The sequence below is a fragment of the Capricornis sumatraensis genome, chromosome 6, assembly GCF_032405125.1.
Source record: "Capricornis sumatraensis isolate serow.1 chromosome 6, serow.2, whole genome shotgun sequence".
In the NCBI taxonomy this organism is placed as follows: Eukaryota; Metazoa; Chordata; class Mammalia; order Artiodactyla; family Bovidae; genus Capricornis; species Capricornis sumatraensis.
The window spans coordinates 59,079,404-59,137,356 of NC_091074.1; the positions used below are offsets into that span (position 1 = coordinate 59,079,404).

The following is a 57,953-nucleotide window of genomic DNA, read 5'->3' on the forward strand; positions in this document are numbered from 1 at the left end:
GAAGCTGAAGCTCTAGTACTTTGGCCACCTGATGCAAAGAACTGACTCATTGAAAAAGACCCTGATGCTGGGAAAGATTGAAGGCAGGAAGAGAAGGGGACAATGGAGGATGAGATGGTTGAATGGCATCACCGACTTGATGGACATGAGTTTGGGTAAACTCCAGGAGTTGGTGACAGACAGGGAGGCCTGGCAGGCTGCAGTCCATGGGGTCACAAAGAGTTGGACACAACTGAGAGACGAAACTGAACTGAACCATATGATCAAGCAATTTCATTCCTGGGAATATATAAAACAATAATACTAAGTCAAAAATATACATGCACACCAGCGTTCACAGCCATCACTATTTACAATGGTAAAGATATGGAAGCAACCTAAGTGTCCATCAATAGATGAATGAATAAAGAAGATGCCATATATACATGCAATGGAATATTATTCCAGCATAAAAAGGATGGAATTTTGCTACTTGCAGCAATGTGGATGAACCTAGAGAATATCATGCTTAGTGAAATAAATCAGACAAAGAGAAAGATGATCACTTATATGTGAAATCTAAAAAGTAATACAATGATATGAGATATATATATATACACACACACACATCTCTCAAAACAGAAACAGACTCACAGATATTGAAAACAAATTAGTGGTTACTAGAGGGGAAGAGGAAGAGGGGAAGGACAAATTAAGGGTATGCAATTAAAAGATGTAAATTATATGTATAAAATAGATGTTATAAGGATATATTGTATAACACAAGGAATGATAGCCAGTATCCTGTAATAACTTTTAATGGAGTATAACCTATTAAAACACTGAATCACTATGCTGTACACCTGAAACTAATATACCTTGATTGTAAATCAACTATATTTCAATACAAAAATAACTTTTCTAATTCTAACACGTGTCTTACCATATTATTCCCTTGTAAACTGATTACATTTTCCTGATTGTTTGCATGTTAAGTACTTTGGATTTTGTCCCAAATATTACATTGTGAGATTATGGGTCCTTTTAAAATCCACTAAAGGATGTCGATTTTTTAAAAAGCAGCCACTCAGCCCAGTTAGGTTCAGACCATAAATTCTGTCTCTTTTGTGGGTATGGTTCTAAAGTCAGTTTAGTTGTCAAAGTCTTGGCTATGTTGCTAAGGGCCTGCCCCATGCATGCATCACTCAGATACCAGTGAAGAAACTGGGCACAAGTTCATACTGTGGTTTAGTTCTCAATGTCTTTGGTATATAGCTTTTAATCTGTCCCACGAATGTGTACCTTAGGGCAGTGGTCCCGAGCATTTTTGGCACCAGGGGCCGGTTTCATGGAAGACAATTTTCCATGGATCAGGGGTGGTGGGGGCAGGGGAGGTGGTTTGGGGATGATTCAAGAACATTACATTTATTGTGCACTTTATTTCTGTAATTATTACAACAGCTCCACCTCAGATCATCAGATATTAGATCCCAGAGGGTGGGGACCCCTACCTTAGGGAGGAGCCCAGGACTAATGCCAGTTTATATACAGAATTACAGAATTACATACTTACCAGCTCTCTTATCTCCAGAATTCTTTCTTCTACTCTAAGCAGCTTTCTTTCTTGGTGTTCTACCCAAAAAATGAAGCTTCTCTCAGAATTTGGACTGCCCACACTGCCACGGTAGTTCTGCTGAGTGTTTACGCTTTATTCAAAGCTGGGAAAAGGGGTAAGAAATAAAACCAGAAAACTTAAGATTGTATGAGTTGCTTTGCCAAATTTGACTTCTGTTTCCAATCCAGTAGTTTTCATTTAGTTTTCAGAGACCATAGATCTATTTTTGCTGAAGTTTTTAGTTGTAATTAGTGGGAAAGAGGAAGAATGTTCTGAGTTTATTGCATCTTGATCAGCCCTTAAAGACCTAATTTTATTCTCACTTATTTTTTAAAATATTTGACTGTCCCAAGTCTTAAGTGTGGCACAACAGATGTGAGATCTAGTTCTCTCACCAGGGACTGAACCCAGGCACTCCAAATTGGGAGCAGAGTCTTAATCACAGGACTGCCAGGGAAGTCCCTATTCTCACTTATTTTTAAGCATTTTTCTATATCATTAAAATTCTTAATAACATTATGATCTCATTCTGTTATACATAAATTATCCATCCATTCACTTCAAAGCTATTATTTATTTATAATATTCTACTATTATAAATAATACTGTTATTTTTAGGATAATTTTCCTATATAGAATGACCTGTTCAAATTATAGTAAGGCTCTTAAGGCATCATCAAATTGCTTTTAAGAAAGCTGTTAGATATACAGGAATCTAGAAAGATGGTAACGATAACCCTATATGTGAGACAGCAAAAGAGACACAGAGGTATAGAACAGTCTTTTGGACTCTGTGGGAGAGGGTAAGGGTGGGATGATCTGAGAGAATAGCATTGCAACATGTATATTATCATATGTGAAACAGATCACCAGTCCAGGTTCAATGCATGAAACAGGGTGCTCAGGGCTGGTACACTGGGATAACCCAGAGGGATGGGATGGAGAGGGAGGTGGGAGGGGGGCTCACGAAGGGGAACACATGTAAACCCACGGCTGATTCATATCAACATATGACAAAAACCACTACAATATTGTAAAGTAATTAGCCTCCAACTAAAATAAATAATTTTTTTTAAAAGGTGTTAGTAAAACTAAAGCATTATCTGCAACTTTTTCCAATTTATATTGGAAAGTAGTATCATAAATTTAGGACCACAATCGATTAGAAATTTTTTTTTGATGCACAAAGTAATTCATTGTGGCACTATCTGTAACAGAAAAGATTGGAAACAATTCAACAGTTCGATAGAGGACTGGTGAATAAATACTGATGCACTTACCTGAGGGACAACCATCTAGACAGATGCAGACAGATCTCAACCAAAATATTTTGCTCATGTTCATTTTTTTTTGTAAACTATTTTTTTTTGCAGTTTAATCCATTACTCATTATTAGAATCATAGTTTCATAATAAATTTGTATGAATTATATATATTATATAGAGAGAAGAAATTCCATGTCTACCTGCCCATTAGTGCAAAAATAAAAACAACAGAGCAAATCAGAAATTAATGAGAGTTTCACTTTCAGGGGTGAGAATAAAGTAAGAAAAACAAGGGAATGAGAGTAGGGTAAAAGATGTAGTGGGAATGACTTCTCTGATTATACATTTTTATATAGTTCTGACTTGCAGAACTATGTGGATGTTTTACAAACTTATAAAATTAAAAGAACAAAGATGTAAAGTCAAAACAGAAATAACTGAATCCAACTATATTACAAATAAATAACATAACCACTTTTGAAGAGAGGGATGGGAAATAAGAACCTACTGAAGTAACTTTGGAAAACAGTATAATTGAATATCCAAAGACCAAAGACAAAAAGAAGTGTATACAGACATTGTAATCTAATTAGCCACCCTGGTTTTTACAGAAGTATGGGTTAACAATTTAGATTATGTTTTATATATATATATGAGGCAAGAATTGAGTAAATAATTATACTCTGGATAAACAGCCCAGTTTTCTCACAATTGGAAAAGAGTTAACAAATAAGGAAAGAGAGGAAGATAAAAATGAACCCTGCCATATTCCATCAATATGAACTCATGTGCTCAGACGCTCAGTCCTATCTGATTCTACATGGACTGTAGTCCAACAGGCTCCTCTGCCTGTGGAATTTTTCAAGCAAGAATACTGAAGTGGGGTACCATTTCCTCCAGATGGGGATCTTCCCAACTCAGGGATCGAACCCTCATCTCTAATACCTCCTGCACACTGATAGGTGGATTCTTTATCACTAGCGAAAACTGGGAAGCTCCATATGAATTCATGTGTTTTTAAATATTTTAAAAATCCATTAAAAAAGATGTACAGGATTCCTTGATGGTTCAGTGGTTTAGAACTCAGTGCTAGCATTGCAGGATTCAATCCCTGGTCAGGGAACTAGGATCGTGCAAGCTGTGCAGCCAAAAATAAAAAATGTTTATACAGATATAGACATAATATTCAGATATACGAATACATATAGTTGTGTACACAAATATATTTTATTGTTCTGTCAGCTGAGAGGACCTAGAAAGCAATGATACCCAATACCAATGAGTGTATCTTGCACTGAGCTCTTCATTTCTAAATACTTTTCTCTAATAAAGAAGTCAGGGTTTTTGGAGAAATAATTTCAGGACTAGGGTAGAGAATTTACAAGAGAAACATCTGTGGCAGACGTCTTGTGTGAGAAGATAAGGAAGTGCTAAAAAGTGATGGGGTCTCTATTAGCTTTCTATTGTTGCATAATAAAATTATCACAAACTAAGCAGTCTAGAAAAACAAACCTCTTCAATTAACTCAAGGGTGCCCAAAATCTGGGATCTAATGCCTGATGAGCTGATGCAATAATAGAAATAAATTGCACAATAAATGTGCTTTAATCATCCCCAAACCATCACGCCCAGACACACCCTGGTCCATGGGAAAATTGTCCTTCCCAAGAGTGGTCTCTGGTGCCCAAAATCTGGAACCACTGAATTAACTCACTTTTGTATGTCAGAAGTCCAGTTTGACATGTAATGTTCTCTGTTCAGAGTATCATTAAGCTGAAATCAAGATATCAGCCAGGCTATGCTCCTTCTCAAAGTTCTCTGGAGGAATCCACTTCCAAGTTCATTCAGGCTGTAGGCTGAGTTTAGATCCCTGAGGTTGTAGGACTGAGGTCCCATTTTCTTTCTGGGTGGCCACAAGGACTTACCCACAGCCTCTGGTGATTGCTTTCAGGTTCTTGCACATGGGCTCCCTCAATCTTCAAAGCCAGAGAATTACCCTCCTATTGAACCCCTACCACACTTTGTAGCTCTCTGACTTCCTCTGTCTCTAACCTCTCTACTCATTTTGAAAGGGCTTGTGTGATTTATATCAGTCCCACCTAGTTCACCTCACTATCTTAAGATCAACTGATTTGAGACCTTAGTAACATCTGCAAAGTAGTCACAGTAATACCTAAATTAGTGTTTGATCAAATAAATGGATGTTACAACAGGGGCTGGGAATCTCGGGATCCATCTCTGCCTATCATGGGGTCATACAACCAACAAATACAAACTGTTATGATATTATTGTTTAGGTTTGTAGATTCCAAATAGCTGAAATTCTTTAAAAGTGACCTTCGTAGTGTTTACCTCAGTCAACTTTAGGTACTGATATCACTAATAGTTAACTATCTATCAGAAAGATAATGAATATATGCACTTCAAGTACTGTAAAGGACGAGAAATATGTATTTAGCGGCAATTATGGGTTCCTCACAATTACCATGTCATTTCACCTCAACTCTGTTCCTCTGAGCTAAGTATTAGTGTTCCCATTTTCTGAGGAGAAAAACAAGACTCAAATTGTTAAGTAACATAGTGATGCCACAGCTGGCACTGATTTCCATCCTTCACCTTGTAAGTGCAAAAGTGTTCTCCCAGTATTAATCGGTATTCACACAATAAATAACAAAATACATTTTAAAAGGGGGAGGGCGAAAGAACCAACTTGAAGTGACTTTCAATGATTAAACCTGGGATCTGTGTAACTAAATAATGATAGCAACAGATTATAACTCCTAGGATAAAATATATACTCATTAGTCTATACTGATATAATCAATTGACTATAGAAATGAGGATGAAAGGAAAGCTCTCCTTTACAGGAGAATTCCAATAAATATAGTAGTGATGATGGAAACAGAAAATTAGCATTTGACGTATACCAGTAAGTATTTCAGGCAAGAATCATCAAGCTTCTAAAATTTGTGTGCAGAATGAGAAATTTATATAGTTTCAAAACTTTTCCAGAAGTTAATTATTAATTAAAGGAGAAAACTGTAACTTTACAAGAAAGAAACATAGCAGACACCACCTTAGCCAACTAATCAAAGTTACAATCACCAGTGACACAAACTGACATCCAGTGCCTCCCGGTACAATGAACCGAGCTTACAACACTTCTATGCAGTGCTTATCAAAAATGCATAATTATCGCAAGTATTACACGAATCAACAGAAATCAAGTGTCATCTGATGAAATAACTAACCAGTCCTCTTCAACAAGTACCAAGGTCGTGAAAGGCAATGAAATTTTGAGAAATTGTGTAAAGAGGATTAAGGAGATATAACTAAATATATAACATGGATTGAATCCTGAGCCAGAAAAGGGATGTTAGTAAGACAGCAATGAAATCTGAATCTTCCCTTTAAGTTTTGACATACATTCTTTAAAGTTGTCTGATGTCACTCTTTCCATGTCCTCATAAAAGTGTAATAGAATTACACTGATGTTAATTTCCTCATGTTCATAATCATACTGTGATAATGTAAGATACTACATTAGGGAATCTGAGTGAAGGGCATACAACTTAAAAAAAAAACAACATACTTTTAAATTTCCATTTCAATTTATCCACAAGGTTATTTTGCCAAGTTACCTGAGGCAACCAATTTTTTTTTTAAAAGGACAAAATTATTTCAAATCTCTCTATATATGTAAACTCACACATACATACCCTGTATGTGTATATTACATATATTTTATGTATTTATATGTATATATTTTACTACATTTTACTAAAATACATATACACCTACATAAAATATTAAAACTTTTAACATAATAACAGCAAGTATTTTCCCTGTATCTTTACCTTATGGTTTTGCTTTTTGACATATCCTTGAAAAAGACATCCAAGCTACTCTGCATCTTCACTCAGACACTGCAATGTGGTATCCTATGAAATTTCCTGTCAAAGTAAACCATCTCTTATTGCTCATCTGGGAGACATCTTAGTCCTTATAGTCTTAGTTATTATATAATAAACATAATAAACAACACATTTCCAGTGTCTATTGGATCTCTACAACAAACCTTTTGTATACACTTCTAAGGGAAATGGCCGAAAACTGCCAGCATGACCTTCCCAACAGATAAGAGCACACACTCATTCCTTCATGCAACTTGCTACTATGTGGCAGGCATTGTTCAGGCACTAGCAAGAGCAGTGCAAAAAAAAATGGACACCTTCCCAAAATAAAAGGGCACCTTCTTACCCTCAGGATTAACTATAAAGGAGGAAGAAAGTTTCCCCTTTTCACTGACTTTAACTGCTACCCTCCACTCCACAGTTCCTTAGCTATTTCTTCAAATTCCAGCTCTTCTCCTTAAAACTTCTAGCAGCAATTAAAACGGAATGAAGTACAACTATAGGAAGCACATTTATTCCAAATATCTTTTTTGTACCTTTTAAGAATATTATGAGAATTAGACCAGATGATCCAGGTACTTAGTACATTGTTTCACAATATATATAGTCTGAGGTAGATACTATTTATTCTAATTTTACAAGCTGACACATCTGGGGCTTGGAGATGAAAAATAATTGTCCATGTGGATTCTCTAGGCAAGAATACTGGAGTGAGTTGCTATGCCCTCTCCCAGGGGATCTTCCCAACCTGGGATTGAACCCAGGTTTCCCACACTGCAGGTGGATTCTTTACAATCTGAGCCAACAAGGAAGCCCAAATTTAATATTACATAGGTAGAAAGCAGTAGGACAAGACTTTGAACCATACCTGACCCCAAAGACTTAGCTATACAAGTTGGTTTTCACTTCTAGAATATTCTTAATGTCAGCCCATATTTCAATGCTACAGTACACACTAGGATTTCTTTTTTTCTCAATGGCATCCTTCCTAAATTTTGGATCTAATGTCATTAACAACAAAAAATATATAAAGACAAGTTAGTCAATTACAAAGCCAACACTCTGGATGCAGTACAAAAGTTAATTAACTTAATTACTGATACTAATATAACTGAAAACACAAATTGCTTAATTTCTTTAACAATGAAAGACTCATAACATTCCAATTTAATTGTAACAAAGCCATCAACAGAGCAAAATAAAAACAAAGCTAATTAAGAAGGCAGTGTTTCAGCTCATTAGTTATCTCCTTTAAATAGGAAAACCTACTATTAGTCTACAGTTCTCAAACCAGTCTGCACATTTGAGAAACGGGAGGAAGAAGGATTGGTGCTTAAAAAAATAGTTATACCCAAGCCCACCTCAGAACAATTATATGAGAGTCTCTCAAGAGTGGGGCCCATACAAAATCTTTGAAAGTTGTAAGTGCTGATGACTACAAGTCTAGATAATAAGCAATAAACACCATGTCCTCAAAGCAATTCAAAATCAAGAAGTAACAATAAAAAAAAGAAATATAAATTTCTTCTTATCCTAAGAAAGGAGGGGAAGGAATCATCTGCTCAATTCTCTTTGTTCTTTATCCATTACTGATGGCCTAAAGTCAAGTTTAAGAAATATTAACTACTGGAAGTTATACAAACTTACTACCCAAACTGAAATTCTCACTACATTTAGAAACCTCTTTTAAAACTATACCAGGTTTCAGAAAGAACACTATTTTAAGTTTGCACAGATGTTTAAGTCAGCTATTTGTTCAACAAAAAAAGAGTCACTGAAGTGTATTAGAAAGTATTTTATTAATAAGTTATTATAAAACAATATTCATTTCATGTACACAAATTAACTTTTTGGTGCAACAAGAGGAATATCTGAATGTTTCCCACCTATTTCTGTAACTGTCAGAATTACTTTTGTAAAACTGATATCTTCAAATTTAGAACCTACACATACATTTTTCTTAAGAATGCACACATAAAGTACTTCCCCTACAACTGCACTATATCCTTGGCAAATCCCCATTGGGAGGTACAGTAGTGACTACAGGCATTTATCTTTGAAACATCTTTTCCTCATTTTTCAGGTTTGGGAATGATAACACATCAAATATGGAAAATAACTTTTTTCCTTAAGAATACATAAATTCACTTAGAGATGTCTCCACAAGTTGAGAAAAACCCACTTCTTTAGCTCCTTCTGTCAAGACTCCATATCAATCTCAGCCACTTCATTCTTGCCCTGCAGTGCTGTTTCTGTCAGGCTGTCTTCGCTTACATCTTCAATGTCTGCCAGATCAATAGGTGGTAAAGGGTTCCTCCAGTACTGGAAGGTGTTATACTGCCAAAATTCTTCACTGAGCTTTATGAAAAGGAGAGAGATGAAAGCACATCAATGGTCTAGAAAAAGCTGAGGTTTTTCATGAAACCCATTTTTTGTTTTAAAAGCAAACTCACATAAGATTTTGCAGTCTTTAATTCTGCATCTTCAACAAATAAACATCATTAACTCTGCCTAATCAAAGTACTTCATGGGCTCAGTCAAATCCATATTTTCATATTCATGAATTTGTGAAAGTATGTCTTGCTAGTAGTTTAAATTTAAAAGAATCTCCTCCAAGAGCTTCTCTTCCCAGAATTTTCTTCTATTTGTCAACCCAAAAATAATGCCTGAAGATGGTCTTAGAATTTTTTATCTTTCAATGAGGAAAACAATATAAAAAATACACTGAAACATCTTAAAACTTACTTTTGGCCTCTGCCCTGAGGTTTGGAATTTTAATGGGTTGATTTTACATAGGCTAAAATATTTTGACAACCTTCTAAAAAACATTAGAATATAGTAAATAACAAGAAAATCTGAAACTGATCATTTTATTAAACATACCATTTTGTTCAAGACATGACTTTTAACTCAATAAACCAAAACTGATAAATCCAAGTGAGTGCAAGTCCTTTAAAAATTCAACAGCTTATTCTCAAAGGCTATAAAACTGTTCCAAGTAACTATGAAGTAGATGTTCCAAAGAATTTCAAAATTGGCACAAAATTTCAAAAGCATCCCCAAATACATTGTGCATTGCAATTATATACAGATTTCCAAGGTGATCACTTTGAAGGTTAACACCTTTCCTCGATGGGTATCAATATATCTATATATTTAGTCTATTAAGTCGTGTCTGTACTTTAGGTTCATACTTGCTATAGCAGCAGTATCCAACAGAAATATAACAGAAGCCACATATATAATTTAAAAATTTCTGCTACCTTCAGTTAAAAAAAAAAAAAGAATAAAAAGAAACATGGGAAATCAATCCTAAAATTTTACTTGACCTAATAGAGCCAAAAACACTATCATTTCAAGATATAGCCAATATTTTAAAAAATTAATGGGATGTTTTTACATTTTTCTTGTCATAGTAAATGTTTAAAATCTGCCAGGTATTTTACACTTCCAGCACTATTCAGACTAGCCGCATTTCAATGCTCAATAGGCACACGTTGCTAGTTACTTAAATGGAGAGCACCGGACTTTTCAATAAGTTCATTCAGTGCCTTAGACACTAAGGCTTAGCGAATTAAGAGTTCCTCGGGAATTTCTTAACACTGGGATAAAAATTTAATAACCCAAACGATGCCAAGAAAAATTTCATTTTAATTAAGTAAACGGTTAAAAACAATGACCTATTTCTCTATCTTTTAGAAAAAATCTATTGTTTAAATTACCTACTTATAATAAAACACAAATCAAAAAAGATCCCTTAACAAGGTCAGTATAACCTACTAGCTAAGAGCACAAACTTTGCCCACAGGACAGGTCTGCATTTATATGATAACTCCACCACCCATTAACTCTCATCTTGACTGAAGTCTATTTCATCATAGATAAAAAAAGAGACTCTTCGCTCTTGTGCGAATTACGGTCTAGCACTGTAACTGCCAAATATAGCTAGTTATTATATCCCAAGAAGCCTAGGAACCTACATCATTATAAACTAAAATCATACCATTTCTGCTTTCTATTTAAAATATCAATTAATAACAGTAAAGGTCAGCACTGACAGAGTATCGAATCTGCATAAAGTGACCCTAACATGAGAAAATATATGAATATTCATTGAGGTAACACCTGGTTTTTAGTTCTCCAGTTAAGAAAATACCTGAAACAACTCAATAAATACTCTTGAGATTCTAGGACAGAAAATAAGGTACCATCATTCCGCCTAGATTTCATCCTTCATATAGAAAGGACATATTTGAGGAAATTCTTCCTAAATGAGATCCCAAGGATAAGGATAGGGACTTAAGCTCTGAGAACAAGAGGAACAAAGGCAGACATTTGCTGCAGGAACTGAAAAAGCTTTTTAACTTCTACATGTTTTTGCTATATCCTATTTTCCTTTGGCTGTAAGACTCAACACAAAAATCAAGCATCTTTGGTGGCAGTGGGAAAAAAAAGCTGAAGAAAATTAAGTTTGCTCAAAGAAGCAGCTCAAAGAAAAGGACAAAAAAATGGAACATGAGGATTCCTGGGGAAAGAGAACAGAGTCTTTATGAAGAAATCCCTCAAAACAAGCTTGTTCCCTGCTTCAGGCTTATAGTGAGTCCAGGAAGCAGAAAGCTTCTAGATGTAGTCACTGCTGTGGAAGAAGATACAGGTTGCGGCCAGGAGATTCTAAGCAGGTGTCTGCTGTCAATTTACTAAAAAATTCCTTTGCCTACCTGCCATTTTCATTTCCCTTTTATCAATTTGTGGCACACTGCAGTCAGTATACTCTGACTTCAGTCAGGAAAGCCTACGTATGGGTAGGGTAACAGAAACAGTCAATTTCTCAGACTATCCAGTACTTACCTCCATACCAAATAGGTCTGGATGACTATCATCCTAGATTTTTGTTTTTTTCAGGTTTTGCACATTGGTATGACATGATTTAACTGGAAATTGTAATTCTTTATTCTACTTTAAAACTAAGAACTATCATTCAGTCTTAAGCTGACTTAAACATCTAAAAGCAGTTTGAATTTTAAAAGTCTAAATAAGGTTCATTTTCTAAATTCCAAGAAAACCCAGGGTAGAAATAAATACTCATCATAATAATTATATCTAAAGGGTAATTTCCGAAGACCACGGAACAAGATCTTTCAAAACTACTCTATTTTATTGGCAAAGTATTTGATGTATAAGATATTTAGGACAATGGAGAAATGTGGGGCAGATGATATGATGTAGTGGTTAAAGAGAACTTGCTCAAATCTCAGCTCTTCATTTACTTCTTCCACCTGCAAAGCTCCTGGTTCAACCCCTAAGTGCCAAATGCTGCCTGAATTCCTAAGATGAGACCAAAGCTGCCCAATAACACACAATGCCAGTCACAAACATTTAAAATTCTCTAACGGCCATACTTGAGAGTCCCTTGGACTGCAAGGAGATCCAACCATTCCATCCTAAAGGAAATCAATCCTGAATATGCATGGGAAGGGCTGATGCTGAAGCTGAAACTCCAATACTTTGGTCACCTGATTCGAAGAACTGATATTTGAAAAGACCCTGATGCTGGGAAAGACTGAAGGTGAGAGGAGAAGGGGATGACAGAGGATGAAATGGTTGAATGTCATCACCGACTCAATGGACATGAGTTTGAGTAAACTCTGGGAGTTAGTGATGGACAGGGAGGTCTGGCGTGCTGCAGTCCAAACGGTCGCAGAGTCGGACACGACTGAGCGACTGAACTGAACTGACTGAATGGCCATATTTTAAAAGCATGTATTTTATTCAAGCCAGTATCTTCAAATGATTTCAATGTCCAATCAATATAAAATTTTTTAAAATCTTTTAAATCTAGTGTGTATTTTACACTTTGAGCACATCTCAGTTTGAACTAGTCACACCTCAGGTGGTGTGCCATAATTCGAGTGGCTGTCACACCTAAGACAACAGATCTAGACATCTTATGTGCAGATACGGGGCAGGCTCATTTCCCACGGAAGCGGAACTCTCCAAAGATCCTCATACATATGCCTGATGTTGAGAACCAGATTAATTTCCTCATCCTTTTTCATAGTATCAGACTCAACACTGCGTTAAGAATGCCTTTTCCCCGAAATACGGAGGCCCTTCATCTCAACCCAAAGAGCTGTGCCATCCCTTAAAGGACGTCCAACTGGTGGCTACTACACTGGTCACCCTCTTTAGAAAGAAACCGATCACGAATTCCAGAAAACAATCATCGTTAAACCGAAGCAGACGTAATACACCTTTCTCTGAACTTTGTCGCGGAACTTAACTTATTGCGGTTCACGGTCAACGTCTTCACCAAACTCTCCCGTCTGTCATGACCCACGCCCCTGCTTCCCTCTTGGACACCACAAGTGCTGAAGGTGCAAGGCCACGTGCATACCTCACCCAACGGTCTGTCTCCCCCTAGTTTAGCTCAGTGCTCTCTGCCCGTCGTAACAAACCAAGACGCTGCCCAAGGCGAGCTCTAGGGCCCTTGGTGTGTTGCTTCGAGCGGGGGGAAGAGGGTTGTCAGTGTACATTCTCATGGGGAGGACCCCAGCTTTTCATCTTGGGCAGGGGTGTCGTGACAAACGCGACTTTAGAGGGGGACGATAGGTTCCTTCCCGTGACGCGCAGTGCCTGGAAAAGGGTGACCCTTTCTCCCCAAACCCGGCGCCCGCACCCCGTCGGAGCGCCCAGCCCACCACCCGCCCCTACCTGGCGCGGTGCGGCCCCCCAGTCTCCCCGCTGGGACTCTGCGCGCCCCGCCCCATCGTCGCCACCGCCTCTCGGGGGGCGGACACCCCGGGGCTCCTCCCCCGGCCTGCGGGGCCGCACGGGCGGCTGTAGCAGCTGCGACTCGCCGGTCTCCAGGCCGCGGCCCTCACGCTCCGCGCCGTCCTGGGCGCCGGTATCCCCGTCGTCGCGGCGCTTGCTGGGCGAAACCGAAGGCTCCGTCATAGCCCCCGCGTCGATTTTACGCTTTCGGGGCAGCTCGGGGAAGCCGAGGGGCCGCCCGGGATGCGAGGCCCCCGGCGGCGGGATCCAGAGCGGCGGCGACGGCGGCTCCTCGGGAAAGTCGCAGAGCAGGAGCCGCTTCCAAGGCACGTGGAACGTCAGCGGCTCGGCCGCACGGCGCTTGGCCATGGGCCCCGGAGGCTCGGGCGGAGCCCGCCCGGCGCGGGAGGCCGAGTGCTGATAGCTGTGGGGGCGGAAGGCGAGGGCGGAGCGCGCAGCGCGCGAGGGAAGGCGAGGACCGAGTCCAGGCGAGGCCACCGCTGGAAAGTGCAGAGGGCTGAGGGGGCGGGGCAGCCGATCCGGCCCAGCTCGCGCGCGCAGCCCTCGCCGCCGCCGCTGCCGCCTAAGTGCTGCCGGACGTTGGGGAGCAACCGCGAGGCGGCGAAGATTCGAACCTGCGCACAAATGTGCGCGCACGCACTCGCGCAAGCCAGGCAGGGCCGCTGGTTGGTGAAGGCTCGCCGGGGCGAGCTCCCGAGCGCCCCCGCGGCCGGAAGTGCGCGCCCTGGGGCGAGGCGGGCTTATTAAAGGCCCAGTGGCTTTGCAAAGGTTTCAGAGTAGCTGTGTATTCCACTGAGTAGCAGTATTCCACCATTGCTTTCCGATTGAAACTTGAAATTGTTTGGCTTTTAAATTATGTGGGAAGCGCAGCGTTCCTTGCTTGCTCTGAGCGGTGGTCCGAAGTGAGATTCCAAAATCTTTCTTAGAGCAAAACTGTGTGTCTTGTCAAAGGACATGAGAGAATAACAACCTTATTTTTAATAGTTAATAAAAACAGTAACCAAGTAAAGAAAAACGTGAGGAAGAAAATTATGTATAAGTGATTTAAAGGGAGAAACTACTATGATCTAGAGAAAAGTATGCAAGGGAGATAATTGTTCTCTGATGAGTAATTAATTATCCCACGCCCCTACACATCAAGGCTGTTGTGAGAAGTTAGGAGTAACCAATTGTTTATTATAGAAATATAATAAGTAAGGTAGTAAACAGTAGCTTTTCTGTTTGATCTTTGCATTTCCTCCATTTTTCTCTCATCCCCAGCCCCCCTCCCCTCTGGCAACCACCTGTTTGTTCTGTGTATCTATGACTGTTTCTCTATTTGCTCATTTGTTTTTTAGATTCCACATATAAGTAAAACGATACCATATTTATTTCTTTTATTTCACTTTGCATCAGTTCAGTTCAGTTCAGTCGCTCAGCCGTGTTCGACTCTTTGCCACCCCATGAATCGCAGCACGCCAGGCCTCCCTGTCCATCACCATACCTTTTAAATCCATCGATATTGTTGCAAAGGGCAAACTTTCATTCTTTTTCTGGCAGAATAACTTGCCATTTATTATATATATATGGATATATCACAGTGTTTATTCATTCACTTTCGGTGGACATGTAGGTTGTTTTCAGTTTGGGGCTGCTGAGAACATTTATGTGTAAGGCTTTGAATGGACATAATATCTCATGTATCTCATTGTAGTTTATCCCATTGGATTTCCCTAATGACTAATGATATTCAGGATCTTTTAAGTGCTCACTTGCTATCTATATGTCTTCTATAAAATACTCAAATTTTACCCAATTTTAAAATCGTCATTTGCTTTATTTTCCTTCATATTTTTATGCATGTAATTTCATTCATGTTAAATACAGTATTCCACCATATGAATCCATTTAATTGTTGATAAGCATTTGAGTTTTTTAAAATTTTTAAAGATAGTGTACTGTTAACTACAAACAAAGCTAGTGGAGGGATGGAATTCCAGTTGAGCTGTTTCAAATCCTGAAAGATGATGCTGTGAAAGTGCTGCACTCAATATGCCAGCAAATATGGAAAACTCAGCAGTGGCCACAGGACTGGAAAAGGTCAGTTTTCATTCCAATCCCAAAGAAAGGCAAGGCCAAAGAATGCTCAAACTACCGCACAATTGCACTCATCTCACGCCTCGTAAAGTAATGCTCAAAATTCTCCAAGCCAGGCTTCAGCAATATGCGAACCGTGAACTTGGAGATGTTCAAGCTGGTCTTCGAAAAGGCAGAGGAACCAGAGATCAAATTGCCAACATCCACTGGATCATCGAAAAAGGAAGAGTTCCAGAGAAACGTTTCTGCTTTATTGACTATGCCAAAGCCTTTGATTGTGGATCACAATAAACTGTGGAAAAGTCTGAAAGATGGGAATACCAGACCACCTGACCTGCCTCTTGAGAAACCTATATGTAGGTCAGGAAGCAACAGTTAGAACTGGACATGGAACATCAGACTGGTTCCAAATAGGAAAAGGAGTACATCAAGGCTGTATATTGTCACCCTGCTTATTTAACTTATATGCAGAGTACATCATGAGAAACACTGAGCTGGAAGAAGCACAAGCTGGAATCAAGATTGCCAGGAGAAATATCAATAACCTCAGATATGCAGATGACACCACCCTTATGGCAGAAAGTGAAGAGGAACTAAAAGGCCTCTTGATAAAAGTGAAAGAGGAGAGTGAAAAAGTTGGCTTAAAACTCAACATTTAGAAAACTAAGATTATGGCATCTGGTCCCATCACTTCACAGAAAATAGATGGGGAAACAGTGTCAGACTTTATTTTTGGGGGCTTCAAAATCACTTCAGATGGTGATTGCAGCCATTGAAAAGCAGAGACATTACTTTGCCAACAAAGGTCCGTCTAGTCAAGGCTATGGTTTTTCCAGTAGTCATGTATGGATGTGAAAGTTGGACTGTGAAGAACGTTGAGCACCGAAGAATTGATGCTTTTGAACTGTGGTGTTAGAAAAGACTCTTGAGAGTCCCTTGGACTGCAAGGAGATCCAACCAGTCCCTGCTAAAGGAGATCGGTCCTGGGTGTTCTTTGGAAGGAATGATGCTAAAGCTGAAACTCCAATACTTTGGCCACCTCATGCGAAGAAACTCATTGGAAAAGACTCTGATGTTGGGAGGGATTGGGGGCAGGAGGAGAAGGGGACGACAGAGGATGAGATGGCTGGATGGCATCACCGACTCAATGGACATGAGTTTGGGTGAACTCCGGGAGTTGGTGATGGACAGTGAGGCCTGGTGTGCTGCAATTCATAGGGTTGCAAAGAGTCAGACACAACTGAGCGACTGAACTAAACTGAAATGAACATTTGTGTGTGCTCAGTCATGTCCACCTCTTAGATCCCTTAGACTATAGCCTGCCAGGCTCCTTTAGTCCATGGAATTTTCTGGTAAGAATACTGGAGTGGGTTGCCATTTCTTCCTCCAGAGGATCTTTCCGACCCAGGGATCTAGCCCGTGTCTCCGAGTCTCCTGCATTGGCAGGCAGATTCTTTGAGACTTCGGGGAATCCCTGATATGAGCATGTTTCTTCATCAAGGCGCATGTGCAAGAATCTCTGCATGCATGCTTAGTTGCTCAGTCATGTCCGACTCTGTGCAGTCCTATGGACTGTGCCTGCCAGGGTTCTCTGTCCATGGGATTTCCCAGGAAAGAATACTGTAGTGGGTTGCCATTTCCCCCTCTGGGAGATCTTCCCAAAATAGGGATCGAACCCAGGTCTCCTGCGTCTCCTACATTGGCGGGCGGATTCTTTACCACTGAGCCGCCTGTCTCTACAGAATGGAATTCCTGAGTAGTACAGCGTTATGTTTAACTTCACCTGGACTAGCTTCCTAAAGTGCTTTTTACAAGCTTATTCTAGTACTGGATAAGATGCTTTTGTCACATCCTCACCAGTAAACTTAGTATGGTCCTACCTGAGAGTGTGAGATATCTCACTGTGGCCTGTTTGTATTTCCCCAGTGAAACTGGACATCTTTTTACATAGTTTATGGGCCATTCCTGGAGCAGTTATTCTGGCTCTTTACTCTGCATGGTGTGTTGTTGAGTAAGTTCTAAACGTAAATGTGGTCTACATTATCAGCCTTTTCTTTCATTGTTTATCGTTTATGCTCAAGAACTCTCAGCCCGATCCCAGCCAGCCTCTGCTTGGCCCAACTTGGATCTCCAGCTTTTTGTGAAAGGATTGTTAAATTCTTTGCAGCTTTAAAAAGTTGGTATGGTGGTTTTTTCCTAACTGATTTGGAAGAGCTTCTTTTATATTCTGGAAAGCAACGTTCTTATGAGTAGTAGCTGTCGTAAATATTATAAATATTTCCTCCCAGTATGTCTTGTACTTTTTACTGTCTGAAATCTTAATTTTAACATAGTCAAGTTTATCAATGTTTTGTTTTCTGGTTTACACATACTACTTGTTAAGAAGTCCTTTCCTGTTCCAAGTTCTAGACATCTTATGGTTTTATATTTTTGCTTCCATATTTAAATCTTTCATCCATGTGGAACTGATTTGTGTGTATATAGCAGTCAACACATATGGACATCACATTTACTTGTCCACTATGTGCATTCACATATTCATATAGAGGCATACATCAGAGATATTGCAGATACCCCTGCAATAAAGCTAATATCGCAATAAAGTGAGTCACACAAATATTTTGGTTTCCTAGGGCATATGAATGTTATGTTTACACTATACTGTCATCTGTTAAATGTCTTTTAAAATGTGCATACCTTAAAATCAGTGTTTACAGATCACCAGAGCAAAATACAATAATAATGAAAAATTTGAATTAGTGCAAGAATTACCAAAATGACACAAGGACGTGAAGTGAGTAAATACTGTCAGAAAAGTGATGCTGACAGACTTGCTGGACACAAGGGTTGTCACAAAACTTCAACTTGTTAAAAAAAGCAACACACTATTTTCAAAGTGCAATAAAAGGAGGTATGCCTGTATCATATTAATATTTCACAGTACAGAGGACCTCATAAAAACCACTGAACTAGGTGGTATCAATCCTCTTTCACAGATGAGGAAACAAACTCAAGAGTGCTTTGCCCAAGATCACAAATAATAATTCAGGAAAAGTATCTAAGTGCCAGTCCAGTGCTCATACTAATGGCTGTTGCTGGAATTTTCTTCTACTGGTTCCTTTATAATTCGTTTGATTATATAACAAAACCAAAGACCAAGTTTAATAAGTACAAGGCCTAGCATACTCAGAATTCAACTAATCATATTGACTTTCTAGAAGCATATAAAAGGCTAATCCTAGGGTCTAAATGTATTGTTCTCAATTAATTAAAATTCCCGTATCTATGGTTATCCCATGTTAGATGGAAACAAGCAAGCAAATAGTTTCATAGCAATTGTCAGATTTTAATATTCAAGAAAAATTAAGTCCATCATACACATTAAAAATATAGGAAATTTCATGCAGACATGAAGCTTCCAATTCAGCCTTTGTGGTAACTTTTAGAATGAGTTACATATAAATACAGTACATTTTACAATTCCCAAACTTAATAATTTTATACTGTGATTTATACAGCTTCTCTTTATATTTTACATATCTCATCTTGCTCACTTGATTAACATACCCTAGCCTGTACTGCTTCATATTATGGAAATTAAAAAAGAAATGAAAGCAAGCACAATGACCTATCTCCTCCCACTTTATGAAAATAAATGAAAAATCTGTGTATAGTTATTTAAGAAAAATGTTTTAAACTTTAAGGCTTACACACTTTAGTAGCTATTTCTACACATAATACAATATTAAATCCTCCAGTGACACCTCTATTATTGATTGATACCACAATTTTCAAGTTTAGAATATATTAACTACAAAAGCTATAAGGGAAAAAAAGGGATGCAAATTTGTGTAGTATATTTTTAAAACAGCATTCATAATATGGAGGAGAAATCAAGAAACAAATGAAATAACTGATTTCATAATTAACTAAAAGCTGTAATTTAGAAGTACAAATAACATTATTAAAGGATAAAACCTGATAGCAAAAATTTTAAGAAATGCCAACCCATTGGTGTCAACCTGTTTTGCCCTTTCTGAGAAAACCAAAATCATCTGTTTTGATACAAGCTGTTAAAAAGTGAATACTTATCAGTGAATAAAAAGCATTTCTAAATTACAAACAGCATGCATTCCTTTCAATGGCTTTTTAGAAATACTTATGCTCTTTTTAAGTTTCATTCTTTAAAAGAAAATAAGTTCATTTGTTTTTCCCTTGCAATTAATTTCAAGTTCATCCATGTGGTAGGTCAGAATTCCCACTAAATGAACATCTGCCAAGTACTCAGGAACACAAAAAAAGAGAAATAGTTTTTCAGAAACATTCAGTAGATTACATACAGGTGTCCATAACTTGACAAATCAACTTAATGGAATCCTTTATCGCATCATGGGCATAAAGGGCCCAGGCGCTCCTGTAGTGTATGCAGAAAAGATCCTACTGCTAAGATGTCAAATCACAGGACTCCCCTCACCTAACTGACAATAAAGGTGTAAAGATTTATAAATAAGTTTTCCTATGAAAACATGACATTTATGTTACCAGCACATTACTGAGATTAAGTCTATTAAAATTGCCACAGAGGTCACTTTATGTCATCACAACCATCTATGAAAATATTCAATATTACTCCCTTTTCTCCAAGAAAAGGTTAAAACACATTAAATTAGTCACCTATTTATCAAGCTATTGGAAAACAGGGTAATAAACATTAAAAAAATACAAAGGAAAACTCCCTCCAAAAAAGATCTGCTAGAGGTAGAAATTTAAAGCAGCATATACTGTTTTAGCTATAGCTATCAGGGAACAAAATGGATACTAATCTGAAATTATACTAATGGCTGCTGCTTACAATATTAAATACACAGACCATGGGCAGTAATTTATCCCTAAATTTCATAATGAAAATTTCTCCACATTAATACTATCATGACAGTTTTTACTAGTATATAATTGTTTTAACGGAAAAAAAAAAGTGCTTGCTTTTGTAATTCAGGTAATCTAAAGGAAAGACATTATTGTAAACATCTAACTGACAAATTTATAGTTTGAAATCATACATTTCAAATGGGCAGATTTTATTCTTATTTTCCCAGTTTCCTAGCAGTACCTTTAATAAATACTTGTGTGCCTCACTCAGAATGCTGAGATCTCATATATTTCAGTGATCCATGATGAGTATGCTTTCAAAGTGTTCAACTTCGTGTGACCAGAAGACTAATTTGATCCTATAAACTCAGCATTTTGTAAAGATCAAATGTTTGATGCTAACTATATTTTCTAGCTGAGCTAGAAAATAAAATAATTTGAATGATAAAAGGATATACATTTTCTGTATAGATTGCTTAGGTTCCAAGTAAACAAAATCCCAATTCCAGATGTTGGAAGTGACAAAGGATCCTTATGTATGATGCATACAAAACAACAAAAAGGGAGATTTTTATGGATTGCAATACTATAAGTTATTCATATGGCAGACTTAATGGACAGCTTCATGAAGACACTGGAAATAAAGTTTTTTCTACTGAAAGATAATTCTGGGCTTCAAGGAAAAAGTATACTTGAAGACATTTCCTCCATTTTTACTTGTGTAGTACAAATATGCATGGCACAGTATATTTCTGAAAAAGCGATAGACATATTAAGAAAATAGACACTATTTCTAAATTTTGTTAGGAATAAGAAGGCACCACTGATTTGAGGTTGTGTCCTGTCATTATGATAGTTGATTCTGAGTTGTTTATTTCAGCATTTGCTATTAAACTTTTTTCTTGATGATAATCACTTGAGACTGTTATTGTGGTTTACGGACCACAAACAAAACACATTCATAGTAGTATTTCATCATGGATAGATCATTCACAGTATACGTTGACAAGACAGATTCTTTTTCCACCTGAAATGCAAACAGTAATCATAATGATAATGCAAACTACAATGATAGTGCTATTTTAAACATATTCTGTGTATTATTCATTTATTACACACGTACCCTCTAAGATTGGCACTATAAGTAATCTCAGTTTACAAACAACAGGTCACACCTACAGTAAGTGGTGAAACTGGAATTCACGCCCAAGAAGTCTTTAATTCTGGAGCCTGAACTCTAAACTACTATAATATATTGCTTCTTTTTATCTTTAAGAACAAACCTGTTGTTTATTTTTTAAATGAATCGAATGCTTCTAAATAAAACATTAGTCGAAGTATCATGAATTATTATAATCACATAAGGGAAGACCACACAGTACAAATGTACATATAGTAAACAATATCCCTCTTACATCTGACCTCCCATCCCATCTACGTGCAATCTGTCTACAAAAGCCAGTATTATGATAATGGTCAGCTACCACTTATTGAAAGGTGATTACACTAGGTATGACAGTTGTCCACTTACATACACATTATCCCAAATCCTTATAATTCCAAAAGCTAAGAAGTATTATTTTCACTTCATGGGTTAGAAAACAAAAGAGGTTAAGAAGTAAAGCCAGTAACTGCCATGATATCACCATTCCTGTTTGAGTGCTCTGAAAGTTAAACTTTGACAATACTCATTCCATCCTTACCTCTAACTGGAATCCATACTGCAGAACAACATTCTTTATATCCTCATAGCTCAATTCTATGGAAAGTTCATTTGCCAAATTTTCAAAGTGGTACAGCAGAGGACCTATAATTTAAAGATATTATGACACTACTTAAATATAAACATGCACCACTAGCTGTTTAAACTGAACTCCCAAGTTAAGTAATAAGTTGGGCAGAGGATGAAACATAAAAAGGAGAAGTAAAGAACTGTTATATTTGCGAAAGACAAGTATCCCTAAAACTTTGCCATTTGAGTGCCAGGTCTACATTCACAGGGAGTGAGTCCCTCTGGTGTAACAGCCTTGCACTGTGATTCTCCACATCATGGGGTTTACACCTATAACTCTGTAAGTTCCTGAAGGAGTGGCTGAATCACAGAATACCAGGTCCCCAAAATGCAAGGGTATCCTGTACTTCCATAAGTATATGCAAAACTGCAGTTACAAACTATTTTGTGAAAACAGAGAAGGGTCTTCAAGCCAGACTGGGCAGGAAAAAGTAGGGGTAAGGGGGGTTGGAGAGTTATAGGCATGGCTTCCTGGAAAGAAAAGGTGATACTAGAGCTGGCTTTTTTTTTTTTTTTTTGGCTGTGCTGCACGGCCTGTGGGATCCTAGTTCCTCAACCAGTGATCGAACCCAGGCCACCACAGTATAAATGTTCCAAGTCCTAATCAATGGACCACCTAAAGCTGGCTTTTTTAAAGCACAGTTAATATTCCAGCTCTAACACCAACTAATTCTCCCCCATCTGTAACATGACTTTAATGTGATATAACACACCATGCATACAGAGGTGCTAGGTTAACCACAACTATTACAACTTTTAAAAATGACATCCCCCCTTTACTATTCTCTCACTCTGGATATCCAAGGAACTGTTATCTGACTCAAACCAGATATTTCATTCTTTTAAATCTCACATTTTGCCCAATCTATCCACTTCATCCAGGTAACATTATCATTCCACAGTTATACTAAGGGACTAGACAATCTTTTTACTTTCATTGGGTTAATTCTAAATCCTGAGACCAACTCACACACCCCCACCCAACCCCACTCCTCTTACCATGTGTTAATAGACACAAGAGGGAAAAGCAACAAAGACAAAATTGCTGTTCCCAAACTGCTGACCACTCTGTGGAACTTAGTAAGGGTTAAAAGGTTTTTCTTTTTTTTTTACTGTACATAAACCACTAGAATAAAATAACTATAATTTATATATTAGTGTTCTTTTCAAAAGATAGTGATGATTCCCCACCAAACTACTCTATCAAAGTTAAGTTCCTGTTAAATTTTATTAGTACTAGTAAAAATGGAAGGTGCTACCATTTACTGAGCACCTGTTGTATCCAAGATCATCCCAAAGCTTTTGAAGCATTCTTTTATTAAAGAATGCAGAGCCTGACAGCCAAGTATCTCCAGTACTAAAGCATATGCTGTTCCTCCTCTATTATTTGAAGAACCTCCAACAATACTGTTTTATAACATTTACATAAACACATTCCTATACTTCTTACAGACTCAGACCATATTTTACTTCTACTAACGTTGTGTTTCATTACAAGCTACATGAACAAAGGAACATGTCTTATGTTTCTTTTTAATCCACTATAATGCCCAGCATAGCACTGAATGTAGTTAATCATCTGTAATTTTACCACCTGAAGACAACCATTACAGTTGCTTTGTATTTTTCAGTCTCCTATTACAAATGGTACTTCAACAAACATATCTGCTTATATTTCAGAGATATATTACAAAGACATGCCTTGCAGTGGAGTTTCTAGGTCAAAGAGAGTAAGTATTTTTACTAACTTGATTCAGACTGCCAAAATGCTTTCCAATAGAGACATAGTACTTTTCACTCACAATTGCAATTAAGTACTTGTTTTAACACCTTACTTAACAAGGGGCAGGAATGCAATGGTACAGTCACTCTGGAAAACTGGTTGGCGGTTTGTTGTAAAGTTATACATGCATGTTCCACATATGACCCAGCAATTCCACCAGTAGGAATGAAACCTTGTGGCTACACAAAGGTTTATAGCAACTTTATTCATAATCATGATCATTTGGGAACAACCCAAATGTCCATCAGCCAGTCAAAGAATAAACAGAATGTAGTATATCCATACAATGAAATAATACTCAGTGATAAAAAGAAAAAAGCCACTGGTACATGCAACAAAATGGATGAATTTCAAAAGCATTATGCTAAGTGAAGCATGCCAGACACAAAAAGCAACTTACTGTATGATTCTATTTATATGGTTTTCTGGAAAGTGAGAACTATAATAACATAAAACAGAGCACTACCTGCCAGATACTGAAGATGAGAGAACTGACTACGAAGGATCAGAAGAGACCTTTTTCGGGCAAGTGATAGAAATGTTCCCTACCTTGATAGATGTAATGGCTGCATGATTATCGAGCTTCCAAAATATTTCAAGTTATACATTTCAAAAAAGTGAATTTATTATATGTCAACTATATCCCTCCTCAAAAAATCTAAATTATAAAGAAAAAACACACTAAGTATTTTTATTAAACTAAGTATTTGCTAACTTGGCAAGAGGAAAATGATAGGCCATGCATAATTTCATCTGCATTTCCTTGAGACCGAGCAGTTTTTCACATTTATTATATTCATTCTTTACTATTTTTAACTTTTTATTCTTTTAATTTACTTTATGGCCATGCCACAAGGCATGCAAGATGTGAGTTCACCAACAGGGATTGAACCTGCGCCCCCTGCAGTGGAAGAACAAAGTCTTAACCACTGGACCACCAAGGAAGTCCCCAGCTCATTCTTTAAAGGAAAGTTTATCAAGCACCAAGCAAATGCCTGGCACTGAATATATAAAGATGAATAAAACACTATCACAATCCTGAAGGAGTTGTTTTCTCAATTCTCCTGTCTCTTCACATTTTTAAAATTTTTTTATTGAAGGATAATTGCTTTACAGAATTTTGCTGTTTTCTGTCAAGCCTCAACATGAATCAGCCATAGGTATACATATGTCCCCTCCCTTTTGAAACTCCCTCCAAATGCCACCCCTCTAGGTTGATACAGAGCCCCTGTTTGAGTTTCCTGAGTCACACAGCAAATTCCCGTTGGCTATCTATTCTACATATGGTAATATAAGTTTCCATGTTTCTCTTTCCATATATCTCACGGTCTCCCCATGTCCTAAGTCTATTCTCTATGTCTGTTTCTCCATTGCTGCCCTGTAAATAAATTCTTCAGAGCCATTTTTCTAGATTCTGTATATGTGCGTTAGAATACAATGTTTATCTTTTTCTGACTCACTTCACTCACTTCACCTAGGTTCTAGGTTCATCCACCTCATCAGAACTGACTCAAATGCGTTTTTTAACAGCTGAGTAATATTCCATTGTGTATATGTACCACAACTTCTTTATCCGTTCATCTGTCAATGGGCATCTAGGTTGCTTCCATGTTCTAACTATTGTAAATAGTGCTGCAATGAACAATAGGATACATGTGTCTTTTTCAACTCTGGTTTCCTCAGGGTATATGCCTAGGAGTGGGATTGCTGGGTCATATGGTGGTTTTATTCCTAGTTTCTTAAGGAATCTCCATACTGTCTTCCATAGTGTATCAATTTGTATCCCCACCAACAGTACAAGAGCATTCCCTTTTCTCCACACCCTCTCCAGCATTTATTATTTGTGGACTTTTTGATGATGGCCACTCTGACCGGTGTGAGGTGATATCTCATTGTGGTTTTGATTTGCATTTCTCTAATAATGAGCGATGTTGAGCATCTTTTCATGTGTTTGTCAGCCATCCGTATGTCTTCTTTGGAGAAATGTCTGTTTAGGTCTTTACCCCACTTTTTCACTGGGTTGTTTGTTTTTCTGGTACTGAGTTGTATGAGCTACTTGTATATTTTAGAAATTAATCCTTTGTCAGTTGTTTCATTTGCTATTATTTTCTCCCATTCCTAGGGTTGTCTTTTCACCGTGCTTATAATTTCCTTTCCTATGCAAAAGCTTTTAAGTTTAATTAGGTCCCACTTGTTTACTTTTGTTTTTATTTCCATTACCCTAGGAGGTGGGTGATAGAGGATCTTGCTTTGATTAATGTCATCAAGTGTTCTGCCTCTGTTTTCCTCTAAGAGTTTTATAGTTTCTGTTCTTACATTTAGGTTTTTAATCCATTTTGTCTTCACATTTTTTTAATGGCAATAACAGAAGCAAAGAAACATTTTTTCCTTGACTGTAAGTATAATGTAAGCTCAATAACAGAAAGGTAAAATAATATGAATAACATAAAATCAAACCCATGTCTAATCCTAGTAAACACAGATAACCACTTGAAAACTTAAAAGTATCTCCTTGTAGTCTTTCCTTGATGCATAAGAATGAGATATTACATGTACAGTTTTGCATCTTATAGCCCAGGGAAACAAACAACTATAAGCAAGAGCCAGCAGGAACAAGAGAAGGCAGAGGCTGACCTGCAAAGATGTGAGATATTACAATTATCGTACAAAATACACTATTTTCAGAGAAGTAAAGACTATTGAGAAAACATATGCAGAGAACAGAACATTCTTAAATGGCATGCTGCTGCTGCTGCTAAGTTGCTTCAGTTGTGTCCGACTCTGTGCGATCCCACAGACCGCAGCCCACCAGGCTCCCCCGTCCCTGGGATTCTAAAGGCAAGAACACTGGAGTGGGTTGCCATTTCCTTCTCCAATGCATGAAAGTGAAAATTGAAAGTGAAGTCGCTCAGTCATATCCGACTCTTAGCGACCCCATGGACTGCAGCCTACCAGGCTCCTCCACCCATGGGATTTTCCAGGCAAGAGTACTGGAGTGGGGTGCTATTGCCTTCTCCGTCTTAAATGGCATAGCTAACCAAAAACATACAAACAAAATAATAAAAATAACCTCACACACACACACACAAAGTCCCCACCAAAAAGAAATGAAACAGATGTTAGACACAGTGAAAGAAAAAAATTGTGAACGGGAAGACAGGTCAGAATAAAGTGCCTAGAATGCAGGACAGACAGAACAAAACAAGAAAAAAAATAGCAAATAAAGCAAAGTGAAAGCTTTGTGAGTGAGAAGGTCTTTAGTACATTTGACTGCATTTCCAGAAGAAGAGAAAAAGAATGTGGGAGAGGAGGTATACAAAGAAACAATAACTGTTATTATTTATTTTGATGCTACGCTTGTCTCATATTGGCAAGTGGAGATCTGTTTTAAGCTAAGATTTTTCAGAACTGATGAAAAAATTTTTTACAGACTCAGGTAGCCCAACAAACTATAGTTTTTAAAAAGAACAATTCACACCTGCATATAATATTGAGCCTGAAAAAAACTACAAAGTGAAAATCTTAAAAAACAAAACTGATTAATCAAAGAAGCAACAATTAAAATAGTTGAATTCTAAACAACAAAAACAGAAGCTGCTGGAATGACGTCTTAAATGTGCTGAAAGCTATATGCCAACTTTGTACTCCATACCTAGAGTCGCTATGGAACTAGAAGTATCAGCATAAACTCATGGTCTATAAACATGAACTCATGTTTATAGACATAGAAGGATACATACATATAATTATAAAAGGGCCTAGAAGCAACACCATGACAGTGGGAGAATCCAGAATTTTGTTTCTACATACCATTCCCCATTAAAAAGAACCAGGAATCCTTGGAAAAACTGGCTGATCTCAGGCAGAAAAAGTGAAGATGAGCCCAGAATACCTAGTTATGCCAGAAAGAAGATGCTCAGACAATGGCAGGGATATGTCAAAAGGACACAGGAGCCAGCTTGAAGGAGATCCCATTTTACTGAATCTGGGATAAGTTGATTTAAATCATTTATATGCTTAAGGTTCTAAAAGTTCCAGTTAAGAGACAGTGATTATTAGACTAGATGAAGTGAAGTGGAAGCCCCTCATATGTGTAAAACTCTTTGTGACCCCAGGGACTATACAGTCCATGGAATTTTCCAGGTCAGAATACTAGAGTGGGTAGCCGTTCCCTTCTCCAGGGTATCTTCCCAACCCAGGGATTGAACCCAGGTCTCCCTCATTGCAGGTGGATTCTTTACCAGCTGAGTCACCAGGGAAGCAAAATTTAACTATATGTTGTATATAAGAGATACATCTAAAACATAAAGATACAGTAAGGATTTAAGGGAAAAAGATCCACCATACAATTATTTAAAAGCTCGTAACTATATTAATATGCCCACTTAAAGAAACATGGTTTACATCCATGCAAAACAGACAGCTGGTACCCAAACCCCAGCAAAAAGCTTTATAGGCAGGGTAGGGAGGTGTGGGTAGAAGTAGGGTAACTGGTGGTCACAGTCCAATCATTTTCCAATGCAGACTTTTAATTGATCCTCTTCTTTTCTGTCCTATATTTCATCCTCACTCTTTATTAGGCCATGCTTTCATAAATTCTGCTTCTTTTCCATTCACTTTTTCCAGTGAATTAAACTTCTGGTCTCCTGGCTGAGCATGGTCTGGAAATGCACATAAGGTGGCTGTCTTGGAGGAGGTCAGCTATTCCCTACATATAGACTTTCAATTTATGTTTGTTTCATTTGGTGTCTCATTTTCTACGGTTATTCCAGGTCAACTGGCTGTATTCACATTGGTTTCTTTGCAGAACTTATCCACCTACCCTATCTTCTGAAATATTGTTACATTCTTTTGTCCCCTGATGACATCCTGCCATTCTTTATCCATGTTTATAACTTTTTATGAACTATTAACATGATCTCAATGAGGAACTAATGTATGTGTCCAATGTGTCCAATCATATACCTTTCATAGGCAATCTCTCATGTTTTTAAAAATTCTGTAGCTTTACAGTGCTTTAAACTCTAATAGGCTCCATTTCTTATTACAAAGATCTCCTCTGGTACTTTAACTTGTTAATTCTTCCAGATGAAGGTAGATTCACTTTGATAACTGCCTGCCTTCCACTATCCAACTATGTATCAAGGCAAGTGTACCCACACAGACACATACACAAACACACTTCTGCACCCCCACTTTTAAAACTAAATTACATATAAACGCATTTAAGGGGTACTAGTCACCATGAAAAATCGAAAAACAGGATGCATAGGCATTTTTTCTGCATTTTGCAAAATCAGAGCCTTTCCCAAAGAATGTATACATACATAACAGTTCCCTTGAAAAGCTCACTAGTTCTCCCAAACCTGGAAAGCATTCAAGTGAGTACTTTAAACACCCCTCAGAGCATTTTATAAGTTAATAATATTCCCAACTCTAATTTCATACACTGTGGCAAATTTTTCATTATAATTTAACTTCCAATATAACTTTTTGGTACTCCAGAATGGCTAGTGGGCATATTTCTCATTACATATGAATATACTGACATTCTGGTCTATATAAGCATCAGTTCAGTTCAGTTCAGTTGCTCAGTCATGTCCGACTCTTTGCAACCCCATGAACTGCAGCACGCCAGGCCTCCCTGTCCATCACCAACTCCCAGAGTTTACACAAACTCATGTCCATTGAGTCGGTGATGCCATCCAACCATCTCATCCTGTCATCCCCTTCTCATCCTGCCCTCAATCTTTCCCAGCATCAGGGTCTTTCAAATGAGTCAGTTCTGTGCATTAGGTGGCCAAACAAAGTATTGGAGTTTCAGCTTCAGCCCTTCCAACGAATATTCAGGCAGGACTGATTTCCTTTAGGATGGATTAGTTGGATCTCCTTGCAGTTCAAGGGACTCTCAGGAGTCTTCTCCATCACCACAGTTCAAAAGCATCAATTCTTCGGCGCTCAGCTTTCTCTGTAGTCCAACATTCACGTCCATACATGACTACTGGAAAAATCATAGCCTTGACTAGATGGACCTTTGTTGGCAAAGTAATGTCTCTGCTTTTTAATATGCTGTGTAGGTAGGTCATAACTTTTCTTCTAAGGAGTAAGCATCTTTTAATTTCATGGCTGCAGTCACCATCTGCAGTGATTTTGGAGCCCCCAAAAATAAAGTCTGTCACTATTTCCACATCTATTTGCCATGAAGTGATGGGAGTAGATGCCATGACCTTAGTTTTCTGAATGTTGAGCTTTAAGCCAACTTTTTCACTCTCTTCTTTCACTTTCATCAAGAGGCTCTTTTGTTCTTCACTTTCTGCCGTAAAGGTGGTGTCATCTGCATAAGTTAGACTGAAACTGTCCCCAAGGGGCTAGGGACACATTCTCAGTTTACAGATGAAACTACTTTTCCAAGTCCACATGACTGAAGCCCAAACCACAGGAATGTTATGAATTTACCAATGTAAATGCCATTTTATCATCATGTCTTTTAGCAGCCAGTCAATCTTCTGTGGCATCTGAAAATTACTTTCATCCTTATTTCAAATTCTAAAACAATACATCCATTCATACACGTAACAGTTAACTCCAAGTAAGGAAGAAGCACTAGATTCCTACCCTTGTGAAACTTAGAAAATAGTAGAGGAAACAAAATGATGAGTGACTACACCACAATGCATTAAACGCTGACAGACTTGTCAGATCTAAAAGAGAAATAACATAATATTTAACCCAATATGAAAGGATCTCCTGAGCAGAGTGTTAAAGAGCACACATAGGGAAGAGCCAAATGAAAATCGAGAGGAAAGAGAAAGGGCTTTCTAGGTCAGAAGACTAGTACCTGAGGTCAGGACAAGGAATGGCAGTCAAAACAAAACAAAACAAAAATAAATGAAGCTGAGACACAAGACAGAAGAGAGATCCCAAAAGGCACTGTACACATCCAGAAGGGTTTAGGTTACCAACAAAGCTAGACTTTTATGCAGGAGAGATCTGATAAGAATAGGTTTGCACATTGGGAAGATCACTCTGGTGGTAAATGGAGAACTAAAAGGAGTGTAAAGCATTGAAAATAACTTACAAATACTGTGGTTGAGAAACCCTGGGTTAAAAAAAGATACAAAATCCATTAAGGAGTTTTAGGAGGTAAAACTTACAGACTGACTAGATGCAGATGGAGAAGAAGAGAGGTTAAAGGCCTATACCAGTTTTCTGGTTGGGGAAATCTGAGTAGATGATGGAACAGAAAAGGCAAGGGGAAAGCATGGGCATCACTTCCTCCAGACACATGCATTAGGAAGCATCTGTGGTGCATCCACGTTGGACACACTGGCTTGGAGCATAAGAGAAACTCCCTGGTAACAAGAGTGGAAGCCCTCTTCTTAACTGATATCCTGTTAACAAACATGCTGAATTAACTGTGATACCAATGACAGACCACAGGCCACACCTCAGCACATTTACTCTTATCAAGCAGTATACTTACCAAGGGCCACATGTATTTGCTCCAGGCAGTTGTAAATAACTTAATAAAATATTAATAAACCAATAAATGTTCAGAAAGAAAAGTTGTTCCTATGAAAGTTAAGTCAAATGCTCTGGAAATACACAAAACCTTACATAACTCAATAACTGGTATGAAAAATTTTAGACACATAAACACACAGTCAGAATAAAGGTAAGTTATAGTCTGACCCAGTGCAAGCCTGCAGAGGTAGCTGATTAGGCAGTCAAGGGGTTGGATCTGGGCTGTCAGCCCATCTGCCATATATAAACGCCACAACTTTTCTGCTAGTTACTTAACCCAAGATTCAGTTTCTTCAACTATACAGTAAACTCCATTTCAACATATGGTTGTTCTGAGACTACACTGGTATTTTTTAAGTGGCCAACATTATGCCTAACCACAGGAAGCAAATACCCAGTTGGTAATGCTATCTTTCAGTCATCCCTTCAGAAAAGGAGTACTTTTCTTTTAAGGAAGACTCAAAGTTTGAGATACTTGCTTCATATCACAGCTATATATTATGCTGCTCTCATCTGTCCTATGGACTTCTAAAAAGAAGTTTGGAAAAGACCTACTATGACCTGGAGGCTTAAACCTACTGACTACATCTCTGGTAAGCTAAATCATTAAAGAGAGCAAGTAACAGAACCTACCAACAGAACTATACCAATACTGAAGACCAAGGACTCAATATTTACTTGACTTTTACGTATGTAGTCTTTCTTAATAAGGATTATCTATCTTACTAAAAAAGAAAAGTATGTTTACCTTTAGTATCATTATTTCCCCTTAATTTTAAAGGAACAGGATAAAATGTGCAATTTCCCTTAGGCTCCAGATGGAAAGGACCATGTCATATTCATCATTTGATTTCTAGCAACCAGCAATAGGATGCAGTAAAAAGGTTTTTGCATAAATGAAATTATATTTCTACTCTTTCTTAAATTTAAATGAGATACATAAGTTACCATATCTGCTCTTTCCCCATAATATATATACTGGGGAGGAGGATTTCATGGGAGAGATTAAGTGCTTCCCCTCAAATGTTTCATTACAGAAATTTTAAAAGACCACTCTCTCCTGAACAGAAGTGCTGTTTCTCCATGGAGTGGAGAACTGGGAAGATGAGGGATGATTATCATTGAATTAATAATTAGTACCTCTGTGGGCTTCCCTTGTAGCTTAGTCAGTAAAGAATCTGCCTGCAATGCAGGAGACCTGGGTTCGACTCCTGAGTCAGGAAGATCCCCTGGAGAAGGAAATGGCAGCCTACTCTAGTATTTTTGCCTGGAGAATCCCATGGACAGAGGAGCCTGGTGGGCTACAGTCCATGGGATCGCAAGAGTTGGACATGACTTAGTAACTAAACCACCACCACCTCTTTGAAATTATGGCTGCTATGAGACTGACCTAGTATGAATATACAACTTTTGGGGGTTCCACTGCTTTTGGAGGGACTAGCTATGATTGAAGGAACTGCACTACAACTAGAATGCAATCTAAAGGAAACCATGGAGGTTTTAAAACATGTACAACATTGCAAGAGAGTTCCCTTTTCTCCACACTCTTTCCAGCATTTATTGTTTATAGATATTTTGGTGACGGCCATTCTGACCAGTCTGAAGTTGATACTTCATTGTAGTTTTGATTTGCATTTCTAATAATGAGTGATGTTGAGCATCTTTTAATGTGTTTATTAGCCATCTGTATGTCTTTGGAGAAATGTCTGCACTGTTGGTGGGAATGTAAATTGATACAGCTATTATAGAGAAAAGTATGGAGATTCTTGAAAAAAGCGAGGAATAAAAATATCATACAATGCCAACAATCCCACTATGGTTCCAAAACCATAATTGGAAAAGACACATGTACCCCTATGTTCAATGCAGCACTATTTATAAGAGCTAGGATATGGAGGCAACCTAGATGTCCACTGACAGATGAATGGATAAAGAAGTTGTGGTACATATATAATGGAATATTACTCAGCCATAAAAAAATGCATTGAGTAAATTCTGATGAAGTAAATGAACCTAGAGCCTGTTATACAGAGTGAAGTAAGTCAGAAAGAGGAAAACAAATATTGTATATCAATGCATGTATATGGAGTCTGGAAAGATAGTACTGATGAACCTATCTGCAGGACCACAGTGGAGACACAGACATAGTGAGCAGACTTGTGGACACAGTGGAGGAGGGAGAGGGTGGGACGAATTAAGAGTAGCATGGAAAAATATACATTGCCACATGTAAAATGGATAGCCAGTGACAATCTGCTGTATGATGAAGGGAGGTCAAACCTGGTGCTCTGTGACAACATAGAGAGGTGGAATGGGGTGGAGATGGAAGAGAGATTTAGGAGGAAGGAGACATATGTGACATATGGCTGATTCATGTTGATATACGGCAGAAACCAACACAATATTATACAGCAATTATCCTCCAATTAAAAATATATTATTTAAAAAACCAAACGTACTACATAATGACAACTTTTGTGAATATTTAGTACTGTGTGTGAAGTTATCAAATGCAGAACAGCTGTAAAGTACTCAGATTAATGTATAAGTTCTAATAAATACTGAGGAACTTACCTAGATTTATCCAAATTCCACCTGGCTTGAGTATTTTCCATATTGTATCAATATAATCAATTACATTGTGAGCTGTGTCTATGAAGAAACAGGTAGCAATACAGTCCCAGGTATCTATTTAAGGAAAATCAAATTACTACATGTTATGCTATTTTGCCTTTTCATGAATTCTATAAATGAACCAGTTACCTCTTTACAGATACGAATATTTAACTGCAGAGGTATAGAAGCTAAACTCTTCCCATCAAATACTATAATCTAGGCAACCAAATAATCATTTACAAAATATGTCATCATTCATAAAAGCTTTTATTGCTAATTTGATAACATAACCAATTTGGAAATCATTTTTGATAACCGATTATCACTATATCTGCACCAAGTCATATTTATGAGTTTTGTTTATAATCTTTTCAATTTTTAGCTTTAATTATGATGACTAATAAAAATTTTAACAATTAAAAATTGTTTTTAATTTAAAAGTAAAATCAGTTGCAATGAAATTAAGTCATTTTAAGTTGTGATTTAAACCAGTGTTAACTACTAATTCTGGAAGGTTTCAAAAAAGACTGAATGCATCTGCTGCCAACTGAGAAATGAATGGTATCAAAATACATAAGCATCCACCAGTACTTAGGGGAACTGTCATTTAAAAAGAGGGATGGGACAGTCAGCAGCAGAGGGTGAAAAGCGAACAGAGAACAGTTTGCCTTCTGGAGGCTGTGGCTTGGCACGGAGACAGAGGAGACTGCCTGAAAGTGGCTGTCTGTACAGATAAGGCACTTCATCCAACCACGGATCACCTTCCCCACCTCCTCTCTCAAACCGTGCTCCAGAAGAATCATTTTTAGATGCCGAAGCAATGTTTTTCATTATTTCACTTCTATTTTGAGACCTGCTCCCTAACTTATCCTAACATCATCTCCTTGTACCTCCAGTGCAGGATCTCCCAGTGTCAGCATTCAGGGAAAAACAATAACTTCGCTAACTTGTTACTGTCCTGCTCTAATCACTCCAAGGCCTCCCATTCCTCTTCGAGTACAATTTGAAGTCTTAGCTATGGCCTACAAGTCTGTCTCACCAAACTCTCTCATCTCCCATCACCCGCCTGCTGCTCACCACATCCCAGCCAAATGGATCCTCTAGCTCTTCAGGAGCAGAACAAGTGTCTTTCACACCCCAGAATCTTCCTTTCTTTGCCATTTCCTTTGTCTGCAACACTTTCCCCCCATATATCTGAATGACCTGCCTCTTCAGTCTCATGAGGTTCTCTGCTCAATTTTTAAGTTCCCCCCTTAGAAAGACCTTCCTGGTAATTCCATATAAAACAGCAGACCCTCCCCAGTCAATCATTATCCCCTTTACCTGCCTTATTTTTCTTCCTCACAATATTAATTTATTATTGCCTCTCTCCAAACTAGAATATGGGTTCCCTGTGAATAGGAACTTTGTTTTGCTCACTGCTGTCTCCACAGGACCTGGAATATACCTTCTACTTAGCAGGTGGCTCAACAAATACCTGTTAAACAAACAAACTTGCTGACCCCTCAGCCTTCTTTTTTTCTTTTTATTGCCACGCCTCTCTCCTCTTTCCCCATTATCATCTTCCTTTCTCTAATGACTAGCTCAAGTTTCTTCTACATTTTGCCAGGCTGAAGTCCAAACTTCATAGATTATAAAGGGCCTCCACAATCTGGAACCAACCTACTTCTCTAGCCTCATCGTCCATTAAATCCCCCAGAGTCCTTTTTCCTTGCAGCCAGGCTGTTCTACCATCCCTGGTTACCTTACTCATTCATATCTTTGTACCTCTGAATGCCATTCCTCCCTATTCAAGTCGCTGTCTAAACAAACAGCTCACTTGTCATACTAACCTACTTTCATTTTTACTGTATTCATTACTCAACCTTTGTTTACATGTTGTCTTATATTAATAGATCCAACAGATTATAAATTTCTCAACTGCAGATCCCATATTTCTTTATAGTTCCCATGACTGTCTTATACATAACTCTGAAAATATTCTATTGATAAACTGTCACTGAAGTATACCTTAAATTCTACCATCAAAATGAATGACAACTTTGGCTCAGTACAAAATTAGCTCATTAAATTTAGAATAAAGGATGTGATTTTTAAATGCTTGCTTTGGACTTACTGCATTCTGAGTATATCTCCTGAAAATCTCCTGCTGTCATAGAAAAGTTAGAACCGGGAGGAAGACTGTGGGGGTCAACATCAGGGAAAAAGATGGGTCGAATCTGATCAGCTGACCTTCGGTTATTGCTAAACTGATGAATCCAGGGATAAAGCTTATATTTATTAATTTCAGAACATCTGTAAAATATGAGCATAAAATTCAGTGTTAAGTAAATATTTTACCAAGAAAATCTACTTTAAATACCAAAATTTATAATCGGATTGAGGATTTACTTATATAATTAAATACTGAAAAGTGTTACCACTATACTCTACCCAATTATCTGAAACTCCACATATGCATGTAGGTGAGTAACCAATCATGGATTAAAAGACAGAAACAAAATTAAGTTAAATTCAGATATATAAATGTGCTGTTCATTCAAATTTTTAAACATATACTGCCAAAACTCAAGCCCAAGTAAAAAAACAGTTTAAGTATTTTTTTTCCCAAAAAATGGTATGAGTTGTTACCTAATTATTTTTTTTTGTAACACTCCTTTTTACCTTTTCCCTATCTCCTAACTCACACTGCTACCAAGACAACGTATTGTTTAAATGAGGCAGCTATTTATTTTTTCTCTAACACACCTCTTCTGGATTTAAAGACACTTCTCCACTACTTTATAAATGAGGCCACAGAAGTTCTGAGAAATCTTTCCAACTCAGTTATGTGGAGTCATTTTATGTGAATCATTCTATGAGAATTTGATTAAGTAAAAAAAATGTGACTACTACATGAAAATCTTATTCCACTAAAGAAACAAAGGGGTGAAGATGTTTAAGGAACAATAAGAAAATACTCCTTCCTGGACAATACTTAGCCCTAAATTCTGCAGAGAAATCATTTCAGTGTCATGAATACCCAATCACTTTTTAAAACATCCCTTACCCATCCTGTTCAACATTCTGTTAACTAGGCAACTAATTAAAGTAGTAACAGTATAAGCAATTTAATTTTAATACAAGAAACACTTATGATATATACCATAATTAAACACTATGCACTTCTCTTCAAATTCAGAATTTTTCAAAAATAGGGTAAGTCAATCCAATTCTGAGAAATTACTGTTTCTAGCAAAAAGTAAATTAAATACCTGTTGAGTACAAAGTTGGAAGAAAAAAGCATAAAAAAACTCCATTCATTTCCTTGACAAGCATAACCTAGCATAGCTATTTCCCAGGCCAGTCTTCCTAGTCCAGCACCAGGTACCAGAATATTTACTTTAGAAGGATCCCTGAAATGAAATAAGGCAATTATGTCCAAACTCCTCAAAGGAAAGGGGAGAAAAAAAAAAGACAAAATCCATATTAACAATTAAAAACTTAAGATATTTAATAAGAATAAGCTCACTCAATGCTCTGACTTCTTAAATTTGAGAAATACTTCTAAATATCAATGAGAAATAAGCATATAGGGAATTATCAAATGTTAACAGACTAGGGTTTTATCCCCAAAGTATTATTTTTCAGAAGATAAACTGCCTTCTATCTAAGACTTATGAAGGTACTCCTAGCTATCACCTGTCTTTGCAAGACAAATCATTCCAAAGGAATCTCTGTACATATGAAGAAACCAAACACAATTATTTCAGCACATGAAACAGTAAAAACAAAACTTTATTTCTAAATTCTGTTTCTAATACAATGGTTTACATAGCCAAATCAAGTACAAGCAGATCTTAATGTGTCAGGTCTCTCTTTAAAATCTGATATATTTCAGTTGGCAAAAGAATTTGGAGCTGGGATATTCTTATAAGGAAGATAGGGAACTGCTTTCTAATTGAGGATTGTTGTTGTTGTGGTTAAGTTGCTCAGTTCTAACTTTCTGTAAGCCCATGGACTGCAGCCTGCCAGGCTCCTCTGTCCATGAGATATCCCAGGCAAGAATACTGGAGTGGGTTGCCATTTCCTTTTTCATTAACTGAACGTATATAATGGCAAACATGTCACTCCATGCCATAGGTTTGCAACCAAACTGTTCTCCACTTATTACCATTACCTTACCATCACAAATTTCCTTTGCTATTACATCTGCCATTCTACTTTCAGATCACTAAAAAGCCTTAGCAAAGCAAAGACCTTTCAGGACTTCTGGCTCAATATAATCTTAAGGAAACTAAAATGGTATTCTTGTGGAAAACCAAAGAAAAAAGTATATAATCAGCTGTTATCACGTCAACTAAAAAGGAATTTTACTATTGTCTGTATTCCCCAAATTTAGCTCTTAAAACAAATCCAATTTCCAAATCTACTCCCATGAACACTTCTTTATCTTTAAACTGTATGGTCTTTAAGTCTGATGTGATGCAAACAGCAATAGGACTTTTTACTAGTAGCTCATATGATAACCTTTAGCATTCCCCACTTTGAAAACAAACAAACACAACTATGGGGCTTTTGAAAATTCAATCTACAAATATAGTAACAAGAGGATTCGTATAGGGTCCTTCAATCGTAGATATATATGGAACATATATTTGTATAAAAACCTCAACGAAGTCTATTTAGCCTGTTTCAGTGCTAAATTTTATATATACAATACGGCATACACTGAAACTTGTTAAAAAATGATTTCTGACAAATAGGCTTATTGTGATTAGTAAGATATTCTTTAATACTTGACATGGGCAAACTAAAACCAAGGTGCCTTATAAAAGCTTTCACTAAAATAGAATGTTGCCTTTCATTCCAGATTATATACAATATGTCTATGTGTATGAACACTTTGATTTTTAATAAAGAAAATGGGAATATCTCATTTGGTTCATGCCTACCTATACTGGTTATCTAACATGAACACACATATTTTTAACACTAGATTCTGAAAAACTCCTATCTGTAGGACACCATGCTGGCCCTTGTATAAAGGACCCATCATCATTTTCTACTTCCTTCTAGACCCACCAAAACATTTACTCTCTAGAACTACCTCTTTTCTCAGTTTCCATTTGTCCAATCGAAAACATGCATTTTCTCCAAGTGGCTCTGTTCAGCAATTTTTTAAAAAATCAAGGTAATGCAACAGAAAATATAAAGGATTTGGAAGTAAATTCATAGAGTATTTAAATCTTTATCCAAATAATCAATAATAATCAATTTCTAAAAAAGTAAAAGACTACCACCAGAAATTAGAAATCATGCCAACCTTCAGGGAAAGTTGTATTAATAACAATACTAATATTTATTTTGTTCACTTAAAATTAGCTTTTTGACAGCTATTATTAAATACTCCTGAACTAATCAAGCTTATAGAACTCTATTCCTACCTTGTGGCAGAAAGTTTCTATATAGAACTGCTATTAAAAGGCTGTCCTAAAGCCACAGAATAAAGAATACAGCGAGCCTTACCTTAAGAGAGATTACTTTAGATCTACCAATTATTTGTATTAAGAAAAAAAAAAAGATTTCAGTAGACATACTAAAGAAAACACATTATAAAACAAAGAACTGAAAAACTGATCAAGAATCAAGCAATGAATGGGAGAATTTTTCCCCAAACCTCTGCTCTTAGAATTTTTTTTTTTTTCTATTCGGTATTCATATAAATGATATTAACAGCATACAAGAAAAAGTCTCTGATCACAATGTATATAAAACAAAGGCTTTCTAAAAGGCATTTTCTACTGAGTCTTTATGAAGTCTAGGGCATTTTCTATGAAAATAAGAGAAATATAAATCTAAGTTTAGACCTTTTTGGTGAGCTGACTTTTTAAACTTAGAAAACCAGGAGCCATATAATTAATATGTGCCTCAGTAATCAAGTGTTGCTGGCTTGAGATTCTTAGCAAAAACCAGGCAAGTAAACAAGTGCATGTAGTTATTAGGCTGGACTATGGATGACCAATCTTTTTTGCCTTTTCATGCTGTTCATGGGGTTCTCAAGGCAAGAATACCGAAGTGGTTTGTCATTGCCTTCTCCAGTGCCACTCCCTTCTCCAGTGATGCTAGGAAAGTTTGAAGGCAGGAGGAGAAGGGGACAACAGAGGATGAGATGTTTGGTTGGCATCACCGACTCAATGGACATGAATTTGAGTAGGGTCTGGGAGGTGGTGATGGACAGGGAAGCCTGGTGTGCTGCAGTCCATGGGGCCGCAGAGTCGGACACAGCTGAGGAACTGAACTGATGGATAAGCAATATATTTACTACAAATGTAACACCCCTGATAATAGTGGGAAACTTCTAATGCTTTTCTAGACAAGCAAGAATAAAGAGTACAGAGAGCACTTGTGGGTTTGAAGAGGCCATGGTTGCACCGTGGTTGGCCATGTTTATACCAACCTTTGCTCTCCAGCTATTTTACCATCAGTAAACGCTGTTCTTGGGAGAAGTTTCCTTTACTGTATAGAGAATAATTTTTGCATAGCATCTGCAAATAAGTGAATTCCAACACACAAAATACTTTTTCTTGGTGTGTCAGCATGATGACACTTAGCTGACCCCTGGTGGTAAGTGTATGTACAACTTTCAAGCATCAGAAGAGTTTGGTTCTATTACAATCACAATTCACATGGTAGAAGCCACTACCCACATGTGGCTACTAAATACTTAAAATATGGTTAGTTCTATTGAAATGTGCTGCAAGTATAAAATAAATGCCAATATTCAAAGACAGTATAAAGGAATGTAAAATATCTCATTAAAATCTTATATACTATAACATACTTATATGTTAATATGTTTTAGATATACTGGGTTATTTAAAGTATATTATTAATCTCACCTGTTTCACTTTTCATGTGACTACTAGACAATTTAAAACAACATAGGTGACTTGCATTATATTTCTATTGAACACTGCTAGTCCATACAGAGAACTCATAAACACACAATTCTGGGCAAAAAACAATTGTAAAATGACATCACAAACCATTATATAATCTTTTAAAACATATAGAACACAATGTGTTATTCATATATGTATATATAAACATGTACCTAATGTAGAAAGCTAAGATTAGAATAACAAATTTATGCTAGTTGTTATCTCCAGAGAGAAGAATGTGCTCTGTATGATTTGCAGAGCAGTTTCAACTGTTAAACAACAAAGAAATCTGAAATAAATATGGCAAAATGTCACGGTTTAATAGAGTTGGATGTTGAGACACTTTATTCAAACTAGAAAATGGGTTAGAAATCAGAATTAGTGTCTAGTCCCTTCAAAAATATGGTCCCAACTTATTTATCTTCTTCCAACAAAGAACTTCGTACATCACCAAGACAACTTTTAATCAATTCCAGAAAACACTTTCTCACCGTAATCTTGAGAGCTCCAACATACCTACAGAAACTTAGTTTAAATTATCACCTTATCTATAAAGTCTTTCTTTTCCCAAATATCCCAGGCAGAGCTTTAACTCACTTTTCAGTGTTTTCAGTGCTTCATTCATACCTTTGTTTATATGCCCAGTTCATCACTTTGCTTCTTTCATTTAATACAGGGGTCAGCAACTATAACCCACTAGCCAGTCACCTGTATTTGTAAAAAGGTTTTATTGGAACACAGCCATGTCCATTCATTTATGTACTGTCTATGGCAATGTTCTCATGACAACAGAGCTAGATAGTCAGTAGCCAGAGACCCCAATGCCTACAAAGCCTAAAATATTTTCTAGCTAGCCCTTTAAGAAAAAGCTTACCAATTCTTGATTTAATATATCTTGAACTTTCCCAATCAGTACACAGAGCTTTCTTAATCTGTTTTATGACTAAGTAGTCCATTTAATACTATAAAATAATGTATCAAAATAATAATGCTAATTAAGGACATTTAGATTGCCTCCAATGTCTTATTATATAACAGTAAAGCTAATATCTTTGGCATAAATAATGTCCGTATGCAGGAGCTTATCTGTAGAAAGCTTTCCCCAAACTGAATTGCAAGGATCAAAACTGAATTTTGTTCAATGTTACCAAATTGCCCTCCATTAAATTTTACTAATTTATTCTTCCACCAGCAACATATGTTTCCTCATACCTTCAGAAAGTTATATAATTTTCAAATTCTTGCAGTAGATTAAAATGGCATCTTAGTATGGTTTTTATATTTGCATTTTCTTATGAGATTAAGCATGTTATATTTCTTTATCTGTTTACTATTTACACTATTTTTCTACTAGGTTATCATCTTGAATTGTTTTTCCACTATTTTTTAATACTTGAAAAAATTTTTTCAAGATTTTTAAGTACTTGAAATGCTGGAATGGTAGGCACTTGGGATCTTGATGAAAAAGAAATCTGAAATATTTATTTGTCTCTCTGGTCTAAGAGAGCTTTCTGGATTAAAGATATATTAAATATCTTATTTATTTTATCTTAACATCTCTTAAAATATTAAAGAGACTATTTTCAGTCTCTAAACTACCTTTGCATTATTTGGCAATCTTCATTTGCTCTTTTAAAATGGTTTCTTTCAGATGCAAATAATTCTTTTATAACTTACATTCTTTATTTTAATCTAAGTAGAAAAAGCCATCTTTAAAGGATTTTAAAAGTCTTCTTGAAGGGTTAGACATATTCTAAGAGGCAAAGACATAATAGATTTACCACCCACAAACAGACAGAATAACACTTCAAATTCTTCTAAAATAGACTGGGTTAATGAAACTAAGATCTGAAGAACTACAATCCGGTAGTTTTCAGGATTCATAAAAGAATATGATTCTACATGGTTGTGATTTCCCATTTCAAATAGGAGTTGAACCTAAGAATCTCTCTTTCCTTAGCAAGTATAAACTCACAGCACTAAATTTCTGAGCTAATAATAACTGAGGTATCTGGTGTTCAGCACAATTAAAACAGCATTTCATTAATTTACAAACAGGCCCCAATACACATGTCAGTCTGTCAGCTTCAAAGCTGCTTATACTTGTAAACTTAGACATTTAAAAATTCTCAACAGGAACAAATTGGACAAACTGATAAGACAAATATGCTTACACAGAAAAAAAGTATTTTAATGACCACAGGAATAGTTAATTTATGCATATTTAAGTATATTATGTTTTGCAAACAGATCTGTTAGAAAAGGCCTTTATTGAAATTTCAAAAAGAAAAGAACACAATCAAAAGGCTAGCTGACATAAACATTACTGAAATTCAGCCTGAGTATAACAATATCAAATTCACAGGTGTTTGCTGTGGCACAAACAGAATCCTAAAAATTTTATCTGAGTCCCAAACTTGACCAGAATTTACCTGAATTCTGAAGCACTACAATCATGTCCCTTTTTCAGGACTTAGAGTTTACCTTTCGTGGCAAAGTTATGACTTTAATATGGATAAAGACTTGGCTATGTTTTGTTAGGCTTATTTTTTAAGGGTTTTTGAAAAACTCATCTTATATGCTCTAAGGAAACCAATCTAAATTAAACAAGCAAAACAAATGACAGAAGAAAAAATATGTAAATTTTCCATTGGGTACCAGAATGACAAAAAAAAAAGTTTGATATTTTGATGCACTTGATTTAAAATTCATACATCCCTGCCTACTTTTATAACAGTGATTACTATCAGAGAAGGGAAACGGGTAACTGGGGAGGAGATTTTATATCCTTTGAAACCTTTAAAATTTTGAATCCTGTAAAATACCTATTTAAAACATTTTTAAATCATTCTTTTATATTAAAATAACCTGTTAGAAACATTAAAGTTAATTCATCCTTTTCTCACCAGTCTACATTTTATCTGGCAACAGTAATAAAAATACTACTACTAATAATAACAGGTAAATAACAATAAAATAATACTTGTGCTAGTTCAATTAAGTGCCTTTAACCATGAGATCCCCTTTTACTATGGCTAACATTATCATGCTGACAGGATACTATGGCAATATACATGATTCAGTGATCACTAAGTATGAATGAAATCATATTTAAAGTGCTAGAAATTATGCTGACATATGCATTTGACATTCAGCCTTCCAAAAATACCCAAACTTTAGTATACTCCAACTGTAAAGAGTTTTATCTCACAACTTACTTTTCAGAAACAAAGATATTTTGAATATTAAGAAATACCTGGACTTTATATTTACAAAGACTAGTAAAATATATGATCTATTATTTTATAGATAGTACATACATTGAGTATACCAACTAGAAGAATCTTTAAGATTTTTGAAAGCAGCAATATTTATAAAAGTTCCCTAAACTGAAAACATTTATAAAAAGTATGAAAAATGAGGAAATATGAGACTAGATTATGATTCTAACAGTTGTAGAATATTTAATGTAGGACCACTGATAAAAATTAACAAAATAACTTGTAGCACTTATTAAAGTAAACAAAGGTAGCCTTACAGAATAAAAGAAAATTATTAATAATAGGAAAAAGAAAAAAAAACGATCACTTCATTTGACATAGAAAAGGCATTTGACAAATGCAACATCCTTTCATGACAAAAACTCTCAGGAAATAAGAGAGGGAAAATTTCTCAATATCAAAAAAGGGCATTTATAAAAAACCTAGAGCTAAAATTATACCCAAAAGTGAAAGACTGAAAGCTTTCCCTCTAAGATCAGAAACTAGATAAGGACGTACTTCCAGAGCTATTTTAATGGGAAAGGAAGAGGCAAAAACCACCTTTATTCACAAACAAGATGATCTTTTATGTAGAAAATCCCAAAGAATCAACAAGAAGGCTACTAGAGCTAGTAAACAACTTAAGCAAAGTTGCAACACATAAAAATAAACATAAACACATTAAAAAATCAGTTCTGTTTCTATCCATTGGCAAAGAACAATCAGAAGAGAAAATTAAGAAAACAATTCCATACATGAAAAAGAATGAAAAACTTAGGATTAAATCTAACCAAGGAGATGCTACACTGAAAACTTGTATACTGAAACTTAAAAAACAAGGTTGAAAGATAATAAAGAATACCTAAATAAATGGAAAGACATCCTATATTCATGAATTAGTGCTAGTGCTGAATCGCTTCAGGTGTGTCCAACTCTTTGCAACCCTATGGACTGTAGCCCACCAGGCTCCTCTGTCCGTAAGATTCTCCAGGCAACAATAATGGAGTGGGTTGCCATGCCCTTCTCCAGGGGTCCTTCCACCCAGGGATCAAACCTACACCTTTTACGTCTCCTACATTAGTGGGTGGGTTCTTTACCACTAGCACCACCTGGGAAGCATTACTCATTAAGATATCAATACCACCAGAAACAATCTACATATTCAGCACAATCCCTGGCAATATTCCAACAGCCTCTTTCAGAGAAATGGAGAAACTGATTCTGAAATTCGTATGAAATTGCAAAGAACCCCAAAGAACTAAAATAATCTTGAAAAAGAATAAAATGTACAAATCACACTTCCTGACTTCAAAACCTGCAAAGTTATAGAAATTAAAATAAGTATGGTACTGGCATAAGGAAACACATATAGACCAATGGAATAGAACAGAGAGTCCAGAAATACATACATACATATGAAAAAAGTGAAAGTGTTGTTGCTCAGTCCTGTCTTGACTCTGACTCTTTGCAACCCTAGGGACGGTGGCCTGCCAGGTTCCTCTGTCCATGGAATTATCCAGGCAAGAATACTGGAGTGGGTTGCCATTTCCTTCTCTACGGGATCTTCCCAAACCAGGAATCAAATCTGGGTCTCCTGCACTGCAGGCAGATTTCTTACCCACTGAGCAACGCCAATACATGTCACTCCTATGATTGTGTTACATTATAAAACACTCAATGAAGTCTTATAATGTAACAGCCTGCTTACTCTAAAGACTTTCTTGCCAGCTTGACAAAATCTAAGTAGCCACTTGTGAAAGCCCACAAGGGGAGTGTGAGGGACCTTCAGGAGCTGAGATAGGCTTCTAGCCCTCAGTCAGCAAGAAGCCAGGGCCTACAACCACAATGAAACAAATTCTGCCAACAATCTGCATGAGCTTGGAAGTCTATCCTTCTACAGTCAAGTCTCTAGATGAGAACAAAGTCCAGCACATATCTTTGTTTATAGCCTTGTAAGATCCTACACAGAGTGAAACCATGTCCAGATCCCTACCCACACAGAAACTATGAAGTGTAAATGTGTGCTGTTTTAAGCAGTTAAATTTATGGTATTTTGTTGCGCCAATATACATCTACCTTCCAGATGCAGCAATCTCACATCTAAGGATTTACACATTAATGATACATCTCCAGCAATCCAAAAAATAAACATGCACAAGGTTATTAACTACAGCATTATAAATGCAAGATACTGCCAACTTCTTTACTTAAATAACCAAGTATAGGAGATCGAAGTAGTCTGAAACTGTTTAAAAAAAAAAAAAAAGGACTGACTAAGACCTCCAAGAACTGATATACAGCTAAATTAGGATGTATCATTAAGTGAAAAAAATCAAAGTGCAAAATAAAATATCTATTATGCTGCAGTTTGTGTATGACAAAAGGGGATACCTACAGAGGGGGATAAAAAATACCTACTTACCTCCATAAAAAAGACAGAAAATACAAACAAGAAGGATAAATGAGAAATCAATAATACTGATTACCTACGTGGTAGAGTGGGGTAAAGAAAAGACAGAGGAATGAATGACATTTTTTCTGAATATCATTTTTTTAATATAGTTTTGTCAAGATGATAGTCCACAAATCAAAAAAATTAAAAAACCAACAGGAATGGGGGAGGAGGCAAGGACACACAACCTTAAAACTAAAAGCAAACAAAAACAAATAAACCTAAATATACTGGATTTCACATAAAAAACATAACCATACCTAGGGTGAGAAGGCTGAAAGGGAGCTTATTTGAGTAAAACAGTTAAGAATATTTCTATTAAAAATCCTTAGTTTAGGGGGGAGAATACTTCCTGGCAAATCCTGAACTCCTTTTGGTAATTTTGTTTTTCCTATAATGTGGAGGTAACAATTCTGAAACTTGTGTATTGTAGAAAAATAAAATGTTAGCTGCTCAGTAGTGTCCGACTCTTTGTGACCCCATGGACAGTAGCTCACCAGGCTCCTCTGTCCATGGAGTTCTCCAGGCAAGAATACTGGAGTGGATAGCCAGTCCCTTCTCCAAGGGACATTCTTCCCAACCCAAGGATCGAACCCAGGTCTCCCACATTACAGGCAGATTCTTTACCATCTGAGCTACCAGGGAAGCCCAAGTATTGTAGGACTGAGTGAGTAAGCAAATATACTGATGTCAGAAGCCAGGTTTTGCACTGTGGAAAAGACAGACAGACAGAATGGGGGAAGCTAAGGGAGGAATCCAACAGGGTTGGATTAGAATTGAAAGTACCAACATGAACTCATGATCTCTTGTGTTTGGGGTGTGTGTTTTAGTTCTATCTACTGAAAGACCCATAAGCAATGACATCTCAGGAACAATGAACATGCCTAGTGCCAAATCTTGGTCTCTACACTCCATTCTACATTAAAAGGAACAGGTCCTTGGGAAAATACCCACTCCAGGACTTAAGCAGGAAAGATACAAGATTGAACTAAAATGTCTTTATTATTCCAGAAAGTAAGGAAGTGCTCCAAAAACAATTGAAGCATGCCATGCCAAAAGGACATAGGCACCAACCAACTGGAATCCTACTGGCCAAATCTGAGGAAATTTAAAGATGAAAATTTAAAAAGCAATGGTAATGGATTATAACCTACTGAATAAATAGGAACCATGAGTCATCCCTGTAATCAATAAGAATATTAATAGAATGCTGGTAACTGTAGAGTTAGAAAATCACCATTCCACCAACATCATAACAAGGTTAGTCCATCCAAGATTCAATGGATGACAATTTTAGGAGGGAGAGGGTTTGCAAAGGAATAAGATACTAACTGCATGGTCTCAAAGTATCTCCTCAACAACTGCTTATTAGTTGCAAGAAGAGAAACAGTAACTAAATAGTGGGAAGAACAAAACAACATCTTGATTAAAATCAATGAGGGGCTAACAGACATTGCATATCTCTGAACGTAATATTCTGAAAAGGATACATCAACTCTGTATTAGTTTGAGAGAAGACACACAATCTAGACCTAACCATGAAGAAGTCTAAGACAATGTCAAACCAAAGAATGTTCTATAGAATTACTTCCTCATATTCTTCAAAAACGTCATGAAAGTTAAGAAAAAACAAGGCCGAGGAACTCTTCCAGATTAAAGACTAAGAAAGACATCAGAATTAAACGTAACATCCTGGACTGGATCCTAGACTGAACAGAAAAATAAGTGTGACAAAGGACATTATCAGGATAATTTGTGAAATTTAAATATAGACCACAGATAAGACAGTATTCAAGTTTAAATTTCCTCAATCTGGTAACTGCACTGGGTTTATGTAAGTGAATTATCATTGTTCTTAAGAAAAAACTCAAATAATAGGCAGTAAAAAACATGATATAATACTAACTGATCTCTCAAATAGTTTAAATAATTGTGTATACGTACTGCCGTGGATAAAAACATAAAGGTGGGAAGAAAGAAGGGAAGTAGGAAAAGGAAACAAAAAAGCAAATGTAAAATGCTAAGAACTGGTGAATTTAGGTGAAAAATACACAGGAGCTCTCTATACAATCCATACAACTTCTTGGGTAACTTTGAACTTATTTCAAAATAAAATGTTTTCAAAAAAGAGAAGGGACATATACATACGTATTGAAATTTCTGGATAGATACATCTAAACTGAAAGATGTCAATCAACAAAGAGGGGAAGATGAGGAAAAGGAGGCTTTCTTTTCTCAAAGATCCTTTAAACAATAGAATGAACTCCATCCATTGGTTCTCTTTAAACAGATAACCTCTGAGTCAGGTTCCTAACCTGGGATCCATGGACCAAAGAGGTCTATGGAAAAAATTCACTGTACCTACAAGGGGGTGAAAAGAAAATTACATTTTAATTTCATTAGCCTTTAACTGATGTTTCTATCAGCTGTGAATGCAGCCAACAAACAAGAGTAGCTTTAGAAGTACCTGTGACTTTATCACCAACAGAAATTATACATTATATATATTTTCACTTCATATTAGCTGTTGAGAGTCTCAAAATAACATACAGTATTCAGGTATTTTCAAACTCTATTAAAATCTCCTTTTAAGACATTTAATGTGATACTTGATAAAAAAGCAGGTTATAGCACAAGCTTGCTTAAGCATTTTGATAACCATATTTCAAAATAACTGGTTTCTTTGCAATCCTATGTATGTCACTTTACTCATTTAGAAATGTTTTACTGAAAAAGAAAAGATGGGCTTCGGACTGTTCAAAGTTTTCATGGCATAAAAAAGTTAAGAATCTCTTCTCTGAGCTATAGATCACTCATTTGCATACAAATATGCCATAAAGAGGAAAATTAAAATGCTTTAGAGCTTTTTGCTCTGCCATAAAACAAATTATAAAAGGATAGACATCATTGATAATAAACATTCAATCTAACCATTATTTAATTTCTAGATAATTTCCCATAGTGCTAGAACAATAATTATTCAAAACATTAACTGCAATCTCACACAGATGAAGCATCCAAGAACAGCACATGTAACAGCATACACCAACACATGAAAATATACAGGCACTCAACAACTGTAAAAATGAATCAAGACTGCGAAATTTCTCTTAGAGAAACTCAGTGCTTACATAAAGAAATTGGTTAAAAACAAGATACTATTTACCATTTCTCTTTTGGAAAATTTTTTAAAATTTCTTTAATGATTGGTTGGTAGCAGGCATCCCTTTCTGCTTTCCCAGTTTCACTCCAGTCTCTCACAAACTGTTTCAATGTGGATTTTAACTTATCCATGTCAAACGTAGATGCTGGCATAATCTTTCCATTTCCCTGTTTAAAAAACAGAAATCAATTAGTTTTTCAAAAAGTAATCACTCTTGCATATGGTTATAGTTAAATAATCATGCTATAGAGATACTTTATAGATGGTTTAGAGGGTAAATCACTAGCCTCTCACCTCAACCTGGGTTCAAGTGCAGCTTGAGATCCTAAATGAAAGGAGTTTGGTGGTCTCACTTCTGCCCTCAATAAACTATGGTTCATTAATCACGAAGCCACCATCTAACTAAGCAATGTGTACTCAGGAGAGGATCAGAACTGGAATGCTATGCAGACCAAACTCTAAGACAGGGAAGAGTTCCTTCAGGTCACTCATGGGACAGCATGGACAGGCTCAAGTGACCCAACTGCATCTACCCTGTGGATACAAAAATGACTTGAGCTCCTATTTCTGCCAGTCCCTTGAGAGTTATAAGTAAAAACAATTTTTTTTTAAAGTAAAAGATGAATATCAATAGATGTAAGATTCTGAAAATATCAAGGTAAAATTAATTTTACACAGCTAGTAAAATTGTTTATTAAAAATGTACGTCACTAACTCCACATGCTGTAATAGTCAGAACACTATGGAAAGGTGTATCAAAATGCCAACAATTATCTTAGTATGTTGTGGGGGGGCGGGGGCAATCTGCCAACAAATCCAGTTTCCGGTATACTGTGCTATCAAGCCTAATAAAGGGACTGAACAAAATAAGTGAAAATTTTCTCCAAGTAGAGCAAATGAGCCATGAAAATTACAGAAAAGAAATCCAGAAAGATCTCAAAATATAGAGATTAAATCCTAAAATAAAAACAAAGAGAACAAAATTTGACATACATCTTCTCCATATTCTTTATTTTCAAACATATGTATGCAATCATTCACAATGGTCAGTAGTATTTCTTGATTATGATCAACACATTTCCGGATCTTGTCCAAGTGAAGAAGAAACTGAGGAAGTAGTTTCTGTTGATTAGCTGGGAGTGATCGAAACTGTCTTTCTGTTCGGTGCACTCGCTCATGCATACTGGTGCTAAAACATAAAAGGTGTTTTTTTAATTGGCAAAAGAATTCTCACCAGAGGCCAATCTTAAAATATTTTAAGGTTGTCTTCCTGCACAAATTATTTCCTTATAATGTATACTGTCCAGCCATTTACAACCTTTCAGTTTTTTAAAGGATACTGACTATGAAGTTTTCTATGTTGTCATTGTATTACAAACTCTCTAAGCAACTGAACAAAAGACCAATAGTTTAAAACATCTGCATCAATTAGAAGGGAGGAAAAAAAAGCAAACATAAAGAGGATTAATGCACAGTAAGTTTATTTTTATGATTTCAATTTCCAAAAAAGGTTTTCAGCAGAACAGCTGAATGCTTTAGATTTATCCATCAAGTAGCAGAATGCTGCTCTAAAATCAGAATATACACAAAATGTGTTTTAAGTCAACCAAGTTGAATTTTTTTAAATATTGTAAATGATCTTACATGCCACAAAAATAGTAAACAAATGAAAAACTGAAATTCTATAGCTTTTTATACAACAACATTCACAACAGTTTCCAGATAACTCTAAAGGTCACTTTGAGGACAATCAATTTATAAAACCTAAAAAGAACATCATTTAAAAGTTAAATAATACACTCACAATGAAATATCATTTTACATCAGTCAGATAGATGGGCAAAATTTAAACACCTGACTATATAAAATATTGGTAAAAATGTGGAAGATTTAGAATATTTATCTTGAGATTGATGGTGGGTGCATAAGTTAGTATAACCACTTCAGAAAATTTAGCATTACCTAGTAAAAACTTAATATGCACACTCCCTATGACCTAGCAATCAATACACCTTAGACACAAAATCAAGAAACTCTTGCAAATGGGCACATGACACATGAATAAGTCTCATCACAGCACTGTAAGAAATAACAAGCAAAAAACCTGGAACAACCCAGAAAGTCCATCTCCAATAGACTGAACAAAGAAAATACAGTATAGTTGTACAATGGAATACAATCAATAAATACAGCTACACACAATAAAATGGATAAAACTCAGGAACAAAATATTTGTTGGAGAAAAGCAAGTTGCAGAAAAATACATAATGTACAAATTTCATCTTATATAAAAATAAGCAATATATTTTAGGGACTGAACATATGTAGAAAAACTACAAGGAAAGCAAGGAAATGAAAATTCAGAAAAATGATGTCCTTTGAGGGGAAAAGGATAAGACAATGTTCTTTTTTTAAACTGGGTGGTAGATGTTCACTACATCATTCTTTACATTTTACATATACAAATAAACAAATACATAAATGCATGATGTGTTTCTTCTAAACGTTCTTTGGCATTTACTCAGTACTAAATGGAAATGAAAAATATTCTTTTTCATTCAGTTGCGCGAATCCCTCTAGTCATCCAGATAATTCTCTCATTTTTATCTTATGTCAAATCAGTGTCTAATTTCTGAACAGTCACATCTAAGGAGATTCTGAAGAAACCCTTGACATAACTTATGCAAAAACCACCACCTGTGTGTGGTGGTATTCTGAGGGTGGTTAGGGATACTGTAAACTGGAGTTGGCAGTGGTTGCACCAACTGTTGCTGCTTCTTCTTCTTTTTAAGACCTCTGTAGTCTAACAGATCTGGACTGAAATCCAGGTTATGCTATGTATTTGCTTTGTGACTCTTAGCAAGTTACTTCCTTTCTCTGTGCCTCAACTGCCTCATATACATAAACAAGGAATATATAACAATGATGATAATGATAGAAGCTATGATTTATTGAGATTTAGTTAAGTGTCAGGCACTAAACCAAGTCACTTAAAATGAATTATTCTGAAAAACATGCATAAAACTCCATGAGGCAAATACCAGTATACCCCTCTGCCTACCTAATACATTTCACTGAAACTGTAACAAAATAATGCACACTACACACTTAGCCCAGTGCCTAAAACATAATTAGAGCTCAAATATACGAGGTATATCTAATTTATGAAACTAATGTATACATAGCAAAAATATGAAAAATACAGAACAGTGAAAGTACTCGGGGGGGTAAGTTCCTAATAATTCCTCTTCTAGAGGTAAGTACTTCTAACTCTGGCATATTTCTGCTTTATTGCTGTTGTTTAAGACAAAGTAATCTAATACCTTTCTAGTCAAAAATGCAGCATGTTACTTGGAAGTGGTTAGAAGTGGAGAATCACAGGTCTCATGTGAGACCTACTAAAATGTAATCTGCCTTTTAACAAGATCATCAAATGACTCACATACACATTAAAGTTTTAGAAACACTTGAAATTCTTCATCCTTATCAAAATAATTTTCCCAGGGCAGAAAAAAGTTCTCAAATGACTAAAAGGACTGCTCATCATCCCATCTTACACAACCAAAATTTACTTAGCTATTTCCCAAACACTGGGCATCTAGATACCTTTACCTGTCAACACAATGTACTTTTTGTGTTCAAAATCTATCTATATTTTGGAGGAAAAAAAATTACCACAAATTCCCAAAAGAATTACCACATCAGAAAAGGTAAGAATTTATTAAGTTCTTGATACAAACTGATTTTCAGAAAAACTGTATCAATTGACACTTCTCTCAGTAGAGTATGACACTAAGAAACTACTTAAAGTCATCAAACAGAGCTGCAACAGTTTATAATTTACTGTCAACAGGTTAAACAGTCTCACAGTAATTCTTTCTTTGAATTCCTGGGCACTGGATGCCCTACAACCTCCCTCTGAGCACACCTCAAAACTCAACATTTCCAACCTGAACTTAGCACATGTCCTACCAAAGAAATTTGTACTTCTTCCTAAATGGCTGCTGTTGATCAATGGTACACCATACATCCACCAAGTCAGAAATTAATGAGTCATCCTAAAATGCCTCTTCTCATAGCTCACACGATCAAGAGGACCAGAATCCTTTTGTATGTGCAAGCATGTTCAGTCACTCAGTCGTATCTGACTTTTTGTGACCCCCATAGACTGTAGCCTGCCAGGCTCCTGTGTGGGATTTTTTAACTGGGGCTAATTTCACTCTTCTGTAAATGCTTACGTCACCAACGTGCTTAAGACAGCAGTGGACAAGTTATGACCTCCTGGCTACTTGCCTGTTTTCGTAAAGAGTTCTACTGGAACACAGCTATGCTCATTCCTTCACATACTGCCTGTGGTTGCTTTCACACAAGCACACAGGCCTACACTTTAAGAAAGACCACCTAGCTCTCAGAGTTTAAAATATTCATTGCCTGGCTCTTTAAGAAAAGTTTACCAACCCTGTTTTAAAGGAATATTTTACAACCTTCAGACTCTCCTTGGTTCTGAACTGAGTCAGCATTAAAAGGCCACATCCTTGGGTACCTAAGAGGAGAAAGTAGGGTCAGTGGCTGTATTTCCTCAAGTGTATCCCTACCTCAGGCTCCCTCTACAAGGCAGTGACCCCAACTCTGACTCAGTCATCTTTTATAAGAGTGGGTCCAATGATAGATCTAGCCAAGAATCACAGACCCATTCCTCTGCTCCTGTTGAACTATTCTAGAATTCCAAACAGGGAAACGTATCTATTCAGCAGAGTGTCTCAACCCATTTTAAATATTTATTAAATGCCCAAAGTTGAAATTGTCTTACTAGCATCACTGCTTACTAATATAGGGTAAATTTTAAGTTAATGCTTTTGGATTTCAGGCCAGACTCTACCACAATTTGGTTGGACAACCCTGTGCAAGTTGCTTACTTCTTTACATGCCTATCCCCTCATCTGTAAAAATGAGCTCTACATTTCAGTTTTTAAGATCCCACCTAACTGCTATTTCTAAAAGTAGGACATTTCTGACAAGACCTTTAATATTTCAAATGTAGCATACCCTATATGAGTAGGTATCTCCATTTATAACAAAAGTGGTAATTTAAGGCTAACATTTTTTGCTATAATCATTTTACCTTAGTGAGACTATGTCATCTAAGTAAAATCTATAGGAAGTACAAAATTGAAAGCCACTGGAAAGAGAAAATATTAATCAGAAGACATTTCTTGCTTCACGACCCTTATCTAAATCTCCTATATCCTGATGAAAAGACAGTGAGCAGTAAAACCCAGTTCTCCAATATTTGGATGTACCTGCTAATGGTCTAGAATAGGACTGTCCCTAAGAACTTACTACAATGATGGAAAGGCTTACATCTGCATTGTCCAAGACAGCAGACAATAGTCACATGTGGCTGCTGAGCACCTGAAATGTGGCTACTGAGACTGAAAAGACAAACTGTAAATCTTACTATATTTTAATTAATGCTTAAATTCAGCCAGATGTGATTAGTGGCTGAATATATTGGGTAGCACAGGTCTATAAGATTATAAAATGTTGGAAGGTAATAATCCAGTGTTTTCTGCTACACAATCCTTTCTGTAATTCTAAACATACGTTTAACTGTATACTATTTTTAGTATAAGGGATTTCAATTTTTTTGAGTACATATATATAAAAAGGATTGTTGTAAAAAATGAAATTTTCCTCGATCTCACACTGAACTGCTATGTAAGAGGCAGAGGTGTATAGAAAACAGTATCACAACCACCTGAACACACACACAGGGCCCCTTTCTATATTACCACACTTGGGTCCTAGTTTCAGATCAAAATCCCTTGCCCTCACCCACAAAAAGGCCCAGCTGATACTTAATCATAAATATCAAATCTAAAGTAGTCCTAATACATACTACACCTAATATACAAACACACATTTTAACTGTGTTTACTACAGTCCCAGGACATTTCCCAATATTCTTTCTACATTTTTCAACAGTAAAATATACCAGACTTTTCTGTACCTACCACTTTCAGCTACCTAATGTCAGCTCCTTCTTCTCCCTGTATGGTTCTTCCAGACATAATACTTGCAACAAATTCAATTCTGATTGTCTGCCTTTCCCTCCGTAAGTAATGTGGTCCATGGTTCATATGCCTGGGTTTAATTAGTAGATTATTTCATCAAGATCTTTCAACCTCAAAAAGTCACGGCACAAATGTAATCAGAGTCTAAATAAGCTTTTATTAAGCAAGTTTTGAAATTCAGAATAGTAACAAACTAATCATCAGTTACAAACTGACAAACTATCTGGGAAGGACAAATGTACTTCTTTGCTACCACTCGTCCTGTTAAAAATAGAGTTCCAACAAAACGCCAGGCACTGGTGACATAAAAATAAATAAGGCTCAGTCCCTGCCCTTGAGGAGGTCAGTCAAGCAATATTAAAAAATTTGCATAAAGCACAGCAGGAGCCCGTCTTTACTTGAGTAGGAGGTCACATCTATCTGATTCCAAATGCAGAGTTAGAACACAGTAGTCGGTGGACTCATCCCTCACACGAATAAAAGTGCTTTCTTTACCTGAAAACCCAGTTGTTTTAAGTCCCTTTCAGTTCTTGTAACTACAAGTCTGTGACTAAGCTACTTTAAGATTTATTTATAAGAAAGTCCAAGTTAGGAAGTTTAAAAGTCCTACCACGATGCCCAATCCAGTGAGAATTCGATACATATTTGCAGAAAAGATCATAAAGGCGGCTCCTACAGTATTTTCTCTCATTTCCCTCCCTAAAAATTTGCAAATTTTAGAACATCCGGACTATCTGCGACCTTAATTTCACCCACCAGTTAAAGACACTGAGTGGCATCATTCACTTGCTCACCACAAGTGCCTGTGCGTTCACCGCGCCAAATAGGGGGTGGGGGTAGGGGACCACAAAAGTGCCTGTGCGTTCGCAGCGCCCGGGGGCGGGGAGAGGGGGGCCGGTGCGGCTAGGACCGGGAGGGCCGGGGGATCTTAATGCTGCCCTCAACAAGAACTAGCAACAGTTTGGGAAAAAATGTCCTACAGCATCCCACGTGTAGGTGAACTTGGGTTCTCCGTCTGTTCAGTTTGGAGGACATCGACAACACAAACAAATCATGCCCAGCACTGGACGATTTTACCATCAACATCTTCTATCTGAAATTCTTACAGCACTTTTCCGGTCATCCCCACGGGCCTCAAAGCCAAACCTTTAACGAGGGATGGAAGGCAAGAGGGCTAATCTGCTCCTGAGGTCAGAGGACAAGAGGTTGAGCAGCAGACGGCGCGGCAGACACGCGGGTGTGCTGTGCCGGGAGGGGCTAAGGTGGTGCGAGATGACTCGGGGGCCAGGAGGTCAGCTCAGGCGGCCCGGTTCCGACGCCCCGGAGGCGTGGCGTCCGGCGGGTCCGCCGCAAGCGGCTGGCGCCCCGACGGGCTGAGCCGGGGTCCGCCACGGGCTCCTTACCCGTAGTAGCGGAAGGCATTTATGATCTTCCAGAAGTGCTCGCGCTCGAGCCTCTCCTCCTCTTCCTCCGTGCTGCGCGCGGCCGCCGCCGCCGCCACCGAAACTGCCGCGGCGGAGCCCAAACGCCCGGCGGAGAACTGCACTTCCACCTCCTCGTTCACGCCGCCTCCCCCGCAGCCGGCACCGCCTCCCCCGCAGCCCTCCGGCAGCTGAGAAGCGGGCGGCGGTGGGCGCCGCCGTCGCTGCATCGCCGCCGCGGCCCTCAGCCTGGCTCGCTTGCGTCTCGCCGCGACTGAAAGCGTGGTGGTGGCTGCTCGGCTTTCCTCTAGACGGCGCCCGCTGCGGACATGCCCCCTGCTCGCGGCGCGCTCCGCCCCCGCCGCCCTGAGGCCTCCATCCTCGCCGGGCTCCGCCAGCTCTTCAGAGCTCCCGAAACGACAGCGCCTGCGCATT

The 57,953-nt window shown here is 37.2% G+C and overlaps 2 protein-coding genes across 2 annotated transcripts; both read right to left on the reverse strand.

Moving 5' to 3' along the window:
• Positions 1 to 8,665: 8,665 nt before the first annotated feature.
• On the reverse strand, positions 8,666 to 14,042 carry C6H9orf40 (chromosome 6 C9orf40 homolog). The gene is made up of 2 exons (XM_068974597.1): positions 13,485 to 14,042; positions 8,666 to 9,131 (listed from the first exon to the last, which is right to left on the reverse strand). Exons 1-2 carry the CDS (start codon positions 13,911 to 13,913, stop codon positions 8,973 to 8,975), a joined length of 588 nt encoding a protein of 195 aa, XP_068830698.1. The 5' UTR covers positions 13,914 to 14,042; the 3' UTR covers positions 8,666 to 8,972.
• A 4,952-nt stretch (positions 14,043 to 18,994) lies between these two features.
• On the reverse strand, positions 18,995 to 57,748 carry CARNMT1 (carnosine N-methyltransferase 1). Its single transcript, XM_068974317.1, has 8 exons — positions 57,501 to 57,748; positions 51,017 to 51,212; positions 50,027 to 50,190; positions 37,480 to 37,620; positions 36,342 to 36,520; positions 34,184 to 34,297; positions 22,214 to 22,317; positions 18,995 to 21,537 (listed from the first exon to the last, which is right to left on the reverse strand). The coding sequence occupies exons 1-8, from the start codon at positions 57,746 to 57,748 to the stop codon at positions 21,436 to 21,438; spliced, it is 1,248 nt and encodes a 415-aa protein (XP_068830418.1). The 3' UTR covers positions 18,995 to 21,435.
• Positions 57,749 to 57,953: the final 205 nt, after the last annotated feature.

What these genes read in the sequence shown, in the direction of transcription:
- C6H9orf40 (XM_068974597.1), bottom strand. Translation starts at nt 13,913, where the DNA reads ATGGCCAAGCGCCGTGCGGCCGAGCCGCTGACGTTCCACGTGCCTTGG. An exon ending in GGGGGGCCGCACCGCGCCAG is followed by an intron (nt 9,132 to 13,484) that starts GTAGGGGCGGGT and finishes CTTTTCATAAAG; the next exon opens with CTCAGTGAAGAATTTTGGCA.
- CARNMT1 (XM_068974317.1), bottom strand. Translation starts at nt 57,748, where the DNA reads ATGCAGCGACGGCGGCGCCCACCGCCGCCCGCTTCTCAGCTGCCGGAG. An exon ending in AATTTTCCAAAAGAGAAATG is followed by an intron (nt 37,621 to 50,026) that starts GTAAATAGTATC and finishes ATTTCATTTCAG; the next exon opens with GGATCCTTCTAAAGTAAATA. An exon ending in AGTATGGATTCCAGTTAGAG is followed by an intron (nt 21,538 to 22,213) that starts GTAAGGATGGAA and finishes TTTGCATTTCAG; the next exon opens with GTGGAAAAAGAATCTGTCTT.